This window comes from Bos indicus, chromosome 8 (genome assembly GCF_029378745.1).
Source record: "Bos indicus isolate NIAB-ARS_2022 breed Sahiwal x Tharparkar chromosome 8, NIAB-ARS_B.indTharparkar_mat_pri_1.0, whole genome shotgun sequence".
NCBI lineage: Eukaryota > Metazoa > Chordata > Mammalia > Artiodactyla > Bovidae > Bos > Bos indicus.
The window spans coordinates 92,482,836-92,554,924 of record NC_091767.1 but is presented as its reverse complement, the minus strand read 5'-3'; the positions used below and the strand labels follow the sequence as shown (position 1 = coordinate 92,554,924).

At 36.9% G+C, this 72,089-nt stretch overlaps 1 protein-coding gene and 1 non-coding gene across 2 annotated transcripts; one reads left to right on the top strand and one right to left on the bottom strand.

Annotated features, from left to right (window-relative positions):
• Positions 1–13,665: 13,665 nt before the first annotated feature.
• On the top strand, positions 13,666–13,767 carry LOC139184753 (U6 spliceosomal RNA). Its single transcript, XR_011568305.1, has one exon. It is a non-coding gene; the product is annotated as a U6 spliceosomal RNA (small nuclear RNA).
• Positions 13,768–16,688: 2,921 nt separating this feature from the next.
• CYLC2 (cylicin 2) lies at positions 16,689–52,571 on the bottom strand. The gene is made up of 6 exons (XM_019965732.2): positions 52,510–52,571; positions 39,259–39,299; positions 37,829–37,950; positions 34,037–35,872; positions 33,664–33,728; positions 16,689–16,934 (listed from the first exon to the last, which is right to left on the bottom strand). Exons 1-4 carry the CDS (start codon positions 52,524–52,526, stop codon positions 34,670–34,672), a joined length of 1,383 nt encoding a protein of 460 aa, XP_019821291.2. The 5' UTR covers positions 52,527–52,571; the 3' UTR covers positions 16,689–16,934; positions 33,664–33,728; positions 34,037–34,669.
• Between the last annotated feature and the right edge of the window lie 19,518 nt (positions 52,572–72,089).

The following is a 72,089-nucleotide window of genomic DNA, read 5'->3' as shown; positions in this document are numbered from 1 at the left end:
CATCAACAAATGAGTTTATATAGATGTCTCTAACACAGGCTCTAGACTAGCTTTCCTTCTTGTCTATTTATAACTTCCGTCTCTGACAGTGAAACACTTAGCTCCCAGTATTCTTGTTAATCCATGCCACCAGGAAATATGAATGTACCAACCAGAGTGCATTGCTTATGTTGAGGAATTCCTTTGTTTTTAACTTTAGAGTCTCCAGTCAAAACATCATTTCCCAAAATTATGTAAGATTCTGTATCCCCCCCACCCTTTTAAGAGAGTAAAGTGATATATCTGTAATACACTTAGATTTATTTATAATAGTTGCATTCCAACCTAGTATTCTTCACCATTATTTACTTTTTTTTTTTTTTTTGCATACATGAAAGATCACTCTTGGTAATAAGTGGTTCTATGGGTTTTGACAAATGCCTGATCATGTATCTTCCCTCCCTAGTTCTCCACCATTCGTTATACTCTGGTAACCACAGATGATCTATTTTTGTTAATGCCTCTAATTTTACCTCTTTATTAAATAATAAAAAATATAACCTATCTTTATTTCCAGGTAAAGTTTAGGTTCCCTTTTTATTATGCTTCACTTCTCATCTCTCTGACTTTCCAGGAAAGAAGTTAAAGACTTTGGCATTTATTAGAAAACACAATCATTGAGGAAAAGGAGTGCATCAAGGAAAAGGAGTACTATTTGTAGGATGCAGATTGAAGCACTGAGAGTTGTCCAAGGATAGAATCTACGTGGAATGCTTTGTTTCAGTGTGTTGTTTCTCCTTGTTTAAATGTATGAAAATTTAAGATTCAGTACATTCACAAGGGGTTAGAATCACAGCAGGTCTTTTGACTGCATTGTTTTAGAATTGAAGACCTTAAGAATAGGGAAAAGAATTCTGAGCACCGACCAGCACAGCTTACCAAAGCAGAACATTGGGATTTCAAGCCAAAGCTTTTTATGTAAACCCTTTGCTCTGTACATCACTTACCTATTGCTGAGTAACAAATTACAACAACTCTTAACAGGTTCAGTCCACAGTGAATATTTATCTTTTCATAATTTCTGTGCAAGAATTTGATGTCGACCTAACTGATCAAATTTGATATTGGCATCAAGTGCTGAAAGCCTCAAAGTTTCATATTTATCGAGCCTCAACCAGAGGTTAGTGAAAGGAAGTGATGGTTTTAGCAGCCTAGTGCTAGCTTTTATTTCCTAATATGGATTAATTTGAAGAATAGACTGGCTAAAACTGGGATTTACATGATTATTTCAATATAATGTATTTCTCTGTGAAGGTGTATTGAGTTGTTTAGGACATCAGAAATTGTTTAAATCCCATGTCAAGTCTTTCATGAATATTACTTTTAAAAAGATTCAACTAATATGAAACAAACTTATTACAGCATCAAATATTTAAAAGTATTAAATTATTCATTTAAATTTTAAAATATTAAAGAAACAAGCTACATACTAGCCCAAAACAGTTTTTTCCAGGAAAACTTATTTTCCAGAACATAAATTCAGTGGTATTGAGAATCATATCAGATCAGTGATATCTGAATCATAGATTGTGAACAGGAGAAAAAATATCTAATATTTGTCATTATCAAAACAATAGTCTATTTCAAAATACAGGACTTTTGGATTTTAACTGAGTTGACTTAAATATTTGATGTTTACTATGGCACTTTAAAATATCTTGAGGGAAAAATCCATATAGGAAAATCATCTCCTCAAAAATGGAAAAAAGAAATCAGTATAATCAAAAAATTAATTTCCATTTTTCTTTTGAATCACATATTTGTGCCAAGTGACAGCTTCTCCAAGAATATGTTACAGTTTTAATCCTGGACCAAATTCCTAATTAAGACATATTATCTAATGTCTTCCTAAACATTAGTATCCCTGTGTTACCTTGAATATTGGACTATTCTGGACACTGTTACCTCATTTTAAATTTCATGTGTATCCAATTTATGTCAATGATTCCTCCTTTCATGACTCAATGGACATGAGTTTGAGTAGACTCCGGAAGTTGGTGATAGACAGGGAGGCCTGGCGTGCTGCGATTCATGGGGTCGGAAAGAGTCAGACAGGACTGAGCAACTGAACTGAACTGAACTGAGGAGGTGGGTCATAGAGGATCTTGCTTTGATTTATGTCATCGAATGTACTGCCTATGCTTTCCTCTAATAGTTTTATAGTTTCTGGTCTTACATTTAGGTCTTTAATCCATTTTTTTTGAGTTTATCTTTGGTTTGCTGTTAGGAAGTGTTTTAGTTTCATTCTTTTACATGTAGCTATTGAGTTTTCCCAGCACCATTTATTGAAGAGGCTGTCTTTGCCCTATCGTATATTCTTTGCTCCTTTGTTAAAAAAGAGGTGCCCAGAGGTACATGGGTTTATTTCTGGGCTTTCTGTCTTGTTCCATTTGTCTATATTTCCATTTTTTGTCCAGTACCATAATGTCCAGGCTTCCCTGATAGCTCAGTTGATAAAGAATCCACCTGCACTGCAGAAGACCCTCGTTCAATTCCTGGATCAGGAAAATCACCTGGAGAAGGGAAAGATTATCCACTCTAGTATTCAGGCCTGGAAAATTCCATGGGCTATTCCATGGGGTCACAAAGAGTCAGACATGACTGAGTGACTTTCACTTTCACCAAACAGTCTTGATGACTATAGCTTTGTAGTATAATCTGAAGCCAGAAAGGTTGATTCCTCCAGTCCCATTCTTCTTTCTCAAGACTGTTTTGGTTATTTGGGATCTTTTGTGATACCATATGAATTGTGAAATTTTTTATTATAGTTCTGGGGAAAATGTCATTGGTAATTCGATAGAGATCACATTGAATCTACAGATTGCATTTGATAGTATAGTCATTTTCACAATATTGATTCTTCCTACCCAGGAACATGGATATCTTTCCTGTTTATGTCATCTTTGATTTCTTTCATCAGTGTATTTTAATTTTCTGTGTACACTTATTTTGTCTCCTTCATTTCAGTTCAGTTCAGTAGCTCAGTCGTGTCCGACTCTTGGTGACCCCATGAATCACACACACCAGCCCTCCCTGTCCATCACCAACTCCCTGAGTTCACTCAGACTCACGTCCATTGAGTCAGTGATGCCATCCAGCCATCTCATCCTCTGTCATCCCCTTCTCCTCCTGCCCCGAATCCCTCCCAGCATCAAAGTCTTTTCCAATGAGTCAACTCTTCGCATGAGGTGGCCAAAGTACTGGAGTTTCAGCTTTAGCATCATTCCTTCCAAAGAAATCCCAGGGCTGATCTCCTTCAGAATGGTTGAAGGAGATCTGGTTGGATCTCCTTGTAGTCCAAGGGACTCTCAAGAGTCTTCTCCAACACCACAGTTCAAAAGCATCAATCTTTCAGCACTCAGCCTTCTTCACAGTCCAACTCTCACATCCATACATGACCACAGGAAAAACCATAGCCTTGACTAGACAGACCTTTGTTGTCAAAGTAATGTCTCAGCTTTTCAATTGCTATCTAGTTTGGTCATAATTTTCCTTCCAAGGAGTAAGCGTCTTTTAATTTCATGGCTGCAGTCACCAGCTGCAGTGATTTTGGAGCCCCCCAAAATAAAGTCTGACACTGTTTCCACATCTATTTCCCATGAAGTGATGGGACCAGATGCCATGATCTTCATTTTCTGAATGTTGAGCTTTAAGCCAACTTTTTCACTCTCTTCTTTCACTTTCATCAAGAGGCTTTTGAGTTCCTCTTCACTTTCTGCCATAAGGGTGGTGTCATCTGCATATCTGAGGTTATTGATATTTCTCCCGGCAATCTTGATTCCAGCTTGTGCTTCTTCCAGTCCAGCATTTCTCATGATGTACTCTGCATAGAAGTTAAATAAGCAGGGTGATAATATACAGCCTTGACGTACTCCTTTTCCTATTTGGAACCAGTCTGTTGTTCCATGTCCAGTTCTAACTGTTGCTTCCTGACCTGCATACAGATTTCTCAAGAGGCAAGTCAGGTGCTCTGGTATTCCCATTTCTTTCAGAATTTCCCACAGTATATTGTGATCCACACAGTCAAAGGCTTTGGCATAGTCAATAAAGCGGAAATAGATGTTTTTCTGGAACTCTCTTGCTTTTTCAATGATCCAGCAGATGTTGGCAATTTGATCTCTGGTTCCTCTGCATTTTCTAAAACCAGCTTAAACATCAGGAAGTTCACGGTTCACGTATTGCTAAAGCCTGGCTTGGAGAATTTTGAATCATTGCTTTACTAGCATGTGAGATGAGTGCAATTGTGTGGTAGTTTGAGCATTCTTTGGCATTGCCTTTCTTTGGGATTGAAATGAAAACTGACTTCCAGTCCTGTGGCCACTGCTTAGTTTTCCAAATTTGCTGGCATATTGAGTGCAGCACTTTCACAGCATCATCTTTCAGGATTTGGAATAGCTCAACCAGAATTCCATCACCTCCACTAGCTTTGTTCATAGTGATGCTTTCTAAGGCCCACTTGACTTCACATTCCAGGATGTCTGGCTCTAGGTCAGTGATCACACCATCTTGATTATCTGGCTCGTGAAGGTCTTTTTTGTACAGTTTTTCTGTGTATTCTTGCCATCTCTTCTTAATATCTTCTGCTTCTGTTAGGTCCATACCATTCCTGTCCTTTATTGAGCCCTTCTTTGCATGAAATATTCCCTTGGTATCTCTAATTTCTTGAAGAGATCTCCAGTCTTTCCCATTCTGTTGTTTTCGTCTATTTCTTTGCATTGTTCGCTGAGGAAGGCTTTTTTTTATCTCTTCTTGTTATTCTTTGGAACTCTGCATTCAGATGCTTACATCTTTCCTTTTCTCCTTTGCTTTTAACTTCTCTTCTTTTCACAGATATTCGTAAGGCCTCCCTAGTCAGCCATTTTGCTTTTTTGTTGTTTCTTTTCCATGGAGGTGGTCTTGAACCCTGTCTCCTGTACAATGTCATGAACCTCATTCCATAGTTCATCAGGCACTCTAACTATCAGATCTAGGCCCTTAAATCTATTTCTCACTTCTACTGTATAATCATAAGGGATTTGATTTAGGTCATACCTGAGTGGTCTAGTGGTTTTCCCTACTTTCTTCAATTTAAGTCTGAATTTGGTAATAAGGAGTTCATGATCTGAGCCACAGTCAGCCCCCAGTCTTGTTTTTGTTGACTGTATAGAGCTTCTCCATCTTTGGCTGCAAAGAATATAATCAATCTGATTTCGGTGTTGACCATCTGGTGATGTCCATTTGTAGAGTCTTCTCTTGTGTTGTTGGAAGAGGGTGTTTGCTATGACCAGTGCATTTTCTGGGCAAAACTCTATTAGTCTTTTCCCTGCTTCATTCCCTATTCCAAGGGAAAATTTGCTTGTTACTCCAGGTGTTTCTTGACTTCCTACTTTTGCATTCCAGTCCCCTATAATGAAAAGGACATCTTTTTTGGATGTTAGTTCTAAAAGGTCTTGTAAGTCTTCATAGAACCATTCAACATCAGCTTCTTCAGCATTACTGGTTGGGGCATAGGCTTGGATTACTGTGCTATTAAATGGTTTGCCTTGGAAACGAACAGAGATCATTCTGTCGTTTTTGAGATTGCATCCAAGTACTGCATTTCAGAGTCTTTTGTTTACCATGATGGCTACTCCATTTCGTCTGAGGGATTCGTGCCCACAGTAGTAGATATAATGGTCATCCAAGTTAAATTCACCTATTCCAGTCCATTTTAGTTCTCTGATTCCTAGAATGTCGACGTTCACTCTTGGCATCTCTTGTTTGACCACTTCCAATTTGCCTTGATTCATGGACCTGACATTCCAGGTTCCTATGCAATATTGCTCTTTACAGCATCAGACCTTGCTTGTATCACCGGTCACATCCACAGCTGGGTATTGTTTTTGCTTTGGCTCCATCCCTTTGTCTTTCTGGAGTTATTTCTCCACTGATCTCCTGTAGTATATTGGGCACCTACTGACCTGGGGATTTCCTCTTTCAGTATCCTATCATTTTGCCTTTTCATACTTAGGTATGTTTATTTCCAGATATTTAACTCTCTTTGTTGTGATGGTGAAAGGGGTTGAATCCTTAATTGTTATTTCTGATTTTTCATTGTTAGTATACAGAAATGCAAGTGATTTCTGTTTGTTGATTTTGTATCCTGCAACTTTGCTAATTTCACTAATTAGCTCTAGCAATTTTCTGATACTATATGGACTCTGTGGGAGAGGGAGAGGGTGGGAAGATTTGGGAGAATGGCATTGAAACATGTAAAATATCATGTATGCAATGAGATGCCATTCCAGGTTTGATGCACGATACTGGATGCTTGGGGCTAGTGCACTGGGACGACCCAGAGGGATGGTATGGGGAGGGAGGAGGTAGGAGGGTTCAGGATGGGGAACACATGTATACCTGTGGTGGATTCATTTTGATATTTGGCAAAACTAATACAATTATGTAAAGTTTAAAAATTAAATTAAATTAAAAATAAATAAATAAATAAAATAATAAAGTTTTCTATGTACAGTATCATGTCATCTGCAAACCGTAAAAGCTTTAATTCTTTTCCAATATGGATTCCTTTTATTTCTTTTTCTTCTCTGATTCTGTAGCTAGGACTTCCAGAACTATGTTGAATAACAGTGGTGAAAGTGGACACCTTCGTCTTGTTACTGATCTTAGGGGGAATGCTTTCAGTTTTTCACCATTGAGAATAATGCTTGTTGTAGGCTTATCATATATAGCCTTTACTATATTGAGGTAGATTCCTTCTATGTTCATTTTCTGAAGAGTTTTAATCATAAATGGGTGCTGAAATTTGTCAAAGGCTTTTTCTGCATCTATTGAGATTATCATTTGGTTTTTATCTTTCAATTTCTGAATATGGTATATCACATTGTTTGGTTGGCATATATGGAAAATTCCTTGCATTCCTGAAATAAATCCAACTTGATCATGGTGTATGAGCTTTCCGATGTGTCACTGAATTCTGTTTGCTATAATTTTGTTAGAGATTTTGCATCTGTGTTCATCAGTGATATTGGCCTGCAGTTTTCTTTTTTTGTGTTGTCTTTGTCTGGTTTTGGTATCAGGGTGATGGTGGCCTCATAGAATGAGTTTGGAAGTGTTCCTTCCTCTGCAATTTTTTGAAAACGTTTTAGAAGGATGGGCATTAGTTCTTCTCTAAATGTTTGATAGAATTCTCCTGTGAAGACATCTGGCCCTGGACTTTTGTATTTTGGGAAATTTTTGATCACAGCTTCAATTTCGGTGCTTATAATTGGATTGGTCATAATTTCTATTTCTTCCTGGTTCAGTCCTGGAAGATTGAACGTTTCTAAGACTATATTCATTTCTTCCAGGTTATCCATTTGAGTGCTAAATAGTTGTTCATGATCGTCTCTTATAATCCTTTGTATTTCTGCATTGCCTGTTGTAACCTCTTCTTTTTCATTTCTAATTTTGTTGATTTGATTCTTCTCTCTTTTTTTCTTGATGAGTCTGGCTAAAAGTTTGTCAGTTTTGTTTATCTTCTCAAAGAACCAGATTTAGTTTTATTAATCTTTACTATTGTTTCTTTCATTTCTTTTTCATTTATTTCTGCTTGGATCTTTTTTATTTCTTTCCTTCTACTAATTTTGCTTTTTTTTGCTGTTGTTGTTGTCGTTCTTCTTTTTCCAGTTGTTTAGGTATAAAATTAGGATGTCTATTCAATGTTTTTCTTGTTTCTTGAGGTAAGATTGTATTGCTACAAACTACCCTCTTAGAACTGCTTTTGCTGCATCCCATAGGTTTTGAGTTATGATGTTTTCAATGGCATTTTTTATAGAAGTTTTCTGATTTCCCATTTGATTTCTTCAGTAACCTATTGGTCATTTAGAAACGTGTTGTTAATCTCCATGTGTTTTTGTGTTTCTTACATTTGTTGTTGTTGTAATTGATATCTAATCTCATAGCGTTGTGAAGAGAAGATGCTTGATATAATTTCAATTTTTAAAAATTTACTGAGACTTGATTTGTGACCCAAGATGTGACCTATCCTGGAGAATGTTCCATGTGCACTTGAGAAGGTGTATTCTTCTGCATTAACATGGAATGTCTTGAAGATGTCAATGAGATCCATGTCATCTAATGTATCATTTAAGAGGCATGTTTCTTTATTAATACTGTTTTGATGATCTGTCCATTGGTGTAAGTGGGGGGTTAAAGTCTCCTACTATTATTGTGTTATTGTCAATTTCTCCTTTTATATCTGTTAGTGTTTGTCTTATGTATTGAGGTGTTTCTATGTTGGGTGTATAGTTATTTACAATTGTTATTTCTTCCTCTTGGATTGATCCCTTGATCATTATGTAGTTTCCTTCCTTATCTCTTTTAATCTTTATTTTAAGGTCTGAGATGAGAATTGCTACTCCAGTTTTCATTTGCTTCCCATTTTCATGGAATATATTTTTTCTCTCACTTTCAGTCTATATGTGTTTTTAGGTCTGAAGTGGGTTTATTATAGACAGTATATATATGGGTCTTGTTTTTGTATACATTCAGCCAGCCTGGGTCTTTTTATTGGAACATTTAATTCATTTATGTTTAAATTAATTATTGATATATATGCTCCTACTGCCATTTTCTTAATTGTTTCATGTAGATTTTGTAGATGTTTTTCTTCTCATATATCATGGCTATATAAGTCCCTATAACATTTGTTATAAAGCTGGCTTGGTGGTACTGAATTCTCTTAACTTTTGCTTGTCTGAAAAGCTTTTTATTTTTCCATCAATTTTGAATGAGATCCTTGCTGGGTACTGTAATCTTGGTTGTAGATTTTTCCCTTCCAACACTCTAAATATATCCTGCCATTCCCTTCTGGGCTGCAGAGTTTCTGCTAAATGATCAGCCATTAAGTGTATGGGATTTCCCTTTTATGTTACTTGTTGCTTTTCCCTTACTGCTTTTGATACTCTTTCTTTGTGTTTAGTCTTTGTTAGTTTGATTAGTATGTGCCTTAGCAAGTTTATCCTTGGGTTTATCCTGTATGAGACTCTTTGTGCCTCTTGGATTTCATTGACTATTTCCTTCTCCATGTTGGGGAAATTTTCAACTATAATACCTTCAAAAGTTTTCTCATACCCCTCCTTTTCTCTTCTTATTCTGGGAGCTCTATAATTAGAATGTTGGTGCATTTGATATTGTCCCAGAAGTCACTAAGACTATCTTCAGTTCTTTTCATTCTACTTTATTCTGATCTTCAGAAGTTATTTCTACCATTTTATCTTTCAGTTTACTGATTAGTTCTTCTGCTTCATATATTCTGCTATTGATTCCTTCTAAAATATTTTTGATTTCAGTAAGTGTGCTGTTTTTCTATGTATGTTTATTCTTTAATTCTTCTATATCACTGTTAATTGATTCATTTTCTCCATTTTGTTTTCAAGGTTTTTGATCATGTTTACTATCATTATTCTGAATTCTTTTTCCAGTAGTTTGCCTATTTCCTCTTCATCTATTTGGACTTCTGTGTTTCTAGTTTGTTCCTTCATTTGTGTATTTATCTGCCTTTTCATTATTTTTTTTCAACATATTGTGTATGAGGTTTCCTTTTCCCGGGCTTCAGGGTTGAATTCTTTCTTCCTTTTGGTTTCTTCCCTCCCAAGGTTGGTCCAGTGGTTTGTGTAGGCTTTGCATAGGGTGAGATTTATCCTGAGGTTTTGTTTGTTTTTCCTCTGATGGGTAAGGCTGAGTGATGTGGTAATCGTGTCTGCTGATGATTAAGTTTGTATTTTTGTTGTTGTTGTTTAGATTAAGCATCCTGCACAACATGCTACTGGTGGTTGGGTGATGCTGGGTCTTATCTTCAAGTGGTTTCCATTGTGTGAGTTCTCTCTGATACTCCCTAGGGTTAGTTGAAGTTGGTGCTCCCACTCCAAAGCCTCAGAACTTGATATCTTGAAGCCAGAGTGAATGCTGCATGCCCTGGATCCAGATCAGTTCCTTGGTACTAGGCTTTCTTCATATTTTCCTAGTTATCTGTGTTGGAGGAAAACTGTCTGAAGCAAGGTCCTGGAATGACATCTCACTGAGTAGTGCCTTAACTTTTTAAAATTGTGAATCACTACTTTGCACACCTGAAACTTGTATAGTAGTATAAATCAATTATACCTTAATTAAAAAAGAAATCTCTAAAGAGAGATCTTGTGATATAGAGGTTAACCACATAGACTCTGTAATTGGAGAGTCATGATTCAATCCTGGCTGTCACACTTGTAATCAATGTGAAAGAGTGCAAACCACCTTTCTGTCCCTTAATTTCCTTATCCATCTAATGATGGTATCTGCTTCAGAATAGTTTTATGTTGAATAAAAAATTGTCTCTTACACATTTAATGCTAAGTGTCTGAGATAATTTTTGTGCTAGTTAGTTTTTATCCTTTTTCTCTCCAGCAGAAGGAGAATAGGAAATTCACATATCTGAGTTGAGTTCTTATACCTAGTGAATCAGCACAGTGGTTGGAACACCCCATTCTCATGGGTTATCCCTAGTTTGCACCATGGTGCACTTCTCCAATAGATCTCCCTTACTTAGTTGCTCTTCACAAAATTATTGTTCAAGCCTGTACTTAATTTTTATTGACCATTGGGAGATATTTTATTGAAGAGTACTATATGCAATTGTTATTGTTTAGTCATTGAGTTGAGTCCAACTATTTTGCCACTCTGTGGACTGTATGCCACCAGGCTCCTCTGTTCATGAACTTTCCCAGGTAAGAATAGTGGAGTGGGTTGCCATTTCCTTCCCCAAGGGATCTTCCCAACCCAGGGATAGAACCTGCTTCTCCTGTGTTAGCAGGTGGATTCTTTGCCACTGAGCCACCAGGGAAGCCTTAATATATGCCATTACTATTCAACAAAAAGTTCTTCAAATGTCTCTGAGTAATTCTCACTAACCATCAATAATCATGATGTGTTAATTATATCATTTACTGTCTTTGATTCCCCTCTGCCCCTTCTAAGGGCTCTATGTTTACTTTCCTTAGGTGGTCTTGGAAAATCTAAATTTCTCACTTAATTTTTAAAATTAAATTTTTTGTGTGTCAGTGTTTTTATTTCCAGGCCATTCCCTGTGTGATATATTTTAGGAGTTATTTAGCAACTCAATGTGCTTTTCTGAGTTAATGATAGAAGATAATTGCTTTAGAGTAAAAAAGTAATTAAAATTTACTGAACATCTATCAATAGTTCATTTCAGATTTAAACAAATAAAAATAAGAAAAAAATGTGATATTTGGAAACCAGAATAAACATCTAAAAAGTGGTGGGTCCAAAATCAAGACACACACAGTTTATGTATTGCACTATGTTGAAATCTCCCTTTATTACTTCCATACATATAACTTTTTTCTCAGATTATTCTTTTATGCTTTATATATATATATATATATAATATATATATACACACACATACACATACATATATCTTACCTTCAGAGCTGTATTAAGTTTAACATTATAATACTGTGTATTGAAACCATTCAGGAGAAAAAAGTATATAATCAATGGCTGTGGAGTGAATTTACCCCTCTGTGTTTCTCTTGTTTAATTTTAAATGTTCAACTGTGTGAGTGGCAGTGTGAGAAGGAGCTTCACTTACCTCAGAATAATTGGTATGGAGTGGTTCTTTGCTCATTCACTGGAGGCATTCATTGTAATTCATTGGAGGCATGATTTACTACATAACGTGAGGGACCCAAGCCAAAAAAAAAAAAAAAAGCAAGGCTCTGGCTGGGGGCAAGACATAAGTTTCCTTTCCCTAGAGTCCACCACCCTAACACTTTCAGTCTCCCAAATGTATTACAATATTCATGAGGGATGTACTAAGTGTCTGGATAGGGATTAGGTGAGAAGCCCTCATTAAGTCCCCCTGGAAAGTACCATGGAGCTGCCTGGATGAGTCAGGGATGGACAGTAACTTACCTAGACCCAGATGCTGCAGGGTTCTCATTTAAATTTGATGCTTCCCACTCCCATTCTGCATTTTTTGATAGGATTCATTTATAAAACACACAAAGATAAAATTTCAACACAATGACTACAGAATATTCAACTCCAAGTACAGCTAAACCCTAGCAAGTTCACTGGTCCATGAAGCCAAATTTGATGAGAAGAATTTATGGAGTTAAGCACTGTTCTTTTGAACCAATTATACTGCTATCCATAACTTACTCTGATTTCTGTTTATGAAAATAAAGAGAGCTCAACATTTCTCTAGTATACACCCACCTGCGGCCTTAAGCTCAGATTATAGGACTGAAACTTGTGAAGATAACTGCTTAAATAGGAACACTGGAGGATATTAAGAAAAAAAAAAAGGCAGAAACAGTGAAAGAAAATGATATTCTAGGTCAAGTAAATAGCATGATATATACACCAAGAAAGGAAATATAAACCATATTTTGGGGGAAAAAAAGAACATTGATATATATTGTTGAGTTAAGGAAGAGAGGTAAAATAATAGTGGGAATCAGATTGAAAAAAATAAATTGCTTTGATTGTAAATCATTTTCACTCAACTTAAAGACTATTTAAAACTCAAAAGTGATCTACTAAAGGGAATTATATGGCCTGATATTAACTGGTTGATACAGATTTCAGTTTTATTGATAAAATTTTGTGTTTTGTTTTGTTTTCTCTCTTAGCCTGTTAATAACTACCATTGTGGCTGGACTGACCTTATAGTTCTTATTATGATTTCAAGACACCGTTCAGCAATATCATCAAGAAACTTTGAAACAATAAAGGTTGATTAATTATAATGAAAGTGAAAGTCATTCAGTTGTGTCTGACTCCTTGCGACATGAGCCCACCAGACTCCTCTGTCCATGGAATTCTCCAGGAAAGAATACTGTAGCATGTAGGCCATTTTCCTCTCCAGGGGATCTTCCCAACCTAGGGATTGAACTCAGGTTTCCCACATTTCAGGTAGATTCTTTGCCACTGAGCCACCAGGGAGTCCAAAATGTTAGTCAGTCAGTCATGTCCAACTCCTTGAAACCCCTTGGACTGTGGCCCACCAGGCTCCTCTATCCATGGAATTCTCCAGGAAAGAATAACAGAGTGGGTAGCCCTTCCCTTCTCCAGGAATCTTCCTGACCCTGGAATCAAACCCAGGTCTCCCACATTGCAGGCAGACTCTTTACCATTGAGGCACCAAGGAAACCCTGATTAATTATAAGATCTAGATATCACACAGTGCAACTGGAGTCATACAGCAGGGAGTTGGGAATGGGAAATGGGAGAGTGAAGGAGAATCAGAGCTAGAGTGGGTAAAAGAGTGCACTGGTCTGAGGTTCTGCTTTTATTTGGGATGAAGGTAATAGTCTAGAAGTTTTGTGGGCTCACTATTGCTGAATTTAAAACAAAAGTGGTAATTTAAAGTGTGGGGGAAAAATAAAAAGTGGCCCAAATGATCAGTTATGGAAATCAACTAGGATTTCTAAAAAAATAAGCCGCAGTGTTGAGAGGTGGCCTGGTACTTTATCTAGTCAAGTTTCTGAGGATGTAGATATTTATTCTAGATAGCTGACTTTGGAGTAGATAGCCCTTGAAGTGGTTGCCTCAGCAATCAAAGTTTAAGCTAGGCACTTGCATCAAAAGAAAAGAAAAGAAAATGTTCATTTTGGCAGTACATATACTAAAATTGGAATGATACAGAGATTAGCATGGCCCCCGTTCTAGGATGAAGTATGGATTCATGAATCATTTCATATTTTTTCAAGGCAAGATCCTCTATGACCCCTCTCCTAAAAGTAACACAAATAAAAACAAAAGTAAATGAGTGGGACCTGAATTAAACTTAAACACTTTTGCACAGCAAAGGAAACTATAATGAAGTCACTCAGTCGTGTCCAGCTGTTTGCGATCCCATGGACTGTAGTCTACCAGGCTTCTCTGTCCATGGGATTTTCCAGGCAAGGGTACTGGAGTGGGTTACCATTTCCTTCTCCAGGGGATCTTCCTGACCCAGGGATCGAACCCAGGTCTCCTGCATTGCAGGCAGATGCTTTGCCCTCTGAGCCACCAGGGAAGCAAGGTGAAAAGACAGTCCTCAGAATGGGAGAAAATAACAGTAAATGAAACAACTGACAAAGGATTAATTTCCAAAATATATAAGCAGCTCATGCAACTCAATACCAGAAAAACAAACCAACCAACCAAAAATTGGGGAAAAGACCTAAACAGATGGCTAATAAATACCTGAAAGGATGCTCAACATCGCTCAGTATTAGAGAAATGCAAATCAAAACTACAATGAGACACCATCTCACACTGCTCAGAATGGCCATCATCAAAAAGCCTAAAACAATAAATGCTGGAGAGGGTGTGGAGAAAAGGGAACACTCTTGCACTGTTGATGGGAATGTAAATTGATACAGCCACTATAGAAGATGGTATCAAGATTCCTTAAAAAACTAGGAATAAAACTACCACATGACCCAGCAATCCTACTCCTAGGCATATACTCTGAAGAGACCAAAATTGAAAAAGACACATGTATCCCATCGTTCATTGCAGAACTATTTACAATAGCTAGAACATGGAAGCAACCTAGATGTCCATTGACAGATGAATGGATAAAGAAGTGGTGGCATATATACACAATGGAATATTACTCAGCAATAAGAAGAAGGAACACATTTGAGTCAGTTCTAATGAGGTGGATGAACCTAGAACCTATTGTACAGAGTGAAGTGAGTCAGAACAGAAAGATAAATATGGTATTATAACACGTATATATTGAATCTAGAAAAATGGTACTGAAGAATTTATTTTCAGTTCAGTTCAGTCACTCAGTCATGTCCGACTTTTTGCGACCCCATGAATTGCAGCACGCCAGGCCTCCCTGTCCATCACCAACTCCTGGAGTTCACTCAGACTCATGTCCATCGAGTCAGTGATGCCATCCAGCCATCTCATCCTCTGTCGTCCCCTTCTCCTCCTGCCCCCAATCCCTCCCAGCATTATTTACAGGGCAGCAATAGAGAAACAGTCATAAAGAATAGACTTATGGACATGCGGAGAGGGGAGGAGAGGGTGAAGTGTATGGAAAGGGTAACATGGAAACTTACATTACCATAGGTAAGATAGATAGCCAATGCGAATTTGCTGTATGGCTCAGGAAAGTCAAACAGGCGCTCTGTATCAACCTAGAGGGGTGGGATGGGGAGGGAGATAGGAGGGACATTCAGGAAGGAGGATATATATGTATACCTATGGCTGATTCATGCTGAGGTTTGACAGCAAAGAACAAAATTCTGTAAAGCAATTATTCTTCAATAAAAAATTAATTTTAAAAATACATGATTTGTACTCTACTAATAATGGTTTGTAGAGTATAAATCATGTATTTTTTATTTAATTATTTTTTTAATTGAAGGACAGCCATGAAATTAAAAGATGCTTACTCCTTGAAAGGAAAGTTATGACCGACCTAGATAGCATATTGAAGAGCAGAGGCATTACTTTGCCAACAAAGGTACATCTAGTCAAGGCTATGGTTTTTCCAGTGGTCATGTATGGATGTGAGAGTTGGACTGTCACGAAGGCTGAGCGCCGAAGAATTGATGCTTTTGAATTGTGGTGTTGGAGAAGACTCTTGAGAGTCCCTTGGACTGCAAGGATATCCAACCAGTCCATTCTGAAGGAGATCAGCCCTGGGATTTCTTTGGAGGGAATGATGCTAAAGCTGAAACTCCAGTACTTTGGCCACCTCATGTGAAGAGTTGACCCATTGGAAAAGAACCTGATGGTGGGAGGGATTGGGGGCAGGAGGAGAAGGGGACGACAGAGGATGAGATGGCTGAATGGCATCACTGACTCGATGGACGTGAGTCTGAGTGAACTCTGGGAGTTGGTGATGGACAGGAAGGCCTGACATGCTGGGATTCATGGGGTCACAAAGAGTCAGACACGACTGAGCGACTGAACTGAACTGAATAATGGTTTGAGACTTCCCTGATGGCTCAGATGATAAAGAATCTGCCTGCACTGCAGGAGACGTGGGTTTGATCCTTGGGTTGGAAAGATCCCCTAGAGAAGGAAATGGCAACCCACTCTAGTATTCTTGTCTGGGAAATCATATTGATATAGGAGCCTGGTGGGCTACAGTCCATGTGATCACAAGGGATCAAACATTACTTAGGAACTAACACAACAACAAATGATAATTTTGAGTTAACTCTAAGGGTTACATGTCACAAAATTCATTAGCTAAATTTCAAACTGTAAGTTATGTGTTAGAGGGTAAACTAGAAATTAAGAACCTGAGTACTAACATTTTGATAAGGTGGGAATTCCTAAACTCCCAACCAGAAATAAGCCTTGTGGATGGGAATTTTGTGGAAGAATAAAAGTGTAAATTTTCAAATTTATGGGAACCAACACAAATTACATGAGGAAAAAAAATGAAAAATGCAGTGTTGAAATTAGAGAATATGTTGAGAATAAAGTCAAATACATAACTGCAAAACTTGAAAGACATTTTGAATTTTCTGACACAGGAATCATATGGTGAAGGAGATCAGGATCCTTTCATATCTCAGTCTTGATGAGCAAATGCTGAAGGCAAAGTCAAGGTAGACCAGTAGGGGAAAAAAAAAAGAGAAAGAGAAATATAATTTTAAGTAAGACTGGTTTAATAGTTTGACAAAACAGAAGCCACATGCAGCTGTGTGCAAGTAGTTGTAAGTTTGGTCAAAACACACAGGAAAATAGGGAAATAGACTCACATAGTACAGAGAGTAGATTTTTTTTTTTAAATTGATATTTTCACCATCGTGGTCAGTATGTTCTTCCAAAATTAGAGCTGGCAAATCATCAAATGAGTGGGGTATTAGACTCTTCCAGTGTGGTAGAACTTTCAGTACATCTTCATGGCAGTCCTGAAATATAAGACCAGAATCTAGTAAGATACTAAAGTTTATCTCCAGGGGCAACAATTTATACCAAAAGAATAAGTACAAATTCCTCTACTGCAATTGTAAGTTTCAAACCTACTACCTTATGGATTTGAGTAATTAAAACTATAAAATGAGCTAGTCTTATATATGCTCTTAAACTCATGTGTTGAAATCCCTGTCCCCAGTACTTCAGAATGTGGTTTGGATATAGAGGACATTAAATTAGGTGATTATGGTTATCTGAGGTCATTAAGGTAGCCCCAATCCAATATGAATGATATTCCTATAAAAGGTTAGGATACACACATACACAGAGGGAACACCATATGAAGAAATAGGGATAACAAGAATATCTACAAGCCAAAGAGAGATGACTCAGAAAAAATCAACTATGCAGACACCTTGCTCTCAGACTTCTAGCTTCCGGAACTGTAGGAACATAAATTGATGTGACTAGGCTACCCAGTCTGTGGTACTTTACTATGGAAGCCCTAGAAGACAAATATATCCTTCCTATATAAATTCCAAGAAAGATTTATCAATTATATCTAGAAAAGTTAAAGGAGGGTCCAACTGATATTTGGTCATGCCAGTTTAGAAAAATACATGTTTTTAATATACTTCAATTCAGTTCAGTTCAGTTTAGTCACTCAGTCATGTCAGACTCTTTGAGACCCCATGAACTGCAACACGCCAGGCCTTCCTGTCCATCGCCAACTCCCAGAGTTCACCCAAACCCATGTCCATCGAGTTGGTGATGCCATCCAGCCATCTCATCCTCTGTAGTCCCCTTCTCCTCCTGCCCCACCAATCCTTCCCAGCATTAGGATTTTTTCCAATGAGTCAACTCTTCACATGAGGTGGCCAAAGTATTGGAGTTTCAGCTTCAACATCAGCCCTTCCAATAAATACCCAGGACTGATTTCCTTTAGGATGGACTGGTTGGATCTTCTTGCAGTCCATGGGACTCTCAAGACTCTTCTCCAACACCGTAGTTCAAAAGCATCGATTCTTTAGTGCTCAGCTTTCTTCACAGTCCAACTCTCACATATATACATGACCACTGTAAAAACCATAGCCTTGACTAGACGGACCTTTGTTGGCAAAGTAATGTCTCTGCTTTTAAATATGCTATCTAGGTTGGTCATAACTTTCCTTCCAAGGAGCAAGTGTCTTTTAATTTCATGGCTACAATCACCATCTGCAGTGATTTTGGAGCCCCAAAAATAAAGTCTCACACTGTTTCCCCATCTATTTCCCATGAAGTGATGGGACCAGATGCCATGATCTTCGTTTTCTGAATGTTGAGCTTTAAGCCAACTTTTTCATTCTCCTCCTCCACTTCATCAAGAGGCTTTGTAGCTTCTCTTCACTTTCTGCCACAATGGTGATGTCATCTGCATATCTGAGATTATTGATATTTCTCCCAGCACTCTTGATTCCAGCTTGTGCTTCTTCCAGCCCAGCATTTCTCATGGTGTACTGCATATAAGTTAAATAAGCAGGGTGACAATATACAGCCTTCAGTTCAGTTCAGTTCAGTCGCTTAGTCGTGTCTGACTCTTTGTGACCCCATGAATCCCAGCACGCCAGGCCTCCCTGTCCATCACCAACTCCCGGAGTTCACTCAGACTCACGTCCATCGAGTCAGTGATGCCATCCAGTCATCTCATCCTCTGGCGTCCCCTTCTCCTCCTGCCCCCAATCCCTCCCAACATCAGAGTCTTTTCCAGTGAGTCAACTCTTTGCATGAGGTGGCCAAAGTACTGGAGTTTCAGCTTTAACATCATTCCTTCCAAAGAAATCCCAGGGCTGATCTCCTTCAGAATGGACTGGTTGGACCTCCTTGCAGGCCAAGGGACTCTCACGAGTCTTCTCCAACACCACAGTTCAAAAGCATCAATTCTTCAGCACTTAGCTTTCTTCACAGTCCAACTCTCACATCCATACATGACCACTGGAAAAACCATAGCCTTGACATACTCCTTTTCCTATTTGGAACCAGTCTGTTGTTCCATGTCCAGTTCTAACTATTGCTTCCTGACCTGCATACAGGTTTCTTAAGAGACAGGTCAGATGGTCTGGTATTCCCATCTCTTTAAAAATTTTCCAGTTTATTGTGATCCACACAGTCAAAGGCTTTGGCATAGTCAATAAAGCAGAAATAGATGTTTTTCTGGAACTCTCTTGCTTTTTCGAATATACTTACTTACATTCAAACATGTATAAATAGAGTAAAATGCCATGAAAGAGAAGTTTCTGAATAGATAAGCAGAATATATAATTGATGACTATATTTTTTTCAGACAAATTCATTAGTTAAATTAGAGGCAACAGCTAAAGCATGCTTTCCTTGAAAATTAAACAACTCTTTATGAAATAAATATATTTCTGATGACACCAAACCTTAAGAAATCTGTCTATATCCTTTATGTCTAAATAAGAAACCTATAACTATAATCACATGAACCTTAAGATTTTCTAACTCTTTAATATTAGTTTGAATTTGGGGAGTTTTTCAGTATTAATAGGATGTATTTTAATAGTTCATTTTTAAACTTGTTTCACAGCTGCTTCTCACTTTACATTTCATTTTAAATTTCTTTCTCTGTTCTCCTTATTATTTCCTAACATTTCATTTATTCTCCATAAATATCATTAAAACAAGTATAATGGTAGAAATGATTTTTATTGCAGATATTGGACAGCAGATAATGACAATAGATGTGGCAAGAAAAAAAAACATATACTAAACATGATTATCTTAAAATTAGATCTTCATTACACATAAAGGGTAATTTAATATTTTTCCTGGTTTTCCTATGTCCTTTTTCGCTACTTTACTCTTGCCACTTAGGATAACTTTAGCACTAGCTGCCAGCTTCCCTCTCTCCATCTCAATCAACAACAAGAACAATAATTTCCTTTTTATTTCTTATGTAGAGGAATTGACTTTTCTAATGTAAATATCTTTTATCTGGGCTATACTTAGAAGACCTCATCTCTCATGCTTAATTATCTTATTATTCTATTTCAAGGTATTTTATTTAAGATAAAGAAAACTTTTCCTGTTAATTCAACTAAATCAATCAGCATGCAGCTTTTTTCACTTGATCACAAGAAAATTATTTACAATCAATAATTTAATGAGAAGCTGGGTGCATGCCAATTTGCTTCAGTCAGGTCTTTAACTGGAGATGGATAAGATAACAGAATAATCTAAACCAAAAAGAAAAGAAAGTCTTAAACTACCATGAAATGTCCTTAGAAGTAGTAAAAGCAGAAAGTATAACAATAATGGCGTTACTGGCTAGCACATACAAAAATTCTATTAAAATTCTGAAGGGAAGGATAAATGAATAGCATGAACACGAATAATATAATTGGTAAGTAAGAATGCACTGATTTAAGATTCAATACACTTCACCCAGTTCATACAGTTCATGATAGGGCTCCCGATGGTTGGAGACTTTTCACGTAGTCATAGTATTGATTACCCTCTTTTGCTTCACTCCCATTATGTGGTTCAGGGAACCACTCATTTATGAGGGAACACTCATTAAGAGCTGTTCTCCTTAGCTGGCTTTATAATCCTCAAGGGATTAAAGGACAGGAGAAGAAGAATCATCCTACACCGATGCTACCAACACCTTACAGTAACTATGACATTGCTTTGCACCATTTTTCTGCTCAGAGGGAGCAGCAGCATGCAATGATCTTCCCATGGCAAAGTACTCAAGAGAAAAGCTGTCCCATTGTCTGACCCATTTTCTACCCATGATGATGAATTTCTGCTTCCAGAGATTGCTGCTTTCCCTCAATCTTAGGCCACTCTCTTTGCCCAGTTTTGAGTTCTTTATCAGTTTTCATTTGATTTCCATTCACTCAGTCATTCACTTCTATCTCCAAAGCTGAGCTTGGACTGGGCCTGAGCAATTGAGATTTGTCTCTATCTTTCCATTTTTTGTGATTTAATGCATACTTAAATTTGAATGAATACAGTTATTTGGGGCAAAGCAAGAAGTGAAACTAGAAGGTTAGAATCTGCATAGGGAAAGTGTATAGCTAGACGTAGGGAGAATGTCTTCTAAAAGCCATAGATAGTCAGAGACAGAAATGCCGTATCCTGAAATCTAGTAATCCATATCACTTGACATGCTCACATAGATACTCCAAGGAACACTTAAGAGATACATTTTAGAGATGATTCATGTTGAAAATATCTCAAGGATTATTATTCTAGATTTATCCTTAGATTTCCAAACATATTACATGGTACTTAATCTTGGTATCAATAAAATCACATCTTTACTTCTTTCTCTAAAAAATGTATTTCCATTGTTTATGTATGTTTTTGATTTAACATTCTTTATCCCAAAACTGTGTTGCACAATTCAGTGTTCTGTCACTATTACCCACTCACACACTCTGAAACTTATTTTATTTCTAACTGTTAGAACTGCAAGTGTAATTATCATGGATGCTATTTGTTTTTGCATTCAAGAACTTAGGAAATTAAAAATTATAGCATGTATTATAACTTTCTGAGAACCATAAAATTAATTCTTAAACAGATTCAGCACTACAAATAGATTTCCTGTTATTTGTCTCCTATTACCTCAATCTGGTAAGAAAACTAGAAGTCACTATCCAGATACCTTCCTCTTACATTTACTCATAGTAATATTTTTCATTCATAACATGCTATACGTGTTTCATATACTTGTTCTGTAATTGCCTATGGAAGCACTTTTTTTTTATAGACAATTTCATTTTTATAATACACTAGGCTCCAGATTAGACTGAGTGCAGTTCTATTTGAATCATTTAACAAGGAGAGTCTTGAAATCAGAGCTATGTTTTCTTAGAAATTATTAGATTTCTCCAGATACCATGTTCAATGATGACTAAAACCCAGACTTCTTCCATCTGGTGTACTTGAAAGTGAAAGTGAAAGTCACTCAGTCGTGTCCGACTCTTTGCAATCCCATGGACTACACAGTCCACGGAATTCTCCAGGCCAGCATACTGGAGTGGGTAGCCTTTTCCTTTTCTAGGGGGTCTTCCCAACCCAGGGATCAAACCCAGGTCTCCCACACTGTGGGTGCATTCTTCACAAGCTGAGCCACCAGGGAAGCCCAATAATTACTAGAGTGGGTAGCCTATCCCTTTTCCAGCGGATCTTCCTGACCCAGAAGTCAAACCAGAGTCTCCTGAATTGCAGGTGGATTCTTTACCAACTGAGCTATCAGGGAAGCCCATCTGGTGTACTTACTAGTGAATTATTGTTCAATGAATAAATAAAATTGAAATAGCAAGGCATGATGCAAAAATACTAAAATAACTGAAAGCAGACCATAGAGATAGATGGCAGGTAGGTAGACAGGTAGGTGTATAAGTAGATAGGTATGCCAGTGGATGGATGGATGGGTAGATAGATAAATATATAGGTGGAAGGATATTCCTCACTAGTGACCTTTAGAGAAATGTGTTATAACAATGATTACCCCTCTCTCATTTTTGCAGAGATTGATCCAGATTTTAGCAAGTTATTCCTTTCCTACCTGAGAAAGATGTACATTGCAAAGGGAATTTGAATAATACCTTATTCAAAATTGCTTTCATATTTTCCCTGAACTGTAACTTTCTTGATGAGGCCAAATTTTGTGTTAAAAAAAAATCATGCATATCACAAAACCTTCATGTAAGTTTTAGATACTTATAGGCTTTATATTAATATCTCCTTCCTTGGAGGTAAACTTTATATGTATACTTCATGAAGAAAATTTAGAGACTTTATTGTTTTGTTCTTCTGGATGCTTGTCTTTACTCAGGGTGTGCTGGCCATTATCTCTTTGATAGAGGGTGTAGCTGGTGTTGGTTTGTCTGAAGCCTGTGCAGGATGTGAGTCAGGGCTTCCTCTCTGTTATATCTGCCAATGTCCTGTTGGGTGTGAAGTCTGCCCCCCAGTTGTTGGATAAGAAGCTCTGAGGGTCAAGTTCAACCAGGTATGGTTGCCCATGAGTGTGCACCTTGCCCCAAAAGAGGGATTGATAATGCAGGTAAGGCCTGTGTGGTCACCCAGGACGTATGAATCGTTTCTGTATGTAGCCATGATTCTGCTCAGAAGGAGTCCCCATCACAAACCTTTCTCTCTTATGTTCATCACAGATCTAGTTAGTGCAAAGCTGTTGTATTTAGTAGTCTGGGCCTAGAGCTGGTGGTTTGGAGTTGTGGCTATGCAAGAATTGAGGTGACTGCACTGCTGCCTGAGATCTTGGCTGTCTCTGTGGCAGTCTTATCCCAGGACCTGTCTGCCCCAGATTTAGCAAGCTTCAGTGTGGAGTGAGCAGCACTGGAATACTCTCTCTGGGAGACAAACCACTGTATACTTCTGAGTGTGCTGACAATGACTGCCACCCTCCCACCGTAACCACAGCCCAGATCCTCCAGGCTGCCTCTGTGTAGCTAAATGAGTCCTATGCCAGTGGCTCTCTGCCCTAGACTCATTGGTTAGCCTTTGCATACTGTTGGGTCACCAACTCCCTCTGCACACACTGACAAAGGCCAGTTTTGACTGTGTTGGAGCTCTTCTGCCAGTTTCCAGTTAGTTTTCCATGAGAATTATTCCACGTTTGTGCATCATATATGTGTGTGTGTGTATATATACATATATTACTATTGCTACATTGTGATGAAGCTAAATACAGGTATATTAGCAGTAGTGGTTTTGGCAGGACCTGATGGTAGTTTTTACTCATAAACATTATTGGAGATGAGATTTGAGGGCTACTTAGGAATAACCAGGACTTCCCTGGTGGCTCACATGGTAACGTGTCTGCCTACAATGTGGCAGACCTGGGTTCAATCCCTGGGTCAGGAATATGCTCTGGAGAAGGAAATGGCAACCCACTCCAGTACTCTTGCCTAGAAAATCCCATAGATGGAGGAACCTGGTAGGCTACAGTCCATGGCGTCACAGAGAGTCAGACACAACTGAGTGACTTCACTTCACTTAGGAATAACCATAGAACTTGAAATTGAGTTGTGTTGCAAAAGTAGAAGTTGAGATATTGTACTTATTGTTGGAGTCTGAAGTTCAAATAATATATTAAAGTAAATGGTGATATTTTCCTTATCAAGATATTATGACAAATGAATAATTTTTTTTTTTGCCCACTTGATTTAATGATTCATTTTCCTCTAAGGATTTTTTTCCGGTTTTATTGAGGTATAATTGACAAAAGTACACATCATGGTTATTTGATATACATATACATTGTGAAAGGATTCCTCCCATCTAACTAACTAACATATCCATATTTGTTAACACTGTATTGTTTAATGAAAATTACTAAGGGAACTGATATATTAACACCCCTCATTGTTCCAACATTGATGACTATGACCAAGCACTGACACTACTAAACACTGTCTTTCTTTAATACATTTTGTATCTTCTGGTTAATATCATGACTGATTTTTGTGTATAACTGAGAAAAAAATATCATGTTTACTTGAAGCATGTAGCAGAATAACAAAGCTAATGCCAAAACTACTGTGCTTTTGAAGTTATCCCAGTTTTATTCATAACTTTAATTGGAGAATTTGCCTGTTAACCGAAGATACCTCACATGCTGTGCATTTTGAAAGATCAAATCTGTGGAAGAATTTATTAAAGAAATAACATTCAGTGATGCTGTTAATAAAAATAGCCTCTACTTTAAAAAGTATGGCACATACATGGCCCACATGCTGTCCCTCTGTTCTTCCATTTCCATGTTTTGGTTGCTAATTGATAAAGATACAATTTCCTACTAAGCCTTTTGAGAATCCTCCTCAACATAGCACTGTGCATCCAGTTAATCAGAGATGGTATGAGAGTTGGAATTCATTTGTCATCCCCATTTTGTGCATACCTGTTCAGTCGCTTCAGTTGGGTCTGACTCTTTGCTATCCCATGGACAGTAACCCACCAGGCTCTTCTGTCCATGGGATTGTCCTGATGAGTAGGTTGTCATTTCCTCCTCCAGGGGGATCTTCCCAACCCAGGAATTGAACCCACAGTCTCCTGTGGTTCCAGCACTGCAGGCAGATTCTTTACCACTGAGCCACCAGGGAAGCCCATTCCCATTTTAACAGTAAGTAAATCCTTTGTTCCCCTCAAATAATCACTTTAAGTGTGTATCATCTAGGTTTTTCTCCCACCACAAGTATAGTTTTCTGGTTTTTGTCAACAAGATCTGCTGTCCCTTATCTTTTCAGCTCATCTGAGCTCACAGACAGCTGTGGATGTTTCTAACAAATGGACAGTCCTACCTTAAACACCAGAATCTCTTAGTCTCTGCTTCAGAACTTTCTCTGGCACTACAGGTTTCTCTTGATTAGGAGCAACCCAGAATTGTGGGAAAGTGTAGTCTGAGAGACCAGTACTCAGTGATGAGCAGTCTATTTTCCCAATTAGGAGAGAAGAATCAGAGGATAAATGTCCTGGCCTTGCCATTCCCTCATGGCTCAGCTGGTAAAGAAGCCCACTGCAATGTGGGAGACCTGAGTGTGATCCCTAGGTTGGGAAGATCCCCTGGTGAAGGGAACAGCTACCCATTCCAGTATTCTGGCTTGGAGAAGTCCATAGACTGCATAGTCCATGGGGTCGCAAAGAGTCTGCCACCAACTGAGTGTCTTTCACTTTCGTTTTCACGTGCCATTCCACAGTAGGAAGATCCCAGTATGTGTTCTCCATGGCTTATCAGAAGTTCCAGAGGGGAACTGAGTGATTATCTGCTCATTAGCGTTTCGTTTCCCTGATTTTTTTCTTCATTCTTCATTTTTGTTTCCTGGCATCACCCAAGTCCTCATGTCAGGGTCTGCTCTTAGAACTAAAGCTAAAATGGTGTCTTTTGTCTTCATGTTATGTAGAATATTTATTCACAAACCTCAGTCAGTGAAGTTCCTGCTGATGATCCATAGACTGAGATGCAAGCTCTAACTCACCACTTCATAGAAGATCCAATAAAACATCTTTTTTTCCTCTATGGAAAGTCCCACAGGAGAATTATCTGATAGCACTATAGGCCAGAAATCCAACAGGGTTCTCACTGGCAAAAATCAACATGTCAGCCCAGTAGCTTTCTTTTTTGGAGCCTCTAGAGGATACTCAGTTTCCCTGCCTTTTCTAGTTTTGAAACTGTGCACATTTGCCATCTCTGTCTCTATAGATGTATTTTTGATGTTGCATGTTATGCAGAGGTGAGCTCTATGTCTTCCTACCCTGCCATCTTAATCCCCCTCCTTTTTGCTATTGATTTTTATTCCTATATTAGAATTATTGATAATAGTGATTTTAGTGAAATTGAAGGAAACTGGTAATATCTAAAATCTATTATTTCAGAAAATCAGTGGGTATTTTATATTGGGCATACTGTGATGTTTGTTTTCTCTTACATAAAACAAACAATTAAAGTCAATCAGTTATTTAATCTTAAATGATACTCACTTTTAACATTTTTATTTGCTCTCTAACATTGACAAAATTACATAAACACAGACAGACACACATATACACACAGAGAAGAAAAAAATCTTCAAACCAGAAACACCTTGCAAATATTCATACCATTGCAGGTAATGAAGCATATTGTGGAGTATCTATAGAATTCTATAATATCAAACATGACTAAAGAATGATTTATTGTACTACCTTAATTTTCCACACAAGGAGGCCAGAGAAATTATGTATTTTTTTCCAGACATATACATTGCTAAAGATAAGATTTCCTTTTTCTTTTAAACAGTAACTGCTAATGTGATTTTAGTCATACTGAAAATCTTTAGCCATCACTGCAAGTCATCCCAATGATTTAATCATATATCCACTGATCACAAGCTTACAAAAGTAGCAATTCTTTAATATCTGGATTTCAATTTTATAGCTCTAAACTTTACTCAAGAAAAATTAACCAGTAAGAGAAGAAGACAATCTTCCCCTGCAAACTGTGTGATGAAAAGTCAAAATTGAGAATTGAATCATATGTCAAGATTATGGAGACGAATGTTGTCCTATACATGGAGTTCTCCATTTGAATTGATATCCCATCCTGTTTCACTTCCTGTTTGGCCTTAGTAGGAGACAAGGTCAATAAGGGTTAGAGAAACAACCTATAGTTAAACAACCAATCATCTCTGCTGCTGCTTACTGTTAGAAATAAAGAAAAAGCAAATGACTAAAAGTTAGAAAACTGGATATATTTAGAGACAGGTATAATCCTCATTGATTGCAGAGTTTTCTTAATATATATTATATTTATTATGTTAATGGCCAAAAGCCTTTTTTGTATATGAATTACAGGTTTATTTTTTTATCATTTCCATATATTTCTAACAGAATTCATAGTCCACATTTGGCTCATAAAATATAGCATTAGGAAAAAACCAAGAGCCTCTGCTATAGATCAGAGTCTAAACTGATAAGTATAGTTGTTTTTAGGTGATACTAGTAGCCCTTATAGAAGAATTAATTACATAGGTTAGAAATCAGAGCTACAAGTAATGACTCAAAAAACTGAACCTGTACTTTTTCTTCATACTAGATTTGGAGGGGATATAATCCTTAATTGTTTCTATGTAGTGGAAACCTTTTTTTTTTTTTTTTTTTAATTCTAATCTATTTTGCCAGATCATAAACAGGAAGGGTGTGAAACTAGGTAACATAACTTCTAAGTTGAGCTAAGCATTTGAGAGTGAATCCCATCACTTCATGGGAAATAGATGGGGAAACAGTGGAAACAGTGTCAGACTTTATTTTTCTGGGCTCCAAAATCACTACAGATGGTGACGGCAGCCATGAAATTAAAAGACGCTTACTCCTTGGAAGGAAAGTTATGACCAACCTAGATAGCATATCCAAAAGCAGAGACATTACTTTGCCAACAAAGGTCTGTCTAGTCAAGGCTATGGTTTTTCCTGTGGTCATGTATGGATGTGAGAGTTGGACTGTGAAGAAGGCTGAGTGCCAAAGAATTGATGCTTTTGAACTGTGGTGTTGGAGAAGACTCTTGAGAGTCCCTTGGACTGCAAGGAGATCCAATCAGTTCATTCTGAAGGAGATCAGCCCTGGGATTTCTTTGGAAGGAATGATACTAAAGCTGAAACTCCAGTACTTTGGCCACCTCATGCGAAGAGTTGACTCATTGGAAAAGACTCTGATGCTGGGAGGGATTGGGGGCAAGAGGAGAAGGGGACAGCAGAGGATGAGATGGCTGTATGGCATCACTAACTCGATGGACGTGAGTCTGAGTGAACTCTGGGAGTTGGTGATGGACAGGGAGGCCTGGCATGCTGCAATTCATGGGGTTGCAAAGAGTCGGACACGACTGAGCGACTGATCTGATCCGATCTGATCTGATAGTCACATTGAGAGGAATCTTATCAAATGAGATTAGGCCATATCCTTGTGAGCTAAATAGCAATTGGAGAATTAGTTTGATTTTTCTAAGTCATAAGTTTCAGTTTAGGATCTTGGAGATGCCTACCCCAAGTAAGTAATTTCAAGTAGATACTCCAACTGACACATTCATTTACCAGACATATGGTTTGAGTGTATACTTCGTGTGCAGTGTAGTATATGCTGTATACTAGAGACAGCAGTAAATAAGTCCCATAATTTTCCTTCCCTGGTGAAGTTTTTATTCTTATCAAGAAAACAGGAAGAATGCAATAAATGATTTTGACTAGAGAGAGAAGTAGATAGATTAAAGATAAATTACATTGGAAAACAAATAAAATAGATTGATGGATATAGACAGACAACAGGTGATTATATATGTTACACAGAAGAATATAGCATGTTAGAGGAGAGAAGTAGCTGGGTGACAGGGAAGTGAAGGACAAAAAGATGTACAGAGAAACATGTCTGGATCAGATGGATCACAGACCTAAATAGAAAATGTAAAACTCTAAAAGTCTTAGACTATAAGAGAAAAACTAAATAATCTTGGGTTTGGTAATAACTTTTTAGATACAAAACCAAAGAAATTCATGAAAGAAAGAATTCATAAGCTAGACTTCATTAAAACAAATTTAAAAACTGTGCTTTATGTAAACATTGACTAGAGAATAGAAAGATAAGCCACAGAGTGGGAGAAAATATTTGAAAAAGATATATCTGATAAGTAATGTGTATCAAAAATATTCACAGAATTCTTGAAAATCAACAATAAGTAAACAGACAATCTGGTTAAAAAATGAGTCAAAACCTTGACCTCTTCAAAGAAGATAGATTGCAAATAGCATATGAAAGGGTTCTCACCTGTGTGTCTTAGAAGACATGCAAATCAAAATAATGAGGTACCACACCAATTAGAATGGCCAAAATCTAAAACACTGATGCTGCCAAATGCTAAGAAGTATGTAGAGCAAGAGTAACTCTCATTCATTGCTGGTGGGAATGCAGAACTGTGAAGCTCACTATAAAAAGTAGTTTTCAAATTTCTTTTGTGTATGTGTGTATATGAGCATGTGTAATAATAAAGTACACATACATGCATGTGTGTCTGACTCAGTCTCTCAATTGTGTCCAACTCTTCACAACCTCATGGACTGTAGCTCACCAGGTCCCTCTGTCTGTGGGATTTTACAAGCAAGAATACTGGAGTGGGTTGTCATTTCCTTCTCTGGGAGAGCTTCCCAACCCAGGGATTGAACCTGTACATGTATATATCTGTATGTATACACATATATACATACACACATACTTTTCTGACTCACAGAAAGCTATAGATATTTAATGTAGACACCTTGATGACTTTATGAGTTTGGAGATAAATATATATCTTAGAAACCATCTCACCAGTCTTCACTGTAAACATATTCATAACCTCCAAAAGTTTCCTTTCACCTTCTTTATATATTGTTACCATTTTTAATATGATAAAAACAGACCTAACCTTTTAGCAAATTTCTAAGTATATAATATAGTATTGTTTCAAAACTAAACATTCTTATCATACAATCCATTAATTTGCTCCATGGTTTTTACCCAAAGGGGTAGAAAATTTATGCCTATGAAAATATCTACATATGCATGTTTATAGTAGCTTTATACATAATTGCTAACGTTTAGAATCAACTAATATATTTTCCAGTAGGTGGCGGTGGTGGTGGTTTAGTTGCTAAGCTGTGTCCGACTCTTGCGACCCCATGGACTGTAGCCTGCCAGGCTCCTCTGTCCATGGGATCCTCCAGGCAAGAATGCTGGAGTGGGTTGTCATTTCTTTCTCCATTTCAGTAGGTAAATAGACAAATTGTGGTGTTTCTAGGTAATAGAATATTATTTAGCACTACAAAGAAATGAGCTATTAAGCCATTCAAAGACATGGAGGAATCTTAAATGCATATTGCTAGATGAAAGAAGCCAGTCTAATAAAGGCTATTAATATTCCAACAATATGATATTCTTGAAAAGGAAAAACTGAAGACAGTAAAAAGATCATTGCTTGCTAGGGGTAGGGGGCAACAGTGAGATGAATCAACAGAGCACAGAAGAGTTTTAGGACAGTGAAACTATTATGTGTCATTATGCATTTTTAAAAACCCACAAAATGTACACCACCAACGGTAAACTATTGGTTTTATGTGATAATGATATATAAATATAGGTTCATCAGTAGTAACATGTATTACTCTGGTGAGGGGTGTTGACAATGGGGAAAACTACGCATGTGTGGGTTCAGGGCATGCATGGGAAATCTCTGTACTCACAGATTAATTTTTTTGTAAACCTAAAACTGTTCTAAAAGTAGAATCTATTTTAAAACACTCAGGTGAAGTTTAAGCTGAAGACAATTAATTTGAAGATGTCAGCAGTGTGAAGTGTGTGGAGATTTGTGTTATAAGCAGAGAGAACAAGTGTGAAGCCGAAAAACCTTGCTGGTCTGTATAGTTAAATACAGAAAGAAATCCAGTATGACAAGACCATTCTAGGCAATTTTGATACAAAAGGGCAGAGAAGTAGTGAGCAGTCAGATTATTAAAGACTTTATAACCTAGAGCAGAAGGAAAGTTTATGCTTAATATGATGGTAATACACTGGGAAGTTTGAGTAATGGAGAAACATCATGACTTTGTTAAGAATGATTTACAGCATAGTGGTAAGACATGATAGAGTGGGCTTCCCCTACATTTAGGTGGAATTTGGGAGGTATCCAACAGAGTTATAATAGCTAATTGGACTTCTAGTGTGAAAGTGATGGAAATGCAGTGAAAAAGACCAATGCAATTATCTTGGAGGTAATCAGGAAGAATTTGTTAATTAATAAGTAGGATAAAAGGAAAAATTAATTATGAATGACCCATAAATTTTGGATTGAGTCAGATTAGATACCACTGTCATTTACTGATTTGGTGAAATTTTGGAGAACCACAGGAGGGTTCTATTTGGGAAATGTTAATTTGAGAAAATGAAGAGCTCCTTGGAAGAATAGTTATGACAAACCACCTAGACAATGTATTAAAAAGCAGAAATACCAATTTGCCAACAAAGGTCCATATAGTCAAAGCTGTAGTTTTTCCAGTAGTCATGTATGAATGTGAAAGTTGGGCCATAAAGAAGGCTGAGCGCTGAAGAACTGACATTTTCAAATGTGGTGCTGGACAAGACTCTTGAGAGTTCCTTGGACAGCAAGGAGATCAAACCAGTCAATCCTAAAGGAAATCAACCCTGAATATTCATTGGGAGGACTGATACTGAAGCTGAAACTCCAATAATTTGACCACCTGATGCAAAGAAGAGTCACATTAGGGGGGATGCTGGGGAAGATTGAGGGCAAGAGGAGAAGGGGGTGAGGATTTCATCTCAACCATTGAGGATGAGATGGTTGGGTGGCATCACTGACTCAATGGACATGAGTTTGAGCAAACTTAGGGAGATAATGAAGGACAGAGAAACCTGGCATGCTGCAGTTCATGGTGTCACAAAGAGTCGGACACAACTTAGTGACTGAACAACAAAAAAATTGAGATGCACTTCCTTTACCATTCAGCAGTAAAGAATCTGCCTGTCAGTGGAGAATGTGCAGGTTCAGTCCCTGGGTTGGGAAGATCCCCTGGAGAAGGAAATGTCAACCCACTATAGTATTATTGCCTGGGAAATCCCATGGACAGAAGAGCCTGGTGGGCTACAATCAATTGGTTGCAAAAGAGTCAGACATGACTAAGAAACTAAGTGAAACAATTTTGAGTTGCCTGGAAGAGAATGATGTAGATGCTTTAATTTAATATTTGGATATATGAATTTGGAGTTGAGTGGAGAAATCAATACTATGTTTAAAATGCAGGATTCAACAGTGTAAGAATGATCTATAAATCCCTTTGAATGGATGGGATAACTCAGGGAAATATACAGATAGAAAAGAGACAAGCTGTCAGGATAAAAATATACTGCTGTTTGATTTGGCTGTATGGAGGTTTCCTGATGACTTTGGTGCAGTTCAGTAGAATGATAAAGGCAAATGTTCAGATGTTCTTTCACTAGATATTAAATTTGAATCTAAAATTTGACTTTTGAATATTATGTTAGAAAATTTTAAGGTATTTTTAGAGGTAAGTGGGAGACTAAATGATTTCCTAAACTAATACAACATTGTAAATTAACTACACTTCAATAAATTTTGTTTTTAAAATGCTCTCCTAAATTTTCAGACTGATGCTAATATTTTCAGAAAAGGTTGAATATCTGAACACAGGATTTTACTATAAGCAGAGGGAGAATGAGGAGTTTCCTGGAAGGGGGAGAGGAGACCAATGGGGCAGGATTCAACTGTTTGTCATCACAATTGTTTCAGATCAGGAAGGTAAGACCACCTGGAAGACCATGAGCTACAACAGCCATTAACCCCTGAGTAGTTGATATATGGAGACAGGGGCCAATATTTTAAGAACAGGCAAAGAAACTACACTTCACTCTTAATAGAAAGTTAGCTTTTGAGTGCATTTGGAATCAGAGACCCTTCCTTTAATATTAAAGGGGAAGCTTTATCTTAGATCTAGAGTTTCTATTGGGAATAAGAAAGGGGAGAGAAGCAAGTTCTGCAACGTTGTTGAGTTCATCTGAAAGAGTATGTTTTAAATCAAAAAAAGATTTAATTGACACTAATTGGCAAGTCCAAGGTTTTGACTTTTGTTTTATATTGCTTTTTAATTTTTTCACATTAATAAGATTCATGGGATAGAAGAGAGTTTAATATAGTTATAATGTTAACTATTTTCACATGAAAATAACATCATGGCAGTATTTTCACTCTGCTAGTGAGTGAGTGAAGGTCACTCATTCATGTCTGATTCTTTGCGACCCCATGGACTATACAGTCCATGGAATTCTCCAGGCCAGAATACTGGAGTGGGTAGACTTTTCCTTCTCCAGGGGATCTTCCTGATCCAGGGATTGAACCCAGGTCTCCTGCATTGCAAGAGGATTCTTTACTAGCTGAGCCACAATGGAAGCCCAAGAATACTGGGGTGGGTAGCCTATCACTTCACCAGCAAGTCTTCCCAACCCAAGAATCAAACCAGGTCTCCTGCATTACAGGCGGATTCTTTACCAACTGAGCTATCAGGGAAGCCCCTGCTAAACTCTGTTTAATTCTGGTTCATTTGCTTTTATATATGTATTTATCAGATTATCAAGAATCAATATCTCTATTTTAAATTTACTCACATTTGTAATTTGGACAATTTTGATTTACATCATTCCTTAAATGGAGAGAAGTTGGCCACCATTTTCTGTTAAAACAATCAAATACATAAAATTTTTGGTAAGTAATTATGTTATATATCATAAACCAGTCTCTTCTCCCTCACCTTAAATAATTCTGCTTCCCTTAACCTTTCTACTGGCACTTTAAAAACCTTCATTCATGTGGTGTCCCCACCACATTCTTAAATATTTCTTATGAAAATGTTCAAACCTGATGAAAATCTAATCAGATTACAGAGATTTTATAAGAATTATAAATTTAAACTCAAACCTTTAAGCTAGTTCAATTGATTTTTAATCTTATTTTATTTAAAAGGAAGCAAAACTAACTTACCAAGTATGTTTATCTTGTCTTGGAAGCAGAGTATTCAATATCCATCAACTTGTTTGTGGCTGATTATTCTTCAGAGATGGTATAGGCTCACAAAAAAGCAGTAATTTTTTTTCTTTTTCCTTTTTTTTTTTCCTTTTTTTTTTTTTTAGGAATGCTGTATTTGTGCTTATTTGAAAGTAGATTTTATGAAATTTGTTTGACTTCCCCTCACGACTTCTACGATTCTTTATTTAAATCTGTGGGTATTAACTTCAAGTTGTTTAAATCTATGTATTCAACATCTGTATCCATGATTTTTTTTTACTCCTTTGTTGATTTTGTTTCTTCCTTGTATCCATAGATTCAACATCATTAACTTCTACATTCTTATTTGAATATTCTTTTTGAATCTTTCTGGGGGTCTTTCTTTGAATCCTCATCTCCCCAAATTTTTTGTAACTAACCTCCAAGCCCTTTTAATGTTTTTCCTTATTTTTTTTAATGAAGCTTTTTTGAGTCCATCTTTTGAATTCTTCTTTCCTCCATTTTACAAATTATGTCATTAATTCTTTGGATACAACTTCCACTCATAGATGCAGTTTCAGACTACTAAAGTTGTTTCATCAAGTATGCTTTTGAATTATCATCCAAGGCCTACTTTCCCTTTTTGGCATCTTTCTTGGCATCTTTCTTGGCATCCTTCTTGGCATCCTTCTTGGCGTCCTTCTTGGCATCCTTCTTGGCTGAGTCCTTTGGTTCACTTTCTGCCTCACCAGGCTTCTTCTCATCTTTCTTTTCTTTTTTACTATCCTTCTTCTTTGCATCTTTTTTGTCCTTTGATTCATCACCTTTCTCACCTGCTTTCGTTGGATCTTTTTTCCCTGCCTTATCCTTCTTTGAATCTTTCTTTTCGCCTTCTGATTCTGTAGCAGACTCCTTGCCCTTCTTTGAACCTTTCTTATCTTTTTTGTCATCTTTCTTTGCATCTCCTTTATCACCTTCTGCCTTTGAATCAGACTCCTTGCCCTTCTTTGAACCTTTTTTACCTTTTTTGTCATCTTTCTTCGCATCTCCTTTTTCACCTTCTGATTCTGTAGCAGACTCCTTGCCCTTCTTTGAACCTTTTTTACCTTTTTTGTCATCTTTCTTTGCATCTCCTTTTTCACCTTCTGATTCTGTAGCAGACTCCTTGCCCTTCTTTGAACCTTTTTTACCTTTTTTGTCATCTTTCTTTGCATCTCCTTTTTCACCTTCTGATTCTGTAGCAGACTCCTTGCCCTTCTTTGAACCTTTTTTACCTTTTTTGTCATCTTTCTTCGCATCTCCTTTTTCACCTTCTGATTCTGTAGCAGACTCCTTGCCCTTTGAATCTTTCTTACTTTTTTTGGAATCTTTCTTTGCATCTCCTTTTTCACTTCCTGAATCTGAAGGAGTCTCCTTGCCCTTCTTTGAGCCCTTCCTATCTTTTTTAGCACCTTTCTCTGCACCTGCTTTTTCATCTTCAGATTCTGTTGCTGATTCCTTGCCCTTCTTTGAATCTTTTCTCTCTTTTTTTAAATCTTTCTTTTCATCTGGTTTCTCTTCTTTAGCTTTTGAAAGTTTCCTGGGTTTTTCCTTTGAAACTATGGACTCCGCTTCTGAATCTGATTTGTCCTTGTCTTCTTTGCTTTTCTTAACCTTCGGAGATGAAGGTTTTGCTGCCTGTTTAGCATCCTCCTGGGAGGGAGGAGTTTCTTTCTGGGGATGCCGACTCCTGGCAGCTAAATAAACAGATGGTCTCTCAGAAATTCTCATTAAAGAACGGTGCATCCATAAAGGTTGTTTACGATCTCCCCTTAACTTCTCTGCATCATATTTCTGAAATATGGGTTAGAATAATGATGAACAACTTGTGTGTGAATTACACAGCCCTTTTTACCAGATATTGAATGCATTCAACTTTGACCATGAAAAGATTTGGGGAAAGGAAGAAAAGTCACTCAGTGGTGTCCAACTCTTTGCGACCCCATGGACTGTAGCCTACCAGGCTCTTCCCTCCATGGGATTCTCCAGGCAAGAGTACTGGAGTGGGTTGCCATTTCCTTCTCCAGGGGATCTTCCCGACCCAGGGATCAAACCTAGATCTCCTGCATTCCAGGTAGACACTTTAACCTCTGAGCCACCAGGGAAGCAGATAAGTGGTAGTTTGCATAGTTTATTGTGCTTTTTAAAAAATTTTGTTCCTTGTTGTACTAAAGGACAGCCATATCTCATTTTAGGGCTAATTTTAATTTAGAGGACCTTCATAATTCCCTCAAGATTTATGTTAAAATTCTCAGAGACATCCATTTTCTAATGACGTATCAGAAGCTCTCTTCACAATCATGAGAGACCTTTTCTTTTTTTGAACTCTGTGTTCTTGAAGCTTGTTGGAATATCTTACCCACTTTCCATTTCTATGCTAACTCAAGAACTAATTATTCTCTAATATCTAAGAGTTTCATGTTCAAGTATATTCTGGTCTCTATTGTTACATTCAAGGTCTCTGGAAGTTTGAATGCTACCTGTGGTTAAAATTAAAAGCCTGGTACTCTTCTCCTTGACAAGATATAATTTGAACATCAGCTAAGAACCTGCAATAATGAAAGCAATAACCTTTCATTGACAACTAGTTTCTGCAGAATGGTATATTCTGTTTTCAACTCATAGTCAAATATTTTTAAAAACTTAATTGCAAAAGTAACACATTTTGGAAAGAATGTTAATGAATGATAAACAAGAAAGAAAGAAAAAAAAGCACATGAAAAAACAGAAGAAATTGGGTTACATCAATGAGTTGAAGATACATCATTTTGTGGAAACTTTTCTTGAAATTTTTCATATTCCATGATGATCCCAGAAACATTGGGAAATATTAATCTTCTAATGCTCAGAATTCTGAATTATATATTTCTGGAAATGGGAAAGCATTGAAACTTTCTCAGTGTATGATGTAACTCCATGATTCTAATGAAGGGATATCTCCAGCTGATGAATATTTTCTGAATGTTCATACTAACTGTAACATTAGGATATACAGATTTCTATGTTTCTTGGATACATATTTTCTGTAATGTGGTATTGCTGAACTAATATTTGATAGAAAATATGGGAATACTTTTTATACAGTGAAATGCAAATAAAATATAACTACTTTCTCCAAGTAGTAGAATTGAACTACCTTTAACTGTACTATTCATGAACTTCCCAGGTGGCATTAGTGGTAAATAATCTTCCTCCTAATTTAAGAGGCATAAGAGATGGAGGTTACCCGCGTTCCCCATCCTGAACCCTCCTCCCTCCTCCCTCCCCTAAAACTAATACAATATTGTAAAGTTTAAAAATAAAATAAAATTTAAAACCTGTTAAAAAAAAAAAAAGAGAGATGGAGGTTAGATCCCTGGGTTGGGAATATCCCCTGGAGAAGGGCATGGAAGTCCACTCTAGTATTCTTACCTGGAGAATCTCATGGACAGAGGAGTCCAGTGGGCCACAGTCCATAAGGTTGCAAAGAGTTAGACACGACTGAAATGACTTAACTCACATGTATGGTCCAGTATGCTATTTAAAAGCCTCATGTGAACTGAATCCAACTGAATTGTAAAATCCAATTGCTCAGTTGGACTAGTCTCATTTCAAGTGTTCAGTAGCAATACTGGAATTAGAATGTAAAGGTATAAAATACTTCCATCATCACGGAAATCCCATTGGTCAGCACTCATCTATAACATATACAAAATATTCATGATTTGAAGATTATTATGAGTAAAATTATATAACTTTTTCAATACTCACAGGACTTGTATTTTCTTGTAGTAGGGAAGGTTTTGATCTCCTTCTTTTTCCTGGCCTTGGTGGTTTGGGAAATACCAGGGCAAAATGTTGCTGATTCCATGATTTTTTGCTTAATTCACTGACTGAAATAAAAAAAAAATAAGAATACATCTCAGAGTAAATAGAATTTTACCAGGTATAAAATGGCAGTAAGGTAATTATATGTAAATGAATAAATAAAAGATTCAAATTATGGTTTCATGCATTTGGTAATATTTAAAAATTTTTATTATTAATATGAGGAAATTAAATTTGATCATTTTAAAATTTTGACCAGCTTTATGGTTAGCTATATAGTCACTGTGAAACTAATATAGTCTGTCATGTAAATAGAAAGAAGCAGTTTTACTGTTTCCTCTTAATCCTTCTATCTCTCCATTCTAGATTTTTTTTTTAATACTCTTTTGGTTGGAATACAATTCTGTGGAGAACAGAAGATGTTGTAACTACTTCTGTAAATTCCAAAGCCCTTAGCACATTTCTTGTTTAAAATAATCAGTAAATATATGATTGAGTCTAAGATTCTCTTAATTATTAACCATTTTATAAGCTACAAGAATAAATGTTATATGCCCAAGAAGTGCAGTATTATAAGTGATATACTAATGAAGAAAATTGATAAGGAGTACCTACAGAATTATGATTATGATGGTTGAGTTACATAGAAACTATTAATATAAACAGTTAAAAACATTAAGGTTACCAGTGAGACCAGTGAAAGAGATATGTTCATTCAATTTAAATATGTACAAAACATGCTATATATGAGACTTGTCATTCTAAAGACGGAATCAGGATCAATGAGAAAATATGCAAAATGAAAGATGTGTTTAAGTTCAATATATGAGTTAAAATTGATTACTTGATATAAGAGAAGAAGAAGGAAATGGCAACCCACTCCAGTATCCTTGCCTGGAAAATCTCATGGACAGAGGAGCCTGGTGGGCTGCAGTCCATGGGGTTGCAAAGAGTCAGGCATGACTAAGCAACTAACACTTACTTACACTTCAACATCAGATTGATTGGCCTTGTCAAGTAATGAATTCTTTGTCAGTTATAAGTCTGGTACAAAGTATCAGGAATGTAGCAGAAGACATTTCTGACACAGATGAGAAGTTGTTTATCCATTCTTTACACTGCCTCTCATGTAAGATTTTCTGATTGTTTTGAGTTCTAACATGTAAATATGTCCTTCTTTATGTTGCTAAACATATTTACTTAATTTTCTTTGAATTAAAGACAAAATATCTTTAGAAGGTATTTACTGAACCCATCATAAAAGTGCTTGAAAAATTAAAAGTTGATTTTTAATAATGCTCCTTAACAGCTGTTGTTTTATCACTTACCCCTAAAATTACTTATACATTTTTTTAAAATGAACTCTTTCTTACCTGGAACGTAATTATCATATGCTCCAAAGTTTATTTTTTGGCTATTGAAATAAGAGGGAAAAGTTTTAATCAATTTATATAAAATCACTCTATTTAATGATCATTATTACACATAAACACTTGCCACTGCAAGCTAGAGAAATATTTTGCATTCTTAGATCTGTTTATTATGTAAGATTACTTCAACACAGAAAAATGTAGAGCAGTAAAATACGTGTTTTTAGCACAAACTTCAACATAATTAAAATAAGGTGGGTAAAGATTTTTCAGAAAAAACGCAATTGACATATCTTAAATATTGACATTTATGATTTATTTTTAATGTGAAACCATGAGTGAAATTTTCCCCACTTTGTGTTCCAAAGACTCTTAAAATTGAACTGTAAGACATTGTAAGAATTATAAGATATAGTCTTAAAAAGACTATGCCTAGGTAAGGCCAGATCCTCAAAATAATCTCAGAATTTAACCAAATCTAAATTAATAAATGGCAAACATGTTTTTCCATGAGATGCGTGTGTGTGTGTGTGTGTGTGTGTGTGTGTGTGTGTGTGTGTTGGCCAGTGGTTACCACAATTATTGATATGGATTTTGATGTTTTCAAGATAAATAAAACTGGTGTTATAAAGTAGTTTCTGTTTGTCTTAGCAGTATAAACACATGTTTATGCTCACAAAGAAACATTTTACATCTAATTCTTATTTTAACTAAGGCACATAATAAGATCTGTTAAAAGAATATATTTATACATTAGCCCATTATATTACAAAAATAAAGTCACTGATGATCATGAGTTTCAGTTTTACACACACACACAAACACACACACACACACAAACACACACATGCATACACCTAAAAACACACATGGCCACAAAGCATTTTACTTCTTTGACACTGCATAAATAATACTAATAAAATATAGTAAAAAAAAAAAAAAAAGTATCTTGGTAGCTTCATTAAAATTTTAGTTCCCAGCACAAAACCTGGCACATGTTTGCCACTCTACAAAAATTTGAATGAATTAATTGAATAAAATTTAAGATGTATTGACTATTAAGTTATCTGACCTAGTATTTCTTGACTGGGGATGTGTATTAAAATTACTTGTCCTACTATATCTAAATTTCTAGGCTTAGATCTCGCCAATGTACATTTATATACTGGTGAATTTTTTTTATTTTCAATCATGGTTATAAACTTTTTTCCGTAAGTGCTCTGAAACAGAAAACACGTTATTATATATGAGATTTTAAAGTGGTACATAAGCCTGGTCCATGAAATTGTATGTAATCTCTGAGGAATATTCTTTGATCATAAAGCAATTGAATTAAAAACCAATAACAAAATTACAGTTGACCCTTGAACAACAAGGATTTGAACTCGTCAGTTCTGTTGCTCAGTCGTGTCCAACTCTTTTTGACTCCATTGACTCCAACATGCCAGGCTTCTCTCTCCATCACCAATTCCCAGCTTGCTTAAACTCATGTCCATTTAGTCAGTGATGCCATCTAACCATCTCATCCCCTGTTGTCCACTTATCTTCCTGCCTTCAGTCTTTCCCAGCATCAAGGTCTTTTCTAATGAGTCACATCTTCTCTCAGGTGGCGAAAGTATTGGAACTTCAGTTTCAGCATCAGTCCTTCCAATGAATATTCAGGACTGATTTCCTTTAGGATGGACTGGATTGATCTCCTTGCACTCCAAGGGACTCTGAAATCTTTTCCAACAATACAATTCAAAAGAATCAATTCTTCAGCTCTCAGCCTTCTTTATGGTACAACTCTCACATCCATACATGACTACTGGCTAGACGGACCTTGCTGGCAAAGTAATGTCTCTGCTTGTTTATATGCTGTCTAGGTTGGAAATAGGTGTCTTTTAAGGACCAGGACAAGGAACAGGTTAAGGACAAGGAACAAGTATCTTTTAATTTCATAGCTGCAGTCACCATCTGAAGATTTTTGGAGCACAAGAAAAAAAAAGTTTGTTACTGTTTCCATTGTTTCCCCATCTACTTGCTATGAAATGATGGGACTAGATGCCATGATCTTTGTTTTTTGAATGTTGAATTTTAAGCCAGATTTTTCACTCTCTTCTTTCACTTTCATCAAGAGGCTCTTTAGTTCCTCTTTGCTTTCTGCCATAAGGGTGATGTCATCTGTGTATTTGAGGTTATTGATATTTCTCCCAGCAATCTTGATACCAGCTTGGGCTTCCTCCAGCCCAGAATTTCACATGATGTACTCTGCATATAAGTTAAATAAGCAGGGTGACAATATACAGCCTTGATGTACTCCTTTCCCAATGTGGAACCATTCCTGTTGTTCAGTGTCAAGTTCTAACTGTTGCTTCTTGACCTGCATACAGCTTTCACATGAGGCAGATAAGGTGGTCTGGTATTCCCGTCTCTTGAAGAATTTCCCACAGTTTGCTGTGATCCACACAGTTAAAAGCTTTAGTGTAGTCAATGACGCAGAAATAGATGTTTTTCTGAAATTATCTTGCTTTTTCTATAATCCAACAGATGTTGGCAATTTAATATGTGCTTCCTCTGTCTTTTCTAATCCAGCTTGAACATCTGGAAGTTCATGGTTCATGTACTGTTGAAGTCTGGCTTGGAGAATTTTGAGCATTACTTTGCTAGCATGTGAGATGGATGCAATTGTGCAGTAGTTTGAACAGTCCTTGGCATTGCCTTTATTTGGGACTGGAATGAAAATTGACATTTTCCAGTCCTGTGGCCACTGCTGAGTTTTCCAAATTTGCTGGCATATTGAGTGCAGCACTTTCACCACATCAGGATTTGAAATTAGGATTTGAAATAACTCAGCTGGAATTCCATTACTTCCACTAACTTTGTTCATAGTGATGCTTCCTAAAGCCCACTTGACTTTGCACTCCAGGATGTCTGGCTCTAGGTGAGTGATCACACCATCATTGTTATCTGGGTCATTAAGATATTTTTTGTATAGTTCTTCTTTGTATTCTTGCCACTGCTTAATATCTTCTGCTTCTGTTAGGTCCATACCGTTTCTGTCTTTTATTGAGCCCATCTTTGCATGAAATGTTCCCTTAATGTGTCTAATTTTTGAAGAGATCTCTAGTCTTTCCCATTTTGTTGTTCTCCTCTATTTCTTTGTACTGATTACTGAGGAAGGCTTTCTTATTTCTCCTTGCTATTCTTTGGAACTCTGCATGCAGATGGTGTATTTTTGCTTTTCTCCTTTGCCTTTTGCTTCTCTTCTTTTCTTAGCTATTTGTAAGGCCTCCTCAGACAACCATTTTGAATTTTTGCTTTCTTTTTCTTGGGGATGCACTTGATCACTGCCTCCTGTACTTTTAGAATTTACTTTTAGGATTTGAAAAAAGTGTTCACATAGTTACTTGATACTTACAGGGGAACTTAATTGATATTTGTAGAACATTCCATCATAAGCAGAAGAATGCATTTTTTTCCCAATGTACATGGAACATTCCTCAGGATTGATCATATTTTGGGTGTCAAAATGAGCCTTGATTAATTTAAGAAAGTTGAAATCAAGCATATTTCTGACCACAAGTCTATGACATTAGTAATCAATTTTTTTAAAAAGCCTAAAAAACATAAACATGTAGAGACTAAAAAAAAAACTGCTACTAAACAATCAGTTGATCATTGAAGAAATCAAAGAGAAAATTAAAAAATACCTAGAGACAAATGACAATGAGAGCATCACAGTTCAAAACCTATGAGACAGAGCAAAAGCAGTTCTCAGAGGAAAGTTTATAACAATACAATCTTACCTGAGGCAACAAGAAAAATCTCTAATAAACAACCCAATCTTACCCTAAAGTAACTAAAGAAGTAACTAAACCCAAAATTAGTAGGACAAAAGTCATAAAGATAACAGGATAAATAAACGAAATATAGATGAAAATACAATAGAAAACATTAATGAATCTAAAAGCTGGTTCTTTGAAAAAATAAACAAAATTGATAAACTGTTAGTGAGACTCATCAAGAGAAAAAGGAAGAGGACCCAAATCAATAAAATAGCAAATGAAAAAGAAGTTAGAGCTGACATTAAAGAAATACAAAATATCATAATAGACTACTGATGGCATTATATACCAATAAAATGGACAAACTAGAAGAAATGGACAAATTCTTAGACAATTACAATCTCCCAAGACTGAACTAGGAAGAAATAGAAAATATGAACAGACCAATCACAAGTACTGAATTTGAAACTGTGATTTATAAATTCCCAGCAAACAAAAGTCCAGGACCAGATGGTTTCACAGGCCAAGTCTCTCAAATATTTAGAGTACAGTTGGTGGGTTGTCATTTCCTTCTTCAGGGGATCTTTCTGACCCAGGGATTGAACCCATATCACCTGCATTGGCAGGTGGATTCTTTGCCACTGAGTCACCAGGGAAACCATCCTTCTGAAACTATTCAAAAAAAAAAAAAATACAGAGGAAGGAACATTCCAAAGTTCATTCAATGAGGCCACCATCACCATGATGCCAAAACCAAAGACACTACAAAAAATAGAAAATTACAGGCCAATAAATTGATGAATATAGATGCAAAAATTCTCAACAAAATACTAGCAAATGAAATCCCTTCAGTACATTAAAGGATCATCAGTTCAGTTCAGTTCAGTCGCTCAGTCATGTCCGACTCTTTGTGACCCCATGAACTGCAGCACGCCAGGCCTCCCTGTCCATCACCAACTCCTGGAGTTCACTCAAACTCACTTCCATCGAGTCAGTGATGCCATCCAGCCATCTCATCCTCTGTCGTCCCCTTCTCTTCCTGCCCCCAATCCCTCCCAGCATCAGAGTCTTTTCCAATGAGTCAACTCTTCTCATGAGGTGGCCAAAGTACTGGAGTTTCAGCTTTAGCATCATTCCTTCCAAAGAACACCCAGGGCTGATCTCCTTTAGAATAGATTGATTGGATCTCCTTGCAATCCAAGGGACTCTCAAGAGTCTTCTCCAACACCACAGTTCAAAAGCATCAATTCTTTGGCGTTCAGCTTTCTTCACAGTCCAACTCTCACATCCATACATGACCACTGGATCAACCATAGACTTGACTAGATGGACCTTTGTTGGCAAAGTAAAGTCTCTGCTAAAAGGACATACACCCCTTATTAAGTAGGATTTATCCCGAGAATACAAGCAGTTTTCTATATCCACAAATCAATTAGTATGTTACACCACAATAACACATTGAAGACTAAAAACCATATGATCATCTCAATAGATGATAAAAAGCTTTTGACCAAATTCAACAAGCATTTATGATAAAAACTCTCCAGAAAGTGGGCAATGAGGGCACATGCCTCAACATAATAAAGGCTACATATTTCAGAACTACAATTAACATCATACTCAATGTTGAAAAGCTCGAAAGCATTTCCTCTAATCTGTGATGAAGAATCAAGAATATGCAATGGAGAAGACACAGTCTTTTCAATAAATGATTCTGGGAGAACTGGACTGCTACATGTAAAAAAATGAAATTAAAACATCTGGTCACACCATACACATGAACAAACTCAGAATGGATTAAAGACCTAAATCTGAGACTGGATACTATAAAACTCTTAGAAGAAAACTCTTAGAAGTCCACAGTATATTACAATGCTTTTTGACATAAATTGCAGCAATATATTTTTGGTCCATCTCCTAGAATAATGTAAATAAAAATAAACAAATGTCACCTAATTATGCTCAAATATTTTTCACAGCAAAAGAAACCATAAACAAAAAGAAAATAAAATCTACAGAATGGGAGAAAATATTTGCAAACAATGCATCCAAGAAGCGATTAATCTCCAAAATTTACAAACAGCACACTCAGCTCAATGCCAAAAGAATGAATAACCCAATCTAAAAGTGAGCAGAAGACCTAAATAGACATTTCTCTAAAGAAGACATAGAGATGTCCAAAAGACACGTGGAAAGATGCTCACCTTCACTAATTATTAGAGAAATGCAAGTGATAACTACAATGAGATCACCTCATAGCAGTCAGAATGGCCATCATCAAAAAGTCTACAAACAATAAATGCTGGAGAGAATGTGGCAAAAAGGGAACCCACCTACACTGTTGGTGGAAATGTTAATTGGTATAGCCAGTATGGAGAACAGTATAAAGGTTCCTGAAACAAACTAAAAATAAAGCTATCATATGATTCAACAATCCCACTCCTGGGCATATATCTGAAGGAAAACATGGTTTCGAAGTGTACATGCACCCCATTGTTTATTGCAGCATTGTTTACAATAAGCAAGACATGGAAGCAGCCTATATGTCAATTGATGAAGGAATGGATAAAAAAGATATGGTACACATATACAATGGAATATTAGTCATTAAAAAGAATGAAATAATGCCATTTGTTAACAACATGGATGGACCTGGAAATTGTCATATTAAGTATGTTAGATAATGATAAACATCATAATCACTTATATGTGGAATCTTAATAAAAAGATACAAATGAACTTATTTACAAAGCAGAAAGGAACTCACAGACTTAAAAACAAACTTTAGTAGGGGGATGAATAAATTGGGTTCCTGGGTTGCCATATACATACTACTGTATTTAAAAGTAGATAACAAACAGGAACCTACACTATAGTACAAGAAACCTTGATCAATATTCTGAAATAACCTCAATGGGAAATGTATTTGAAAAAGAGTTGGTCCATGTATATGTATAACTGAGTTACTTTGTTGTATCCCCGAAACCTGCAAATCAGCTTTATTCCAATATAAAATGATAATTTTAAAAAATTAGAGCAAATATAAAAATCCAATGTTTGCTTTTTGAAAAGGTTATTAAAATAAATATATTGACTTTTAAGAAGATTGATTAGAAAAAGAGAATACACAGATTACCAGTATCAGGACAGATGAAGGTTTTATAATTATATATATTTTAAAGAATAATAAGGTATATCAGTAATAATTTTACTACAGTAAATTGAACAACTTAAGTGAAATAGATGAGCTCCTTGTAAAATTTGTTTATTTACCAATAAGTGTGTTAGTCTCTCAGCCGTGTCCAACACTTTGCAACCCCATGGACTATAGCCCACCAGGCTCCTCTATCCATAAAATTTTCCAGGCAAGGATACTGGAGTGGGTTCCCTTCTCCAGGATTGTTTACCAGTACTAACACTCAATGAAAAAATAAAACAGTGAATAGTCCAATAACTATTAAATAAATTTCATCTATTATCTTAAAGCTTCCCAGAAAGCAAAGCCCAGGCTCATAGCATTTTATTGATAAATCAAATTTAAAACTTAAGGAAAAAATACTAACTCTACACAATTTTTTCAGAAACAAGAAGGAGCAGAGGTTTATACCCATTCTTGAGACTGATATAAAGAACAGTCATCAAAATGTCTCAAGAACATTACTAGAAATGTATATTACAGACTAATACTATGCATTATTACAGACAAAATTCCTTAACGATTTCTTATTCTTGCTGAACAATATGTAATATACATAAAGTCTAATACATCATGATCATTGAGGTTTACTCTCTGGAATGTAAATATGTTAGTTTAAGGTATATGAATTAATCAGTGTAATTACCTCAAAAAATATAAGAAAATCATCTTGATCATCTCAAAATATTTAGAAGTTTTGAAAAAAAGTAACATTCATTCATGATTAAAGAGTCTGAGAAAACAAAAAATAGAACACATCTTCCTCAAATTGATAAATGAGTCTAGACAGTACTTACTATTAAAATTTAATTAATGGTGGAATATTGACTGTCTTTCCTCTAAAATCTGTAAACAAGTTATGGATATTCACTTCATTCCTGCATTTTAACCTAGACCCTGTTTTGTTCTATAAGGCACTAAAAACATTAAGACTGGACAGGAAGCAAAATGGTCTTTATTCACAGAGCGCATGATTGAGTAAATACTATATTGAATGACAGCTAAAAAATAATTATTTAGAGATATTTAGTGAATGTAATAAGATCATATAAGTTCTAATTATATAAATTAATTATATATTTATAATTATAAAAGAATTTACATTTAAAGAAACAATAGAATATAACTTGTAATAAATTCTTTTAAAATAATTTTATTGAAATATATGGACCTATGTAAAGAAACAAAAAAATAAATAAATAAATCCTCTGGGAAATGAAAGATGAAAAGGAAAAAATTATACATGTAAAAATATATATTTCTCTGATTAGAAATAAAAGAACCCTTTTCTCTGATTAAAAATAAAAGAACCATTTAAACCCACTAGAATACCTAAAGTTTTAAGGATTAATGACACCAGTCATCAGCTACAATACAATATAGAGCATCTGACATGTTCATCATCAATGATGGATATGCAAATAGTACTATCAATTTTGAATGTAATTTGATATTTTAAAATAAAATTAAGCATACACATGTTTTATGGTTCAATATTTTCATTAGTAGCTTACCCAAGAGAATTCTACCAAAAACTTGGGGAAAATATTTATAGCAGCTTTATTTGTAAGAACCCAAAACTGAAGTACCCCATAATAATCAAAAACTAAAGCAATCATTTGGGGAATGGGTAAACTAAATACAGTGTATCCATGTAATGGAATACTACTCAGCAATGAAGAGGAATGAATTACTAGTGTATGCAACATGGATGATTCAAAAAAGTGCTATACTGAAAGAAAAAAAAAATTCCAGAAGCCAAAAATTACAGCGTATATATGTTATGATTTAATTTGTATGATTTTCAGGAATAGGAAAGATTTTCAATGGTAACTTAGCAGCCATTTATGAAGAGGGGAGGAATGGACTGAGTATAAACTGGCAAAATGTAACTTAATGATATGGTTGAAATTCCTGTTTCTTAAGGTTGGCTAGGTTAGGGTTAACGACAATTCAATGCATTTAATTTTGTTTTTACTGAAGAGAATTTATAGGACCCCAAAATAGCAATGATCCAAATATCATAGTTCTCACTCACTATGTAAATTTACACACATCATAAGCAGTTAAATCAATTTACTATTTTAGGACTCGATAGTCCCCCTAAGTCTGGTTCTGCTAGTAATCAAATCTCTCTCCTTGCCTCTCTGTAACAGTCAAGAAACTTGTTTAGACCAGGATGTATTCAGATTTAATTTTTGAAGTTTCTTATGGAAAAAAACAGAAAACAAAAAAAACCACAAACTGCCAGTATATGTTTTAATAGGTTTTATTTAAAAACCATTTTTATGTGACTATAAATTTATTTCTATCCTTCATTAAAGAAGTCCCTCAAAAGTTTGGAAATGGTCTAATTTAATTACTTTAAAAAGATGAAACATGATATTTAAGTCGAAAGACTGTTATTTTGTGATACGATTAGTGTTTGAATTAAGGTCTTTGAAGATATATATATATATTAAGATCTTTGGGCTTCCCTGGAGGCTCGGATAGTAAACAATCCACCTATAATGCGGGAGATGCAAGTTTCATCTCAGGGTAGGGAAAATCTCCTGGAGGAAGAGAGTATGGCAACCCACTCCAGTATTCTTGCCTGGAGAATCCCCATGGACAGAGAAGCCTGGTAGAGTCCTCCATAGGGTCACAAAGAGTTGGATACAACTGAAGCAACTTAGTGCACGTGTACGCACGCTCACTCACTCACACACACACACACACACACACACACACACGATGTATTATACATACATACAGCGTAACTAATACTTCATCTTAACTAAGATTAAATGGAACACAGAAGTCACAAATCGATCTTTACTTCCAATCCACATATCTAATTGTTAGAAAAAAGTTTGAGTATCTGTGAGCTTTTTTATGTGAAGAAGATAGACATTGTCAGCATTAGGGAATATAATATGTTCAGGACTTAACAAAGGGAAGCTAGCTTTAGATTTTCCTGAATAAAAGGTTGAGATCCCAAACTAGGAGACATGAGGAGATCATATGTTAAGAGAAAAATCTGTTTCTATATTACCACTGTAAATTGTACTTTATTAAAGGATTACACATTGAACCAAGTTTGTAGGATTTAGTTTTGGTCTGGAAACTTAATATAAGAACAAAATACACCTGCTTTTACTTTTTCCTTTAATAGTATCTCTGTTTGGAAATAATTATAAAAATGAATAATAAATTCATGGGGTAAGGACTCTCAATAATGTGATATTGCCTCCAATTTCATTTTGTTGAAGTCTTTTTATGTTATAGTAGATGTACAATTTTAAAGGTTATATTCCATTTCCATTTACACTTATTATAAAATATTGGCTATATTCACTATATTTTACAATATATCATTGTAGCTTATTTATACTAGTTTGTGCAACTCTTATTACCTCCCTCTTTATTGCCCCTCCTCACTTCCCCGTCCCCACTGGTAGCCACAGGTTTATCTTCTGTATTTCTGAGTCTGTTTCTTGTTTGTTATATTCACTAGTTTGTTTTATTTTTTTTAGGTTCTATGTGTGATATCATGCAGTATTTTCCTTTCTTTAACTTATTTTACTTAACAAAACATTCTTCAAGTCCATCTATTTTGTTAGAGTAGCACAATTTCATTCTTTTTTATGGCTGAGCCATATTCTATTTCATATATATATGAAATACATATATGTGTGTATATACATAAATATATAAATGAGCACAAGTCAGACATGTGTTCAGTTGTGTCTGACTCTTTGCAGCCCATGGACTATAATCCACCAGGCTCCCCTGTCTGTGGGATTCTCCAGGCAAGAACACTGGAGTTCTTCACCATTTCCTTCTCCTTATGTATAATAATATGTACATATATATAGTGGCTTACCGAGTACCACCACAGTGGTAAAGAATCTGCCTGCCAATTGAGGCGACACAAGTGACACAGGTTTGATCTCTGGATCAGGAAGATCCCTTGGAGTAGGAAATAGCAACCCACTCCAGTATTCTTGCCTAGAAAATTTCATGGACAGAGGAGCCTGGCAGGCTATAGTCCATTGGGTCACAAAAAATCAGATGTGACAGAGATGTGGCATATATATCATCTTTATCCATTCATCTGTTGATGGATATTTACATTGCTTCCATATCTTGGTGCCTGCAGTTCCATTTGAAATGCCCATAGACAGCCTTTATGTGAGAATATCCCAATGTATCCAGTCAACAGGTGTTGGATTTTGGAGTTCTGTATCAATTGCATAGTAAACAAGGGCACAAAAGACTTAGCAAAAAGTTTTCCCGGGATTGGCAGGGGCCTGAGTCAATCTTGTATTTGCAGAGGTGTCTCTAAATAAAGGCAAATGTCAAGAGCCACATGGGACTTTCTTGGTGACGGATGGCTCTTAGTGCTCGCGCACACGCGCACACACACACACACACACACACACACACTTGCTGATACTGACAACTAGTGGGTAAGAATACTGCTGCACATCTTACAATACACAGGACTCCCATTCCTCCCTGCACCCCCTACCCCATCTTCAACTCCAAGAAAAGAGTTATCCCTCCTAAAATGTCAACTGTACCAAGGTTGGTAAACCCTGTTCTATATATCAAGGTGAATCTCTAGGCCAAGAGAGTAAGAAAGAACTTATTAATGCAATGTAAGGAAGAGAGAGATAAAATGCACAATGGATATGAGATGTGGAAGCTAAGGCTAGAAGTTTTTTGAAGTTCACATTTTTAGATACCATATGTAATGCCAAATTTTGGGGAAAACCTCTCCACTTCCTTCAGATGTCCTATACAGACTTAAAATTAGTAATGGAAGGGTAGAGTTGACTGACACAACCTGAATTAGAGGCGAAAGCAAGATGAGGTAAAACTCTTCAGGTTCGGATGAATAAAGATACTAAAGAAGAATGAATGGGAGGAAGGCATAGTGAGCTCGATGAGGAGAATTTTATTTATCAGGGACAAAGTTGGTAGTCATGGAATAGAAATGTAAGCCTAATATTAAGTTCCTATCATTGCCAGACAAATTCAGAGGAATGACAAAGTAGAAATTTATTTTCTGCATTTCAAAATGAGAATGAGAACTTGCCACTTGAGACACAAGGTATATGATAATTTTATTAAGGATTTTTGTATGTCATTGGCCAAAAATGAAGCTATTTGATTATGAATTCAACCACACTTTTATTCTATAATAGCACAAGTGTTTTGGGGTTACAGTAGAAACCAACATTATAAAAATATTCCTAAAACCAAAAATAAAATTTTTAACCATTATGGTGAAATTCTTTGAAAGCTACACAATGCTCATGATAATAATAACATCAGTATTTTATTGCACTGAAACATTTTAAAGAAATTACAATATAATGTTGTTCTGTCATGGTGTATGCCTGAGCAGAGATTACTGTGAAATAGTCAGCAAGTCACCCAACATCTAAAAAGCAATCATGACAATTATAAACATTTTGCCAAAGATTTTCCTTTAAAGTAGTGATTGTATTATAAAGAGGTAGGCACAGGGAAGCCTGTTTTATTTTCAAGATTTGTGTTTTATCTTTCCTTTAACAGTAGTGTCCAAAGAAAACCCAATTACACTCTCCTTTATATTTCAGAGTTACATGCCTTTGCCTTTGTTCCATGTCTTCACAGTAAAAAAAAAAAAAAAAAAAAGCTTTAAATAATTGAAAAGTTTTATTTTTCTAGCTCATTTTAACACAAGATAATTTAAGGATAAGCATGCTATTATCATCCTAGGTCTGGATAATCTGCTTCTAATTGCAAAGTACTTTTGCATACTCAGTATTTCTCAAGGAGATACATTTAGTGTTTAATTGTTCTTTATGTTGGGCTGTGCCACTTACTGCCAAAGTTTTCGCACCCTTGACCTATGTCCCCTAAATTTCAGTAACATTCCTTAGTCACTGTGACAAAGAATATGTTCCCATAAATTTCCAAATGGCCTCTAAGGAGATGATAGTTCTCTGAATATCAATCATGTATTCTTTCATTTTATATGATCCAAAATACAATATACTAAAAAATGAAGAATCACATTGAAAAAGAATTATCCATTGTCATATATATATTTTTTACTTAAGTGAATGAACTAGTTAAGTCTTGGATCAAAATGACTTATGATGCTGCTTGAGAACAGAAGTGTCTACTAAACACATGCTCTCTGTCACTGGAATAAAATAATATAGCAAACATCTCTTTACACTGAAGAGAATAAATGTAAAGCTAACTAGAGCATTTCAGTTATTTTAAAAGATAAAATTTGACAAGAGGACTTACAATCTTGGTACAGACATTTCCCCCACCTATGATTTTCCAGGACTTAAGCATTGTGAGTTCAAATTAGTGATGCTAAGTGGTGACATCATAAAGAGCCAAGAACCCTGAGAGTTAAAGGAAAAAAAAAAACAAAAAACAAAAGGAGCCACTTCTACTTGTGTTTTATGTTTTCTACTACTCAGTCTAATATTGGTGTTTACTTTCATAAACATTTACTGACTAAATGGTTTTAAAATAACCCATTGATTTACATCTTAATAAAAATTGTTGTAGTTTTTCATATAGGCTTAATTTATTGGATGACATGACAGAAGTATGAATCTAAACATCTATCTGTTAAGCTTGGTTGTAATCCTAACTTCCCTGACATTCATGTGTCTTTTGTTAAATCCTTTGCATAACCTTACATTGCCTTTTACTTTTGTAACCTTATTGGTTGCTCACGGATACAAGTTTTTAAAGACTTGCGCTTATGCTTAGTTGCTCAGTCATGTCAGACTCTTTGTGACCCTATGGACCACAGTTCATAAGGCTCCTCTGTCCATGCAGATTCTCCAGGCAAGAATACTGGAGTGGGTTGCTGTGCCCTCCTCTAAGGGATCTTCCCAACCCAGGGATCTAACCCAGGTCTTTCACCTCGCAGGCAGCTTCTTTACTGTCTGAGCCACCAGGGAAGCCTTAAAGAAGTCTAGGTGCTTATTAATATTATCAACTTATAGATAGAGCTGAGTTAGAAAATTTTAATTCTACCTACCAGTCCATCCAACTAATATATATGAATAAAAATACTATACAGAATAGTATTTGCATAAGTTGCCATTATTTAGCTCCTCAGGGAATTTCAGCTGACTTTCTTTCCCCCAAAATTATATACATATATATAATTTTTGAATCAATAATAAAATTGTTTTGATTTCTGCTCTACAAGAAAGTAGTTCACATTCTTTTGCATTATGGATTATCACAGGATATTGGATACAGTTTCCTAGTGCTATACAGTTAGGACCTTACTGTTTTATTCTCCATATACGTAATAATTTGCATCTGCTAATCCCAAACTCCCAATCCTTCCCTACCCAACTCCCCACTCCCTTGGTGATGACAAGTCTGTTCTCCAAGTCTGTGATTCTGTTTATGTTTCATAGATATGTTCATTTCTGGTATATTTTAGATTCCATATATAAGTGATATCATATAGTATTTGTCTTTCTCTTTCTGACTCACTTTGATAAGTATGATAAGCTCTAGATTCATCCATGTTACTGCAAATGGCATTATTTTATTCTTTTATGGCTAAGTTATGTTCCAGTGTGTGTGTGTGTGTGTGTGACTTCTTTATCCATTATCTGTTGATGGACATTTAGGTTGCTTCTATGCCCTGGCTATGGCTATGGTAAATAGTGTTGCTATGAACATAAAGATGCATGTATGTTTTTGAATTATAGTTTTTTCTGGATATAAGCTCAAGAATGGAATTGCTAGACCATATGGTAACTCCATTTTTAATTTTTTTAAGAAACTCCATATTTTTTTCCATAGTGACTGCACCAATTTAAATACCTCCACCAGAATAGGAGGGTCCCCCTTAACTCCTCATTACCTTCAGCATCAGACCCTCAAGCCATACACAAAAATAAACTCAAAATATCTTAAAGACTAAAACACGAGACATGAAAACTCCTATAAGAGAACATAGGCAAAACATTCTCTGGCGTAAATTGTACCAGTGTTTTCTTAGATCAGTCTTCCAAAGTAATAGAAATAAAAGCAAAAATAAACAAATGAAACCTAATTAAATTTAGAAGATTTTTTCATAGTAAAGCAAACCATAAACAAAACAAAATGACAGCCTATGAACTGGGAGAGTATATTTGCAAATGATGTGACTGCTAAGTGCTTAATTTTCAAAATATAGCACAGCTCCTACAATTTAATAACAACAACAACAAAAATAAATGACTCTGTTGAAAAATGGAAAAAAGACCTAAATAGACTTTTATCCAAAGAAGACATGCAGCTAGCTAATAGCCACATGAAAAAAAAAAAAAATCATCATTGCTAATAACTACAGAAATGCAAATCAAAACTACAGTGAGGTGCCACCACACACCAGCTGGACTTTGTTGTTGAGTCACAAAGTCATGTCTGACTTTGATATATTGCTTTTCTGCTGCTGCTACTGCTGCTAAGTCACTTCAGTCATGTCCAACTCTGTGTGACCCCATAGATGGCAGCCCACTAGGCTCCCCCATCCCTGGGATTCTCCAGGCAAGAACACTGGAGTGGGTTGCCATTTCCTTCTCCAACGCATGAAAGTGAAAAGTGAAAGTGAAGTCCCTCAGTTGTGTCCAACTCTTCGCGACCCCATGGACTGCAGCCTACCAGGCTCCTCCATCCATGAGATTTTCCAGGCAAGAGTACTGGAGTGGGGTGCCATTGCCTTCTCCAGATATATTGCTTTACTATCCTCTAATTCAACACTATTAATGCTGATGTTTTCCTGCAAAGTGCTTATTTAGTAAGAAAAGTATGAATTTCTAAGCCCACAGTAAGTATTTTGTAGGCTATAATTTTTATATTAATTATTTCTTAAATAACACATTAAAAAGGTAAGGATAGCTGGTCCTGGATATTAAGTTATTTTATAAGATTTTGCAAAATGTTACTAATTGAAAATATGGCACATAGTTTTCCCCATAAAATATGTATATATAGATATATAGATACTAATACATAAAAGTGGTTCTGAGATAAAATAGGTTCTTCAAGCTTGTGATGGTTTCAGTGATTCACCTATTTATGTGTATATGCCTGTAAAGATGTATATATGTATGATTTGTATATCTATCTATCCATCCATAGATGGGACTATGGTGATAGATGGGAAATTTGGTGATTTCCCTCTGTGTTGCAAAAAAGATTTCAGACACTAAACAATGGCACACAAATGTAAAAATAAAATTACCAAGTGAATTCAAAGTGATTTTGTATAATAGCATTTATGTTTGTTATAAAAAGTGACCTTGTAATTGTACCAGTATCTGAAGTTTTCATTCAGTTCAGTTCAGTTCAGTCGCTCAGTCGTGTCCGACTCTGTGACCCCATGAATTGCAGCACACCAGGCCTCCCTGTTGGCTTAAAGCTCAACATTCATAAAACTAAGATCATGGCATCTGGTCCAATCACTTCTTTTCAAATAGATGGGAAATAATGGAAACAGTGAGAGACTTTATTTTTTGGGGCTCCAAAATGACTGCAGATGGTGACTGCAGCCATGAAATTAAAGGATGGTTTCTCCTTGGAAGAAAAGCTATGACCAACCTCAGTTCAGTTCAGTCGCTCAGTCGTGTCCGACTCTTTGCGACCCCATGAATCGCAGCACGCCAGGCCTCCCTGTCCATCACCAACTCCCAGAGTTCACTCAGACTCACGTCCATCAAGTCAGTGATGCCATCCAGCCATCTCATCCTCTGTCGTCCCCTTCTTCTCCTACCACCAATCCCTCCCAGCATCAGAGTCTTTTCAAATGAGTCAGCTCTTTGCATGAGGTGGCCAAAGTACTGGAGTTTCAGCTTTAGCATCATTCCTTCCAAAGAAATCCCGGGGCTGATCTCCTTCAGAATGGACTGGTTGGATCTCGTTGCAGTCCAAGGGACTCTCAAGAGTCTTCTCCAACACCACAGTTCAAAAGCATCAATTCTTCGGTGCTCAGCTTTCTTCACAAACCAACTCTCACATCCATATATGACCACTGGAAAAACCATAGCCTTGACTAGATGGACCTTTGTTGGCAAAGATGCCACCACACCTTTGCCAGAAAAGGCAAAGTAATGTCTCTATTGGCAAAGTAATGTCTCTGCTTTTTAATATGCTGTCCTGGTTGTTCATACCTTTTCTTAAAGATTTCATGGCTGCAATCACCATCTGCAGTGATTCTGGAGACCAAGGAAATAACATTTGTCGCTATTTCCACTGTTTCCCCATCTATTTGCCATGAAGTGATGGGACCGGATGCCATGATCCTAGTTTTCTGAATGTTGAGTTTTAAGCCAACTTTTTCAGTCTCCTCTTTCACTTTCATCAAGAGGCTCTGGAGTTCTTCTTCACTTTCTGCCATAACGGTGGTGTCTTCTGTATATCGGAGGTTATTGATATTTCTCTTGGCAATCCTGATTCCAGTTTGTTCTTCATCCAGCCTGGCATTTCATATGATGTACTCTGCATATAAGTTAAATAAACAGGGTGACAATATACAGCCTTGACATACTCTTTTCCCAATTTGGATTCCAGTCTGATGTTCCATGCCTAGTTCTAACTGTTGCTTCTTGACCTGCATACAGATTTCTCAGGAGGCAAGTCATGTGGTCTGGTACTCCTATAACTTTAAGAATTTTCCACAGTTTGTTGTAATCCACACAATCAAAGGCTTTGGCATAGTCAATAAAGCAGATTTTCTTTTTTTCTGGAACTCTCTCACTTTTTCAATGACCCAAAGGATGTTGGCACTTTGATCTCTGGTTCCTCTGCCTTTTCTAAATCCAGCTTGAACATCTGAAAGTTCATGGTCCACATACTGTTGAAGCCTGGCTCAGAGAATATTGAGTATTACATTGCTAGCATGTGGGATGAGTGCAATTGTACAGTGATTTGAACACTCTTTGGCAATGCTGTTCTTGTGATGTGAATGAAAATTGCCTTTTTCCAGTCCTATGGCCACTGCAGAGTCTTCCAAATTTGCCGGCGTATTGAGTGTGGCACTTTCACAGGATCTTCTAGGATTTGAAATAGCTCAACTGGAATTCTACCACCTCCACTAGCCTTACTCACAGTGATGCTTCCTAAGGCCCACTTGACTTCACATTCCAGGATGTCTGGTTCTAGGTGAGTGACCACGCCATTGTGGTTATCTGGGTAATGAATATCTTTTCTTTCTTTCTTTTTTTTTTTTTTCTGGGTCACAGTACAGACCACCCAACTCCTGGGCACCAGCAACTGGTGAGGATGCCTTGACTGCAGTCAGTCGGGAAACTTTATCATCAGTTATTCTCACAGTTGCTCTCATCTCACACGCTAGTAAAGTAATGCTCAAAATTCTCCAAGCCAGGCTTCAGCAATATGTGAACTGTGAACTTCCACATGTTCAAGCTGGTTTTAGAAAAGGTAGAGGAATCAGAGATCAAATTGCCAACATCCGCTGGATCATTGAAAAAGCAAGAGAGTTCCAGGAAAACATCTATTTCTGCTTTACTGACTATGCCAAAGCCTTTGACTGTGTGGGTCACAATAAACTGTGGAAAATTCTTCAACAGATGGGAATCCTGGACCACCTGACCTGCCTCTTGAGAAACCTATATGCAAGTCAGGAAGCAACAGTTAGAACTAGACATGGAACAAGAGACTGATTCCAAATAGGAAAAGGAGTACATCAAGGTTGTATATTGTCTCCCTGCTTATTAAACTTATATGCAGAGTACATCATGAGAAATGCTGGGCTGGAAGAAGCACAAACTGGAATCAAGATTTCTGGGAGAAATATCAATAACCTCAGATATGCACCACCTTTATGGCAGAAAGTGAAGAGGAACTGAAGAGCCTCTTGATGGAACTGAAAGAGGAGAGTGAAAAAGTTGGCTTAAAGCTGAACATTCAGAAAACGAAGACCATGGCATCTGGTCCCATTACTTCTTGGGAAATAGATGTGGAAACAGTGGAAACAATGTCAGACTTTATTTTGGGGGGCTCCAAAATCACTGCAGATGGTGACTGCAGCCATGAAACTAAAAGACGCTTACTCCTTGGAAGAAAAGCTATCAACAACCAAGACAACATATTAAAAAGGACTCTGAGTCCTTTAAGTCCTCCCAACTACAAGAGACAGATGGAGGAAAGAAAAAAAATACATATTTTTTAATTTATGTAAAGATATATCAGTAATGACAAGTAACATTGTCTTTTTTTTAATAAAAAAAAAAGTTATACAGTTTTTCAAGGAGAACCTCACTACAAAATATTGGCTACTTTCCCATGCTGTATGATATATCCCTTTAGCTTATACATTCCAGAGTTTGAACCTCCCACTCCTCCAACCCTGTGGATCCCCTCTTATACTCCCCACTGGTAACCACTAGTTTTTTTCTATATTTGTTTTATTTGTTTGAGGATTATTCTCCGAGTGTAAATACATATCAAATCCAAGTATCTTTTGTACTAATAAATGTCAAAACATTGTACTGTGAATACGGTATTTTAAAAAATCCCAGCTGCTCAGTTTCCCAGATGTGAAAATTTCCCAGATTTCTCAAGTGCGCTGTTGCACCGTGTGTCTCCTCTGGGGAGCTGATCTCAGGCTGTGACCCTCCTGGCAGATGTCAACCGTCCAGGATCACAGGAAAATGTGGTTAGCAATTGGGAGTCTGCTAACAGTTTGGTGGAAGATGCAGTCTCTGGGGCCAAGATCGCAGCCAGCCTCTTGCCTTCCAGCTCTGGCTATTGCAAGCCTGCCTCTCTACCTCCGGTGGAGGGGAGGGGCCTGTAGCAGCCAGCTAGCTCTCCTTTGGTATTTGCTCAATCCTGTGTTCTGTGCACGGACCAGGCTGTGCATTAGAGCCTTTCATGGGAGCATTCTCTCTCTCTCTCTCTCTTTTTTTTTTCCCCTTTGGTGATCCCACAGTTTGGGTTGTTGTCTCATGTTAGCTCCCTCAGATTGTCCTCATGGCATTCAGGCCCAGTCCTTTCCCTAAGCAATGATTATGCAGCCTGTGCCTCCCTGTTCAGCCCCTTCTTGCTGGTGGCAGACATGAGCATCTGGGCTTCTTCTCTGCTGGCAGTTGCAGTTAGGCGTGCTTATTCTGTGTATGTGTTTTGTTTTGTTTCCGTTATGTTGTCCTCTGAGAGTCCAAAACTCCCCACAGACTCGCCTGTGAGAGGGTTTCCTACTGTTTGGAAACTTCTCTTTCACAAATCCCTCCCCAGGATGGGTTTCATCCCTAACTCTTTTGTCTCTCTTTTGTCTTTTATATTTTGTCCTACCTCCTTTTGGAGAGAATGGACTGCCTTTCTGGGTGTCTGGTGTCCTCCGCCAGCGTTCAGAAGCTGTTTTGTGGAAGTTGCTCAGCATTCAAATGACCTTTTGATGAATTCTGGGGGAGAAACTGGTCTCCTCTCCCTATTTCTCTGCCATCTTGGGACTGCATTCCAAGGATTAGGTTTTAAAAGCTATTTTGATATTTGGCAAAACTAATTCAATTATGTAAAGTTTAAAAATAAAATAAAATTTAAAAAAATAAATAAAAGCTACAAAGAAGTTAGGAGATAGGCCATACTAAGGGACAGAAAATAAATATCTGCATGAAGACAGGAAACTCAAATGGATGAATCGTAAGTGTAAGAATTTTATGGGAGGAGGGATGAAACCTGCTTTAATAGGAAGGAATCGAGCATACCTATTGGCAAAATTATTTGTTCTAACTTGTATGGAAGTTATCTGAAGGACTTACACACAGCACTTGACTTTGACCCACACACAGTCAAAAAATGCAGACAACTTTACTGTCAGCCTTCCATAGCTGCACTTCTGGCATTCACAGATTCAATCAATAACAGATCATGTAGCACTGCAGTATTTATTGAAAAAAAAATCCATGTATAAGTCGACCTGTGCATCTCAAACTCTTGTTGTTCAAGGATCAACTGGACATCCTATTGGTTCTGTTTCTCTAGATCACTAATAGGCCTGTGCTGTGCTCTGCTGTGCTTCATTGCTCAGTCGTGTCTGACTCTGTGACCTCATAGAGTGTAGCTTGCCAGGTTCCTCTGTCCACGGATTCTCCAGGCAAGAATACTGGACTGGGATGCCTGTGCCCTCCTCAACTAATAAACCTACAGCCTATTAAACAAAGCAGTAGCCTGACAAGCCAGAAATAGAAGACTCTAGCTAGCCCCACTTCCTCCTAGTGGAGCTTCACCCTTCCACTGAGGGGTAGTTGAGCCGTATTTAAAGATGTGAAGTTTGGTGCCAGAATGTCTGGGTTCACAGCCTGGCTCTACTAATAACTAATCATAAAACCTTAGGTAAGTTATAAAACAACTCTGCTTTAGTTTTTTCATCTGTAAAATAGGAATAATGTGATATTAGTACCTGTATCACAGGGTTGATATGAGACAAATTATTTAATTCATATAGAACACTTAGAGTAGTGTTAAACTGACTAAAAGCTCTCAATAGTAATTAGCTATTATTATCTCCTGGTTACAGATTGCGTTTCATAGGGATATTTTAATGGAAATTTGAAACTCTGAAGACAGCCTTATCTGAAAATAGGGTCTTTGTAAATGTAATTTAAGTAAAACTTAACATGAGATCATACTGGACTACAATGAGTCCTAAATCGAATGATAAAGTGTCCTTATAAGAGACAAAATAGAACATACAGAAACACAGGGGAGAAGATGATGTGAAAACGGTGCCAGAGACTGGCACCAAGAAAAGGCATGCTGGGAAGCCAGGAGAGCTACAAGAAAGGTATAAAACTCACTCTCTGAGCCTCCAGAAGGAACACACTCTATTGACACCTTGATTTCAAGCATCTGACTGTCAGAAATAAGATAGAATGCAGTACTGTTGTTATGAACCACCAAATCTGTACTTTTTTTTTTTTTTTATGGCAACCATTGGAAACCAGCATAGAATCCATTCCATAAACATTTACAGAATTGTTACCTTCCAAACACTGATGTGTTATCTGAGCATGTTATATTCAATAAGACCCAGGCCTAGACATCAATTTGTTGTTCAATTACAATAAATTAATAACAGCAATATAAATAGATACAAGTTGCTAAGTGATGGAGTTCAAGAAGTAGAGTAGTAAACAAGTTGCATTTTTTTTCTCTTTACATTTTACTACTTATTGCTTTGTTACATTTACATTTTTTTTAATTTTATTTTTTTTTAATTTTATTTTATTTTTAAACTTTACAATATTGTATTAGTTTTGCCAAATATCGAAATGAATCCTCCACAGGTATACCCGCGTTCCCCATCCTGAACCCTCCTCCCTCCTCCCTCCCCTACCCTCCCTCTGGGTCGTCCCAGTGCACCAGCCCCAAGCATCCAGTACCGTGCATCGAACCTGAACTGGCGACTCGTTTCATACATGATATTATACATGTTTCAATATTATTCTCCCAAATCTCCCCACCCTCTCCCTCTCCCACAGAGTCCATAAGGCTGATCTATACATCGGTGTCTCTTTTGCTGTCTCGTACACAGGGTTATTGTTACCATCTTTCTAAATTCCATATATATGCGTTAGTATACTGTATTGGTGTTTTTCTTTCTGGCTTACTTCACTCTGTATAATAGGTTCCAGTTTCATCCACCTCATTAGAACTGATTCAAATGTATTTTTAATGGCTGAATAATACTCCATTGTGTATATGTACCACAGCTTTCTTATCCATTCATCTGCTGATGGGCATCTAGGTTGCTTCCATGTCCTGGCTATTATAAACAGTGCTGCGATGAACAATGGGGTACACGTGTCTCTTTCCCTTCTGGTTTCCTCAGTGTGTATGCCCAGCAGTGGGATTGCTGGATCATAAGGCAGTTCTATTTCCAGTTTCTTAAGGAATCTCCACACTGTTCTCCATAGTGGCTGTACTAGTTTGCATTCCCATCAACAGTGTAAGAGAGTTCCCTTTTTTTGCATTTCAGTGACACATCAGACCATTAAAATAGTGTCAGCTTCTTCTACAAATAACTGAAACCCCACTGTTCTCTCTATCGAAGGGTGAATGTAATACCTTGTGAGAATAGGTCTGTAGCTTTAAATAAAACAAGATTATATTCTCTCTTTCATTAGACAATATAATGGTATGTGAGAAGTTATGAATAGAATAGAATAATGTAATCTGGTTGTGAAGGAAAATATATGTTCTTCCCTGTTAATTCAGTGTCAGCCAAGTAGAAAAAAATACGTATAAAAAATACAAACAAACTGCTGAACCTCAAAGGTTTAACAGTGCTTCACAGCTTTGTAAGCTCAAGTAACATATGAAACATAAAACAAGTTTTAATTTCTGGGAATATCAGACATAACATTGATCATCTCTCATTTCATATATATCTATGCTAAGTCACTTCAGTCATGTCCGACTCTATGCGACCCCACAGACGGCAGCCCACCAGGCTCCCCCGTCCCTGGGATTCTCCAGGAAAGAACACTGGAGTGGGTTACCATTTCCTTCTCCAATGCATGAAAGTGAAAAGTGAAAGGGAAGTCGCTCAGCTGTGTCGGACTCTTAGCGACCCCATGGACTGCAGCCTATCAGGCTCCTCCGCCCATGGGATTTTCCAGGCAAGACTACTGGAGTTGGGTGCCATTGCCTTCTCCCATATATATCTATATCTACCTATACACACACACACACATATGTACATATATATGTACATATCTCAACTTTTTAAAAAATATAACATTTTCAAAAATTTTATTGTCAGTAGCATATGATTTCTTTGTGTTTATACTTTCAGAAAAAATGCAAATTTTTTAACACAGTCTATTTGAGTTTTCCAGGTTGGAATTTAAGTTTAGTTCTCTGTAAATCCCTTGTGCTCTAAGCGTGAAATCAAGTAAGTCAATATATTGCCCCTATAGTGTCCTCTCACTATTTTTTTCAGTATCTATAAATTTCTATTAAAAAAAATAACATAAACTTTGGAACTACTCCAATCTGATGTAAGAAGAATAAAAATGTTCCTTATTATTGGAATAAAAAAGGTGGAATTGAAAAGAAATGTGCTTAAAAGCTAAAGGGAGGTCTTGCAATAACATGCATTTTGGATTGTAGATATCCTGGAGAAGGGCATGGCAACCCACTCCAGTATTCTTGCCTGGAAAATCCCATGGACAAAGGAGTCTGACAGGATACAATCCATAGGGTCACAAAGAGTGCAACACAACTGAAGCGACTTAGAACAGCACAGCACAGCTTTCGCTAAAGAGAGATATTGGTCATTTTTCAATGAACAATTTGAATATTCACAATTAGGACAAAAATCTAGGAGAGAGGTACTGCGGCATGGACAAAGGGATTGATAGTGAGGATGGACTGGATATAATCCTTTGAAAAAGAGACAAGGAAAACCTAGCTGGACTCAAAGTCACCGATGAATGGCAAATGGGGAAAGCCTCATTTGTTCTTTTCTTATCATTGAATTGTTATGGAGGTGCATTTGTTTTGATGAAAGTGACCTCAGGAGAGTCATAGAAGTAACATCAATGAGGTTTGCTAAATATTTGGGCAACGAGAAAAGCAATTCAGTCATCACTGAATTATTCAGGAGATGATTATCTAAGTAATGGACTTTTTCAGAATTTTTTCCCCTGTTTTCCATCTGTTGCTTACAATTGGTCATTTCACTGCTCATTAGTCTCCTTATCAGAGGAAAGGGAATTATTGTGAAATTCCAATGTCTTTTACTGCTGCATCTTGTTTGCATCATGATTAAGATTGTCTTTGCTTTTGTGTCTCTGGTTCCAGTAATCCATTTCATAGCATCAAGGAGCATTTTAGAGCAAGAATAGCTCTTGAAAATAATTTATTCAAATACTACCAGAGATGTTACATGAGTTGTCCCAAGTCACATAGCTGGAAGAGAAGTAAAGAAATGGGTCAAACCTTATTCCTTCTACTGAGGTCACTATCTGCTTTTGCTACATTATGATAATATTGAAAGTTAGCTTTAAAAAATAGGGACCTTAGGGATTCTGTAGATATATCTATTGATATTTATTGCTTGGATCAATGTAACCCTGTCACAAAAGTTGTTTCACATATCCTTATGTTATAATGCTGGCTTTGGGTGTCTCCTACCAGATTTTAATGGCAACCCACTCCAGTATTCTTGCCTGGAGAATCCCATGGACGGAGGAGCCTGGTGGGCTACAGTCCATGGGGTCGCAAAGAGTCGGACACGACTGAGCAACTTCACTTTCACTTTCACTTCACTACCAGATTTTATGTACCTTTTAAGCTTGGCTTTGGATTTCCAAGCAAATTTTCACATTTCTTTCTCTTCTTTAGTTCCATCAACATAAGCATACAAGTCCTTTACTTTGAAGATTATTTTTTAATTGTTTATGAATCATTATTACAGGAAAATAAGAAATTAGGGCAAATAATGTATTTAAAGATAAGATCTTTCTTGAGATGGTGGCTGGAGGTTTCTAAACTGGAGATTTCACTGAACTTTTATGCTCTCCATTTAGTTCTACACTTGAGACTCTCATTTGGTTCTCTTCTTTCTAACCACACCATTTTCATTACTCCAGGATTCACTTGGGAAGAATGACAGGTGTCCTTTGCTTCTAGCACAACTGTCACATTGGGTGGCATATACTTATTTGGGAAAGTAAAGACTTAAATTTTAAAAAGTGGCAGAAAAGGGCAAGAAGATAACAGTAGCACTGTCATAAGTATTATATTTTCTTTGAAGGACAGTGCCGCACGGTGTGTGTGTGTCTGTGGTTGTGGGTCTGTGTGTTTATAACCCAGTTTCTATTTTGCAATTGAAATGAAATTAGTCATGCCAGGAAAGTAGAGTACCCTATGTAGCATTTTACTAGACTGACATTCAGTAATTTGCCTACCTCATTGCACTAACATAAACATTTTGCAAAGAATAGAACCTGTTGCCATCTCATTAGTAATAACTGACACAATGAACTGGGGTAGAAATATATGTATCAAAATTCATTCATCAAACATTTATTGAAGTGTAACTATATTCCATTAATTTTTCTAATCACAATAATGTGATATTTCATTACACTTTCCTTTCAATTAACCTGTACCTTTGCACAAAAGGTTTTTTTTTTTTTTTTATTAAGCCACTCAATCATGTCTGACTGTTTGCGACCCCATGGACTGTACAGTCCACGGAATTCTCTAGGGTAGAATACTGGCGTGGTTAGCCTTTCCCTTCTCCAGGGGATCTTCCCAACCCAGGGATCAAACCCAGGTCTCCCGCATTGCAGATGGATTCTTTACCAGCTGAGCCACAAGGGAAGTCCTTCACAAAACTAGCCAGTCTTAGAGCCTACTTCACTATTTCACAAACATATCCAGATCAAAAAGCCTGCCCTGTATTCTCAAAAGCCTTACCTTCACACTTTTTGGCTTCCAGGAATGAACTGCTTCTGCCTATAAAAGCTGTATCTATTTAAAATTTTGATTTTTATTAACAGTCTCTTCCTTGGAAACACTCTTTCTTCCATGCCCCTATATACATTCAAAGTAGAAAAGTGAACCCATATTAATCAAAGGCCAACCAAATGCCAAACTTCTAACATGTGCCATCATTATTAATCTTAACTGAAATGGGTACGTATAAATAATAAGTTAAATTTTCTTCCTTAAGCACAATTCATTTTTTCCATACTCTTTTTTTAAGTAATTTTTATTGGAGTATGTTTCACTTACAAAACTGTGTTTGTCTCTGCTGTATAGCAATGTGAGTCAGTTATACATATATATGTATATGTATATATATATATGTTATATATGTATAACATATATATATGTATATCACACTCTTTTTTAGATTCTATTCCTATATTGATCATTACAGAGTATTGACTAGAGTTCCCATGCTATACAGTAAGTTCCCATCAGTCATCCATTTTTTATATAGTAGTGTGCACATTAAATCCCAGTCTCCTAATTTGTCCTTCCCCCTTCCTCCTTGATAACCGTAAGTTTGTGCTCGAAATCTGTGACTCAATTTCTGTTTGTCAATAGGTTAATTTAGACAGTTATTTTTAGATTTAGCATATAAGAAATACCATATGATATTTGTCTTTGTCTGACTTAATTTCAGTCAGTATAACAAACTCTAGATCTACCCATGTCACTGCAAATGGCATTATTTTATTCTTTTTAGGACTAATATTCCATTGCATATATGCACCACATCCTCTTTATCCATTCCTCCCTCAATGGACATTTAGGTTGCATCCATGTTTTGGCTTGGAGAAGGCAATGGCAACCCACTCCAGTATGCTTGCCTGGAACATCCCATGGATGGAGGAGCCTGGTAGGCTGCAGTCCATGGGGTTGCACAGAGGTGGACACAACTGAAGTGACTTACCAGAAGCAGCAGCAGCATGTCCTGGTTATTGTAAATAGTGCTACAATGAACACTGCAGTGTCTGTATGCTTTCAAATAATGCTGTCCACCCCCACCCCCCACCCCCACCAGATATATGGCCAGTATGGGATTGCTTGATTATATGATAGCTGTAATTTTTATTTTTTTTTAGAACTCTCCATATTGTTTTCCATAGTGGCTATACTATTTTACGTTCCCACCAGTGTAGGAGGGTTCCCTTTTCTCCACACCATCTCCAGAATTTATTGTTTGTAGATTTTTTGATGATGATTAGTCTAAGTGGCGGAGAAGGCAATGGCACCCCACTCCAGTTCTCTTGCCTGGAAAATCCATGGATGGAGGAGCCTGGTAGGCTGCAGTTCATGGGGTGGCAAAGAGTTGGACACGACTAAGCGACTTCACTTTTACTTTTTACTTTCATGCATTGGAGAAGGAAATGGCAACCCACTCCAGCGTTCTTGCCTGGAGAATCCCAGGGATGGGGAAGCCTGGTGGGCTGTCGTCTCTGGGGTCGCACAGAGTCAGACATGACTGAAGCGACTTAGGAGCAGCAGCAGTCTAAGTGGTGTGATGTGATACCTCTTATAGTTCTGATTTGCATTCTTCTAATAATTAGTGATGCTGAGCATCTTTTTATGTGCTTTTTGGCCATTTATAGTCTTCTTTGGAGAAATGTCTGTTTGGATGCTTCATTTTTTTTTTTTTTTTATTGGCTTGCTCATTTATGTGATATTGAGTTGCATGAGCTGTTTGTATATTTTCGAGATCAATCCTTTATGGATCTCTTTATTTGCAAATATGCTCTCCCATTTTGAGTTTTCTTTATATTTTGTTTACAGTCTCCATTCCTTGGTGGCTTAAATGGTAAAGTGTCTGCCTGCAATGTGGGAGACCGGGGTTTGATCCCTGGGTTGGGAAGATCCTCTGGAAAAGGAAATGGAAACCCATTCCAGTATCCTTGCCTGGAATATCCCATGGATGGAGGAGACTGGTAGACTACAGTCCATGGATTGCAAAGAGTCAGACACGACTGAGTGAGTTCACTTTCCTTTCCTTGCTGTGCAATATCTTTTAAGTTTAATTAAGTCTCATTTGTTTATTTTTGTTTTTATTTTCACTACTTTCAGAGTTATTTCAAAAAAAGTCTTCCTGTGATTTATGTCAGAGAGCATTCTGCCTATATATTTTTCTGAGCATTTTACAGTATCCAATCTCATGCTTAGGCCTTTAATCCCTTTTGAGTTTAATAAGTAAATATAAGTGTTAGTCACTCAGTCATGTCTGATTTTTTGTGATCTCATAGACTGTAGCCCACCAGGCTCTTCTGTCATGAAATTCTTTAGGCAAGAACACTGGAGTGGGTTGCTGTTTCCTTCTCAGGAATGAATGGGAAGTGAAATATTCCCCATTTTTATTAGCTATGTAACACCAAAACAAAAGAAACAGACAAATTCTGACAAGAACAGCACAGATTCCAACACTGATGCATACAAAGGAACCGATTCCTTGACAGGGTAAATAAATTTACCCTATAAAACAAATGAACTAGTTCCAACTACGTTAACCACCCCCACAAGAACTGGCTCCCAAATGAACTGGTTCCAGTTGCTGACCAGTTGCTAAGTCAGGTAAATACATTTACCCTACAAATGAGCTAATTCCAACTAGGGTGGGCTTGCCCCACAAGGACTAGTTCCCAATGAACTGGTTCAGGGTAGAGACCAACAATACTTCCTCTCTGCAAATGGATACCCAACCAAATTGGCTTGTCCCATAAAGGAAAAGCCCAGATTGAGAGGAAAAAATGTTCCCCATGTGCACATTGGAGTGACTTATCCACCAAAATTGAGCCCTTCAGCTAGTTTATTTTTGTTTATAGTGTTAAAGAATGGTCTAGTTTCGTTCTTTTACATGTAGCTGTCATGCTTTTTCAGCACCACTTATTGAAGTAATGGTACCAGATGCCATGACCTTAGTTATTTGTTTGTTTGTTTTAATGTTAAATTTTAAGCCAACTTTTCCACTCTCTTCTTTCACTTTCAACAAGAGGTCCTATCACTTCATGGCAAATAGATGGGAAAAAAGTGGAAGCAGTGACAAATTTTATTTTCTTTATTTTCTTCCAAAATCACTGCAGACAGTGACTGCAGCTGTGATATTAACATATGCTTGCTTCTTGGACGGAAAGCTAAGAAAAAACCTAGAGAGCAGAGACATCACGTTGCCAACAAAGGTCCATCTAGTCAAAGCTATGATTTTTGCAGTAGTTATATACAGATGTGACAGCTGGACAATTAAAAAGGTTGAGCAGTGAAGAACTGATGTTTTCAAATTGCTGGAGAAGACTCTTGAGAGTCCCTTGGACTACAATGAGATCAAACCAGTCAATCTTAAAGGGAATAAACCCTGAAAATTCATTGGAAGAACTGTTGCTGAGGCTGCAGCTTCAGTATTTTGGCCAGCTGATCTGAAGAACCAACTTATTGTAAAGACCCTATTGCTGGGAAAGATTGAAGGCAAAAGGAGAAGAGGGCAGCAGAGAATGTGATGGTTAGATCGCATCACCATCTCAATGGACATGAATTTGAGCAAAATCCAAATGATGGTGAAGGACAGGGAAGCTTAGTGTGCTGAAGTTCATGGAGTTGCAAAGAGCTGGACATAATTTAGCGACTGAACACCAACAACATATGTACAAGGGTGTTTTAAGTTGCTTGTCTCTTTCCTGCCTCGGGAGCTTCCTTTAGCATTTATTATAAAGCTGATTTGGTGGTGCTGAATTCTTTTAGCTATTGTTTCTCTGTAAAGATTTTGATTTTTCTGTCAAATTTGAATGAGAGCCTTGCTAGGTAGAGTATTCTTGGTTGTAGGTTTTCCCCTTTCATTACTTAAAATATATAGTGCTATTCCCTTCAGGCACATTGAGAAATCAGCTGATAACCATGTGGGGATTCCTTTATATGCCATTTGTTGCTCTACCCTTGTTGCTTTAAATATTTTTTCCTTTAATTTTTATCAGTTTGATTAATATGTATCTTGACATGTTCCTCCCTGGGTACATCGTGCATGGGATTCTCTACATTTTGGGACATGAGTTAGTGTTTCTTATGTTATGGAAGTTTTCAACTGTAATATCTTCAAATATTTTCTCAGTTCTTATCTCTCTCTCTCTTTTTTTTTTTTTTTTTGTATTTGTGAGACGCCTATAATGTGAATGTTGGTGCACGTAATATTTAGCCAGTGGTCTCAGAGACCATATTCATTTATTTACATTCTTCTCTCTATCTCTTTCTCTCTCTTTTTTTTTTCTTTACTCTGTTCAGTGGTAGTGGTTTCCACCACTCTGTCTTACAGATCACTTACTCATTCTTCTGCCTCATTTTACTCTACTATTGATTCCTTCTAATGTATGAAAAGTAGGAAGTCAAGAGATACCTGGAATAATAGGAAATTTAGGTTTGGAATTCAAAATGAAGCAGGGAAAAGGCTAACAGTTTTGCCAAGAGAATACAATGGTCATAGCAAACACCCTCTTCCAACAACACATGTGTAGAGAAGACTCTACACATGGACCTCACCAGATGGTCAATATCAACATGAGATTGATTATATTGTTGCAATCAAAGATAGAGAAGCTCTACAAAGTCAGCAAAAACAGGACCAGGAGCTGCCTGTGGCTCAGACTTGGATTGAAGAAAGTAGGGAAAACTACTAGATCATTAAGATACAACCTAAATCAAATCAAAGGCGATGACAGAGGATGAGATAGGTGGATGGCATCGCCGACTCAAAGGACATGAGTTTAAGTAAACATTGGGAGTTGGTGATGGACAGGGAAGCTTGGCATGCTGCAGTCCATGGGGTCACAAAGAGTTGGACATGACTGAGCGACTGAACTAAACTGAACTACGACTATACAGTGGAAGTGACAAATAGATTCAAAGGACTAGAACTGATGGACTGAGAGCCTGAAGAACTATGGATGGAGGTTTGTGACATCGTACAGGAGACAGTGATTAAGACCATTCCCAAGAAAAAGAAATGGAAAAAGGCAAAATAGTTGTTTGAGGATGCCTCACAAATAGCTGAAAAAAGAAGACAAATGAAAGGAAAAGGAAAAAAGGAAAGATATACCCATATGAATGTCAAGTTCCAAAGAATAGCAGGAGAGATAAGAAAGCCTTCCTCAGTGATCAACAAAAAGAAATAGAGAAAAACAATAGAATGGGAAAAACTAGAGATCTCTTCAAGAAAATTAGAGATACCAAGGGAATATTTCAGGCAAATATGGGTACAATAAAGGACAGAAATGGTATGGACCTAACAGAGGCAGAAGATACTAAGAAGATGTGGCAAGAATACACAGAAGAACTATACAGAAAAGATATTCATGACCCAGATAATCACGATGGTGTGATCACTGGACTAAAGCCAGATATCCTGGAATGTGAAGTAAAGTGGGTCTTAGGAAGCATCACTACGAACAAAACTCGGGGAGGTGATGGAATTCCAGTTGAGCTATTTCAAATCCTAAAAGATGATGCTCTGAAGTACTGTACTCAGTATATCAGCAAATTTGGAAAACTCAACAGAGGGCACAGGGCTGGAAAGGCCAGTTCCTTTCCAATGCTAAAGAAAGCAATGCCAAAGAATGCCCTACTACCATACAATTGAATTCATCTCACATGCTAGCAAAGTAATGCTCAAAATTCTCCAAGACAGGCTTCATCAGTTCATGAACTGAGAACTTCCAGATGTTCAAGCTGGATTTAGAAATGGCAGAGGAACCAGAGAGCAAGTTGTCAACATGTGTTGGATCATCTGAAAAGCAAGTGAGTTCCAGAAAAATACCTAATTCTGCGTTAGTGACTACACCAAAGACTTTGACTGTATGAATCACAACAAACTGTGGAAAATAAAGAGATGGGTGTGCCAAAATACCTTGCCTGCCTCCTGAGAAATCTGCATGCAGGTCAAAAAGCAACAGTTTGAACTGGACATGGAAAAATGGAATGGCTCCAAATTGGGAAAGTAGTACATCAAGGCTGCATATTGTCACCCTGCTTATTTAACTCATATGCAGTGTACATCATGCAAAATGCTGGGCTGGAAGAAGCACAAGCTCAACTTAAGATTGGTGCGAGAAATATCAATAACCTCGGTTTAGTAGATGACACCTCCTTTATGTCAGAAAACAAAGAGGAACTAAAGAGCCTCTTGATGAAATTGAAAGAGGAGAGGGAAAATGTTGGCTTACATCTAAACAGTCAAAAATCTAAGATCATGGCATTTTATCCCATCACTTCAAGGCAAATAAATTGGGAAACCATGGAAACAGTGACACACTTCCTTTCTTTGGGCCCCCAAATCACTGTAGATGGTGACTACAGACATGAAATTAAAAGAC

What these genes read in the sequence shown, in the direction of transcription:
- CYLC2 (XM_019965732.2), bottom strand. An exon ending in ATATGATAATTACGTTCCAG is followed by an intron (nt 37,951 to 39,258) that starts GTAAGAAAGAGT and finishes TTTTTATTTCAG; the next exon opens with TCAGTGAATTAAGCAAAAAA. An exon ending in TACAAGAAAATACAAGTCCT is followed by an intron (nt 35,873 to 37,828) that starts GTGAGTATTGAA and finishes CCCATATTTCAG; the next exon opens with AAATATGATGCAGAGAAGTT.